We start from the raw sequence: 72,089 nt of genomic DNA on the forward strand, positions 1-72,089 counted from the left end.
CCCGCGTAGATCGCAAAGATATAGATCTCAACCGGAAAGGTACTTAGGTATCTTGACGAACGAGAGCTATGACGTTCTATTACTTGAAAGTGATGAACCTGCGACTTACAAACAAGCTATGACGAGCCCTAGCTCCAAGCAATGGAAAGAAGCCATGCAATCTGAATTAGACTCCATGTCTGAAAACCAAGTATGGGATTTGGTCGATTTGCCAGATGGCTATCAAGCCATTGGAAGCAAATGGGTTTTCAAACTGAAAAAAGACAAGGATGGGAAACTTGAAGTTTTCAAAGCTAGATTGGTTGCAAAAGGTTACAGGCAAGTCCACGGTGTGGATTACGATGAAACCTTTTCACCAGTTGCAATGCTAAAGTCTATTCGAATAATGTTAGCAATCGCTGCATATTACGATTACGAAATATGGCAGATGGATGTCAAAACTGCTTTCTTAAACGGCATTTTAACAGAAACTGTGTTTATGACACAGCCTGAAGGTTTTGAGGATCCAAAGAATGCTAAAAAGGTATGCAAGCTAAAGAAGTCAATCTACGGATTGAAGCAGGCATCCAGGAGCTGGAATATACGTTTTGATGAAGCAGTCAGTGACTTTGGTTTCATCAAGAACGCAGACGAATCTTGTGTATACAAGAAGGTCAGTGGGAGCAAAATTCCTTTCCTAGTATTATATGTCGACGACATATTACTTATCGGAAATGACATTCCTATGTTGAACTCTGTCAAGATTTGGCTTGGGAAATGTTTTTCGATGAAGGATCTAGGAGAAGCACAGTACATATTGGGCATCAAGATTTACAGAGATAGATCTAAAAAGATGATTGGACTTAGTCAAAGCACTTATATCAATAAGGTGCTTGATAGGTTCAAGATGGCGGACTCCAAGCGAGGCTACCTACCCATGTCTCATGGAATGACTCTAAGAAAAACTCAGTGCCCAAAAACACTTGATGAGCGTAGACGAATGAATGGGATTCCATATGCATCATTGATTGGTTCAATAATGTATGCTATGATATGTACACGCCCGGATGTTGCGTACGCACTCAGTGCTACGAGCAGATACCAGTCAGACCCAGGAGAGGCGCATTGGACTGCTGCCAAGAATATTCTGAAGTACCTGAAAAGGCACAAAGATGACTTCCTGGTCTATGGTGGAGATGATGAATTAATTGTTAAAGGCTATACGGACGCAAGTTTCCAAACCGACAAAGATGATTTTAGATCACAGTCTGGGTTTGTCTTCTGCCTCAACGGAGGAGCAGTAAGCTGGAAAAGTGCTAAGCAAAGCACCATTGCGGATTCTACAACTGAAGCGGAGTACATTGCTGCACATGAAGCAGCAAAGGAAGCTATATGGCTAAGGAAGTTCATAGGAGAACTTGGTGTAGTCCCCTCCATTAAAGGACCAATAGCCCTGTATTGTGATAATAACGGAGCTATTGCACAGGCAAAAGAGCCTAGACACCACCAGAGAGTCAAGCATGTACTTCGTAGATTTCACCTTCTACGAGAGTTCGTTGAAAGAAAAGAAGTCGAGATAAGCAAAATTGGAACTGATGACAACATATCAGATCCATTAACTAAACCTCTGCCGCAGGCGAAGCACAACTCGCACACTGCAGCTATGGGAATCAAGCATATTGGAGAATGGCTTTGATGTCTCTGTTTAATGTTTTAAAGTTTTAGAGTTTAAATCTTTGTAAAACATTATTGGTTAATCATTCACAATAAATGAAATGAATTCATTTTTCCATTTAATTTGTGGTTTATTAAATGATGAGTCCCTTCAATTTGACGATATATTCAAGATAGACTGTCAGGACCAGTCCTGTGACTAAGAAATGTCTATCAAGTGAACTTGAATGTCAAAGGTTGAAAATGGTCCCTAATCGGAGTTTTCTATAAAATTGGACGCATAGAAAACGTTAGACGATTAGAATGCAAGATGACTAGTAGTTCTGTTTCTTGAACTATGTGGACATGGCAATGTCATAATCATTTGCATAGATACTTACTTTGGGAAGACTAGTATCAGACAAGACCTATGAAACTTTACTGTAAGAGATGAAAATCTGTCATGAGTAAATTTCATTAAATTATTAGACACTAAATCCTCAATACCTGAGTGATTTGAGATTACTTGTTTGAGAACTGGTTGCTTTGACGTTGACCAACCGTCGCACCGTAAAAGGAGGCTATAAAGGCAACGCTCAGGTAATCACCTATCAAACGAAGTCTAATCTCAAGATCGCAAGATTGGGATTGTCCTCCCATAAATCGGGATGAGATGCTTAAAAGTTGTACAAGGCCACTCGGAGAGCTAGAAACTGTGAAATGCATGGCCGTGCTCGGATGAATCATAGGCTATGATTATCTGTTTATTTGATCAGTTGAACTCTGAAACCGAGGAACACCTCTGGACATAATAAGGATGACAACTCTTACCTTATGTTCAAGAGCAAGCATCGAGCGACAAAGGAATTAGGAAATGCACACTTGTCCCTAAGGACAAGTGGGAACCTGAAGGAAATAATGCCCTTAGTCCAAGTATGCATTCTATGTTAAGTCTAATAAATGCGGTTCAGTATTAATTAACAAGTTAATAATTCAGTGAGATCAAGTGAGCTGAATGCCTAGCTAGAGGCCGCTTCAGTTCAAGTGGAATTAATGATATTAATCCACAGCTTACTCTTGACTGAACCCGTAGGGTCACACAAATAGTACGTAAACGGATCAAGTATTTAATGGCATTAAATACTCCATCTATGAATATTCGGAATCGACGGATCTTGGTTTCAGTGGGAGCTGAGATCGTCACAGGCAAGAAATGAATACTCCGGAAACGATGATATTGCCGGAAACGGAAATATGGATCGTATCGGAAATATAAATATTATCCAAGTCGTAGATGTTGCCGGAAACGGAAACATGGTACGTATCGGAAAATATTATCGGAAATGGAAATATTGCCAGAATCGGAAATATTGCCGGAAACGGAAATATTGTCAGAATCGGAAATATTACCGGAATCGGAAAATAATTCCGGAAACGGAAATATTAAATATTTGTTCGAAACGGAAATTAATTCCGGAATCGGAAATATTAAATATTGTTCGTATCGGAAATGAATTCCGGAATCGGAAAATTTAATCGGAAGCGCATCGTACGAATAAGCATCGGACGAGACCTGCCGGACGAGGCCCAGCACGAAGCCAGGCCATCGCCCAGCAAGCCAAGCGCGCCGCACAAACAGCCACGCCAGGCCCAGCGCAAGGCCAGGCCCAGCAGGCTGCGCAGCGCGCACAGCGCGCACAGCACGCGCAGCGCGCAGCGCGCGCGGGCGCTGCGTGGGCTGCTGCTCGCGCGCACGCATGGGGGCCCATCGTGGCTGCCGTGCGTGTGTGTGCAAGTGTTTGTGTTCGTGCACGTTTCCTAAAACATGCAGAGTTCGGTTAATGATTAAATTCCTAATTCTATTTGATAAATTAATTAAATTAGAGTTCTTGTAGGATTCTAGGTTTAATTAATTTGTATCTGAATAGGATTCCGATTCCCTTTCCATACCCCTATAAATATGAGGCTTGGGCTCACAATTTATAACGAGTTTCAAAAGTATTCAAAGTGAGTTTTTGAGAGAAAAATTCAAACACACATCTTGCTCAAAAGTGCCGAAATTTCTAGTACCTTAAGGGCGATTCTAGTTGGTCAATCTTAAGGCGGATCCGGACGTGCTGTGGACTATCTACGGAGGGACGACACTTGGAGTCCTAAAGACTTGTTCTTGTTCGGTTCGGGCACAGCTAGGGAGGGCACGCAACAAAGAGTATGCATCTAAATTATGCTATATGATTATGTGTAAATAATATGTTGTCCTGGGTTAATGGTTGTTTCCGCATGATCTATGTAATGTCATATGTATCATAACCTAACATACCCCATGTTCGAAGGTGATTCTAGTCCAAGAGGTGATTGTAAACAACTTGGACATCCTTGAATCTTGAAAATTTGTATTTTGTATTTTGAAAAAGTTTGTATTTTTGGAAAACATGTATGATTGTTGCAAGTGGTGTTTTTCAATGATTAAAAGCACCAACTTGCTAATCATTTAGAAATCAAAGCAACATAGTTGATTAGAATGGGATTCGGATTTACCTTGTTAGGTTTAGGCAAGAGCTCCCAATTGCTTTTGAATTTAGGAATTTTGTATGTGTTTTTGAGGAGTTTTTGAGTTGTATTTTGAGGCGTAATGTCAAAATTACGACATTGTATTGTTGTTCTCCTCCCCATTATGCTGAAAATGAGGGGTATTTATAGGGGGAATGGGTGCAAGGCGCCAGCACACGCCAGCGCAGGGCGCTGGTGACGTGGCTTGAATGCCGCCAAAGCAAGGACGGGGAATCCGTCCTTGTTTAGTCTTGTAGTGTTGTACCTGTTGTACGAATAGTACTAGGTTTGGCGTTTTGTATTTTCTTGGAGGTTAAGGCATCATTTAGCGTCTAAAAACAAGCCTTTCTCGGGTTTTGAATTCCGGTTTTACGGGACGGGGCCCGGCATGCTCGGTTTTGTGGGTCGGCGCCCGAATTTGACTTGCCTTATATGATTTTGAGTGGAAAAGGCCTAGTAAAACCAATGGGATGTTCTACTATATGAGATTGTACTTGGATTTTGAAATTGGATTTGGAAAGTTGTATTTTGTACTGAGAACCGAAAGGGGAACGGTCTCGGGGGTTGGATTTTGGATCTTGAATTTTGTAAGCATTCTTAGCAATTGGGATTTCCGCCTGGAGTTATTCCAATCACCTAATAAGGATAATGGTATCGTCATCATCCCAAAGTGGAGACACAAATTAGGTGTCTACACTTAGCACTTTTCCAGCTTACTGCTCCGCCATTGAGGCAGAACACAAAACCGAACTGTGATCTGAAATCATCTCTGTCGGTTTGAAAGCATGCGTCCGTATAGCCTCTAACAATCAACTCATCTGTACCACCATAGACCAGAAACTAATCCTTAGTCCTTTTCAGGTACTTTAGGATATTCTTGGCAGCAGACCAATGCGCCTCACCTGGGTCTGACTGGTACCTGCTCGTTGCACTGAGTGCGAACGAAACATCCGTCTTTGTACAAATCATAGCATACATGATGGATCCAATAGCCAAAGCGTATGGAGTATCACTCATCTTTCTACTCTCATCAGATATCTTGGGACACTGAGTCTTGCTTACATATGTGCCATGTGACATGGGTAGATGGCCTCTCTTGGTTCCCATCATATTGAACCTAGCTAGCACTTTGTCAATGTAAGTGCTCTGGGTTAGTCCAATCATCCTCTTAGATCTATCCCTATAGATATTGATGCCCAATATGTACTGTGCCTCTCCTAAGTCTTTCATTGAGAAACACTTTCCAAGCCAAGTCTTTACAGACTCCAGCATAGGAATGTCGTTTTCAATAAGCAGTATGTCGTCTACACACAAGACTAGGAATACAATTTTACTCCCACTGACTTTCTTGTATACACAAGATTCTTCCTGATTCTTGATGAAGCCAAACTTATTGACTGCTTCATCAAATCGTTTATTCCAGCTCCTTGATGCATGCTTTAATCCATAGATGGATTTCTTAAGCTTGCATACCTTTCCTTGATTCTTTTGATCGACAAAACCCTCCGGCTGTGTGATAAACACAATCTCTTCAAGAACACCATTCAAGAAGTTAGTTTTGACATCTATTTGCCATATTTCATAGTCATGAAACGCGACAATCACAAGGATTATCCGAATAGACTTAAGCATAGCGACTGGAGAAAAGGTTTCATCGATATCGTAGTCAACGTCGTGAACTTCCCTGTAACCTTTTGCTACCAATCTAGCCTTGTATATTTATACAATTCCATCCTTGTCTTTCTTCAATTTGAAGACCCATATGCATCCGATAGGTGTAAACCCATCCGGCAAATCTACCAAATCCCAGACTTAATTTTCAGACATGGAGTCTATCTCAGTTTTCATGCCCTCTAACCATTTAGTGGAGCTTGGGCTCGTCATAGCTTGCTTGTAGGTCATAGGTTCATCACTATCTAATATGAGAACATCTAAGTTTTCATTCAAGAGGACGCCTGTCCATCTGTCCGGCTGAACCTTAGTTGTGACCTACAAGGGGAAACAACGTCTTGAAGAACTATTCCCACTGGCTCTTCTAAAGGCCTTGGAGGTTCTTCACCTTGAACTGCTTCTAAAGAGTTCTTGGTTCGTTGCTCGTCTCGAATCTCTTCGAGGTCTATTATTCTCCCACTTGTCATTTTGGAAATGTGATTTCTTTCCAAAAAGACACCGTCACGAGCAAAGAATACTTTGTTCTCTGACTTGTTGTAGAAGTAATACCCCTTTGTTTCTTTTGGATACCCAATGAAGAAACATTTGTCATATTTTGGTCCGAGCTTGTCCGAAATTAATCGCTTGACATATGGTTCGCAACCCCAAATCTTTAGAAAAGACAACTTTGGAAGTTTCCAAGTCCATAATTCCTATGGAGTCTTTTCAACAGCTTTTGACGGAGCACGATTTAGTGTGAGTATCGTTGTTTGCAACGCATGTCCCCAAAATTGTAAAGGAAGTTCGGCTTGACCCATCATTGACCTGACCATATCGAGTAAGGTCCTGTTTCTCCGTTACGACACTCCACTCCATTGAGGTGTCCCCGGGGCAGTCAATTCAGAAAGAATACCGCATTCTTTTAGATGGTCATCAAACTCGTGGCTAGGATATTCACCTCCTCGATCTGATCTTAGATCTTTGATTTTCTTGCCATGTTGATTCTCTACTTCATTTTGAAATTCTCGGAATTTCTCAAACGATTCAGACTTGTGTTTCATTAAGTAAATATAGCCATATCTACTGAAATCGTCCGTAAACGTTATGACATAGCTGAAATCACCTCTAGATTTTGTACTCATAGGCCCACATATGTCCGTATGTATTAGCCCTAGTAGTTTTCTTGCTCTTTCTACCACCTTTGAGAAAGGTCCCTTTGTCATTTTGCCAAGTAAACAAGATTCGCATTGATCTATCTTCTCTAAGTCGAATGATTCTAGAATACCCTTCCTTCGAAGTCTTTCCATGCATTTTGTGTTTATATGGCCTAATCGACGATGCCACAGATATGTGAGATCGGAATCACCAGTTTTAGCCTTTTTGGTATTTATGTTATAAATGTGTTAGCTTGTATCTAGCACATATAGACCATTTTCTTGTTGTGCTGAACCATAAAACATTCCATTCAAAGAAAAAGAACAATTATTGTCTTTAAATTGAAAACTAAAACCTTTAGAATCCAAACTTGAAACGGAAATAATGTTTCTGGTGATACTAGGAACATAGTAATAGTTTTCTAGTTCCAAAACAAAACCACTAGGCAAAAATATAAAACAAGATCCTACGGCTAATGCAGCAATCCGTGCTCCATTTCCCACGCGTAGATCCATCTCTCCTTTATCAAGCTTTCTACTTCTCCTTAGTCCCCGCGAATTGGAACATAAGTGTGAGCCACAACCAGTATCTAATACCCAAGAAGTAGAATTTGCAAGATTACAATGTATAACATACATACCTGAAGGAGAAGCAACGTTTCCGTCCTTATTTCCTTCCTTTAGTTTGGGGCAATCTCTATTGTCATGACCAATTTCATTACAATTGAAGCATTGTGATGTAGATGGAGATGCACCCTTGGTTTGGATCTTCCCCGTAACCCTTTTCTTGATTTTCTTACTCTTTACTTTTAGTGACGCTTGCTTATCATTTACAAAGTCCAATTCATATTGATTAAGAAAATAGATTAGCTCACCAACAGTGTTTTCCCTTTTCTTGGAGAAATAGAGTAGTTTGAATTTCTTAAAACCAGGGTGAAGAGAATTCAAAAGTATTCCCGAAGCTGCAGAATCTAGGAATGGCTTACCAAGAAGCTCAAGGCGGTTGAGAAGCCCAACCATTTTCTGTGTATGAGCCTTAATTGGTGTTCCATCTGTCATTTTAAGATCAATGACCCTTTCCCTTGCCTTTTGTCTTTCGAAGTCAAAACAACAATCCAGTAGAGCATTAAGCTTTAGATCCCCAAAGGAATGTACCAATTCAAAGACATTTTGGTCGACATGTTGACCACCATGTTTGAATCTACCACGAAATATATCCCTAAGATGCCTTAGGAGTGCCCATGGCTCATATGCAATGAATCTTGCACTCCAATCCTTGGGGATTGAGCCAAGAATAAGATCCATCACTATCGACATGTGGTTGGCCCACGCACAGTGCTTTTCTAGAGTCATATCCTTTGAGTAATATCTGGGGATGGGATTGTGAACAACATATTCAATGTTGCTCCACCTGAGGACTTGCCGAAGCTTCCTCTCCCAATCAAGAAAGTTTGACAGGTTCAATTTTACATCCAGAATTTCTGGTACTTTGAGTGTTGGTTTAGACATTCTACATTTGAAAAGAATTCACAACAAGTAACCATTCATAATCTTTAATAACTTTGAAATAAATGCGAACATGCAATCATTAAAGGTATTAAACATTTCATTTATGCAAAACCAAAACATGGTCCAAAAATGAATGAAACGATTCCAAGACCCTAAAAGTCCTAAATCCTTAAGCAGCTTTGGCATGTCTTAAGTCTTTTAAGATTCTAGGTAAGCAAAACCTATTGCTAGTAATCTCCAAATTACTCTTGGTACCATAATTTATCCCTTTGCCACAACATATGCCATTGTTGTTTGAGTTAAAACCACAATCAACGTGTTCCTTTGGGATACCTTACCATCTAAGTCAACTAAAATACCACCTCGCTTTGGCGGAAACCTACTACCTTAGATCCCTAGATTTTTGTAACTGCTTGATTTGGAAGGCAATTTTAAACTCAATATTACTTTGGACCTAGTTGTTTTTATGTTGGTTCGATTATTTAGTGAACTAAATCTAATTGAGCATACAAACAACATTCATGCATAATATACATTCATTCACAATATATAACAGTGCTTAAATTAATTTTGGTGAACTAGTATGGCCCAAAACTTTTGTCTTGAAGCATCCAATCTTCTTCACCTTGTTAGCTTGGCATCGTCTTTAACTTCTTTCAATAATCTTACTTAAAGTTCTAAACTTCCTAGAAATACTTGAAATAATTTAAAAATTACATCAAAATTTCAATGGTACGCAGACCATATTTAAAACATTACATTCAAAGATAAAACGGTACGCATACCGTATTTAACTATCCTAGATTGGCCATACTAGTCACTTTGGGTACCTACAATACATAAAATATACATTTTATGCATTCATCCATTCGTGTCCTAAAGCGAATGGCCCAAACAAATATGCAAGTATTTACATGATTTACTTAAAAATCACGTTCACATATAACGCGTCCTAAAAGATTAATCAATTCCGAGTTATTAATCATTAGAATTATTCTAATCAAAATTTAATTTAATTAAAATAATGGTGCCCTACGAAAATAATTAAAATAATTATTTCATTTTAATTTCATTAAATGGCTCCCACTCAAACCAATATTTTAATTTGGATAATTTAATTTTAATTATTTAATTAAACTCACGGCCCGACCCAAGTTAAATAAAATAAATAAATAAATATCCACCGTTAGCCATTTCATGCAAAAATAAAATTTAAAGCCTAAACGAACAAAATAGCCAATTTTGTGAAACATGGGCTATGCTTGCGCCCAGCCCAACATCGCCAAGTGCATTGTGGTCATACGAGGCCTCGAGGAGCAATGCCCCTGCCTCGCAAAGCCCACTGCACAACACCGCAAGCCAAGGCTTGCTGCTGCTGCTTCTTTGCTCGTCGCTGCTTGCAAGCCAAGGCCACCGCTGTGCCTTGCTTGCTCGCTGCTTCGTTGCTGAGCCAAGGCACAGCTACTGCCTTGCTCGGTGCTTCGGCTAGCGCGCGCTGGCACGCCCAGCTCGCTTGCTAGCTGCCTCGCGTTGCTGCGCCAAGCTACGGGGGGTAGCGCGCATGGGCTACGCCTAGCCACACGCACTGCACACCCATCGTTCCGCGCCTTTGGCGTGCCATACGATCCAATTAATTAAAAAAAATTAATTTTTAATTTCACGAAACTTTATTTGCATGACGTTATTTTTCTTGAATTTAACAAATTTAATCGTTTTATTTTCGAAAAATAACAAAGTGGGTGATTTAATTAATGTTCCAACAATCCAATTTTACAAAATTTATTAAATCTCGGCTAACAACATTCAAATTTAACGAACGAACTAATCAAATTTTTTTAACATATTTGATAATCCAATCCCAAATTTCAAATCGTTCTAAACATTTAAATTTCAGATTTTTATCAATTTGGTTTAAGTGTTGGTTAAAATTAACGAATCTAATCAAAATTTTAATCCAATAATTTTTCAAAACTGCCAATTTATGTGAATCCCTTTCCCAATTAAACAAATTTCCAGATCTAAATTATTTTTAAAATCAATTTACGATCTAAAATTCGCCAATTTAGGGAAAAATAAAATTAGGGTTTATACTTAACATTTATGGCCGAAATGTTTTACCATAATTTTAAAATATACCCAAGAACAGTAGGGAAAAATTTCAATTAATTCCGGGTAGTTTAGGTCGTGAAATTAATTGAAAAACTTTCCAAAATTATTAATTTAATTCATTAATTAACAAAAATGCCCAAAAACTCGAACTTCGAGGCCTGTTTTTGCGCTCCTGTTCTCATGAGTTGATCTTAGAAAGTCGTTTTCAATCAGATATGGTTGTGGTCTTTGAGTCACGAGGCGAGACTGAGTGAGCCTCGTTTGGTAGGCCTATAGTGGACCTTTAATTTTAGTAGGCCTAGGATGGACCTTTAATTTTAGCAGGCCTAGGGTGGACATTTAAATTGTCTTACTTTGCAAGCGTATTTAGTCGTTTCTTAAAATGTGCAAATAGCGTAGATTTAAAATGTTGTTTTTACCTTATTGAAATTTAATGAAAGAATTACATCGAAAATAATTTTTTGCTTCTTTTCAGATTCCAGTTTCCGGGATTAAATTGGAAGTTGTGATTTAGACTCGAACTTTCATTAATTTTTCTAATTATAACCCGTGTAGGAATACAAGTAGGTGGCCTAGACTCGAAATAATGACGTGGCGTAAGCCTATAATAATTGACCAAGCAACTCTCAGACTTAGGCTAATTGGACCATAACTTTCGTTGGTTGACACTTTAGATTTTAACCCTTGGGTGTTCATGTGTCATGCACCATTTTGCTTAATGTTGGCAAGGTAGTTAGTTGGGGAGATCGAATTTTTATTTTTGCAAGACTAGAATCATTAGTGCGGCTTCTCTCTTAGTGTGTATTGCTTTACCCCAATGGTAGCCTTATGGCATGCCGATTTGGGTATTTTCATGGTTTGTCATGTTGCATTCATGGAAAATCTTTTAGTCCGTACTTAGGAGCACTTCAAGGAGCGAGTGGCTCGAGAGGACTATGATAGTCGTGACCCAATGTGATCATAAGCCTTGAGGCCATTAATTTTTGCTAATGGTATTGACACCTTAGGTTCACTTTGGGGGTTGTGCGACTATGGGGGAATGATTTTCAGAATGTGACTGTTCCCATTTTGCAAATATATTATTTTTATTGGTGAGAGAGAGTATTGAGGCCGTGGATTCTTAGCAAGGGATGACAATTACATATGGGTGCTGATTGATTTAAATGTTAGGAAGGGAGACTCAATATGTTTTAACCTTTTTATTTGCAGAACGACACCAAGCATTAGGACCGATTCTATGGATAAGACAACTAAGACTTAGGATTTAGATTGTACTTTGGCATAGCCTAGTCTAGACTCGGATTTATTTTTTATTCGAACATTATTTTTCCTTGAAGACTCTATTTGGACATTATTTTTTTGAATATTTTACCCATGTGACATTCATAGTTATTAGCATGTTCGGTTTTGATGCTGAGCATTGTCGTCGTAGGAGACCTAACAACGACACAAAGAATTATTTTTTTCTTATAATAAGTCGCTTTTGGAATCGAGTGCTTTTTCATACGCCCTCGTAGCAAATTTTTTTCACGAAAAGTTTTTTTGCTACGCATTTTCTTCATGCGTGGGAACCGAGGCTGCTGTGCCTGACCAAAAGGCCAGGCAGCAACTTCAGCGTCCAGCGTAGGGCGTGAGAAATTTTGGCGCCCAGCCAGGGGCGTTGAAGATGCGTCCCTGGCTGGTTCTCGTTTTCTGTTTGCGTCTGCTTTTTGTTTTTGCGACTTTGATTTTGCGTGCTTGCCTTATAACGTCCTTTACGCGTTGTGCAGCGTTGTGGGATTCGTTATGGGCCCTCCCGAGCGTCGCTTATTTTTGTGGCGATCGTTCGGGTTTGCGGAACACGTATTTTGGTATAACTCTTTGGCCAATTGGTTTACGAATATTTGGGCAATTTTTTAAGGTCGTTGGTTTTTCTAGGATAGTTTGTCACACACAATCATATATTTCGCTACACATAACTAACATTCCACCATGAGGCAATAATAATATGTCATGTAGTTTATGATAGGCTTCTATGGGTAGTTATTTGCGCCTGGCTTGGTACCGCTTCTATCGCAGATCCACCACATGCCCCAGTCGGGGTAGTTCTTTCAACAGACGAATTTCGTCCCAGAAGGCCAACCCGCAAGTGTAAGCCAAGGGGGCATGCAGGCGAGAGGGACCTAGTGGACGAGCGATTGGGTTTGGGATGGGTGTACTACTAGCGAAAGTGGCGAGTGGACAACATTCGAAGCGTATGCACCCCCCGGTTGGCGATGGGTATCCTTAGTCCCAACTCCCGAGATGAAACACCAAGGGAGCCAAGATTCGTTATGCGGTTCTGTCCGTTCACATTAATATGCTGATTTTCAGGTCGTCCCAACTTGATGGGGAAATAAACGCGGGGTAGGATCGTTTCACCCTTCGGCTATTTTGATTACCTACAAGCACGAGTATTTCCTTCACAGTCCCCAGTGGAGTCGCCACTGTGAGGGGGTCGAAAAAGCACGAGGCTAATGCGTGACCTCGTCCCTCGTGGGTGTGACGCTTCTTTTTGTCAAATCAAGTGTAATTGGATTTCCTGTGAGTTTACACCCAATTGACTAGTAATATAGGAGTCGCCATTCAGTTTTTAACGACAATGAGAAAAACTGACAAAACCCGGTTATCGTGACATAAAGGGAGTGCAATTATGTTTGACCACGACGGCCGTAGGTTCCCTTGTGATCCCTGGTGGTGGGGATCGCTCAACGTACACCCGCAGGGTAGAGATTGAGGGTTCGGGGGACTGTAACTACCGAGATGAGTACTCGCTCTTCGATAACTCCAGAGGCAGGATATCCTTACTAGCTCAGCATAAACAATTGAAGGGACATGCGTTAACTATTAAACTAATCTGAGTCGATTTTAACAACATGCAACATATAATACTAGATCGAGCGCGATTATATGATTTAGATTGTTTTAAGGGACCTAGCATGATAATCCAATTTCCCAAAAATATCATATTTATTAGGCGTGATCGAACAATCAGATTTAGTTATTTTAACAGTTCATAAAAGGGCGAGGAAAGCAATTAAATCATAGAAAAGGGACACATTACGACGCACCCTTGAGAGGTACGTCACGGTTCTCAGAAAACTAACCACTTTGACTTTGCTATTTCTCCTTTTATTTAACGAATCTCAAGTTATGGGACATGATACGTTCTGTTCGATTTATGGATCGATTGCGACAGAACGCGTGATCAATTTCGCAGCGTGAGGCTTAGGGGTTGGAGTCAATACTCAGAATAATAATTGTGTGTTGTGTGTCCTTTTCACGTCGAACTTAAGGCTCTATTTATAGAAAAGAGTTCGTGGAAAGATAGAATTGTAGAACTCTAATCAACGAGGAATTAGGAAAAAACACGTACCAGGTATTTTCAGCGCCCAGGCCTGGGCGCCGAAGATTTCGGCGCCCAGAGCCAGGCGTTGAAAATAGGATCTGGGCTGTTTTTCTTAGTCAGATTCAGATTCCTAGAATCCGGAGTATTTGAGATTTAATTAAGTCTTTTAGTGCGTATTAACCTTGTGACGGGATGCGTCTGGGCCCGTTACGAACTCTAGGCTCGTTAGGATTTTAATTAATACGTGACTCTTATTTTCGAATCATATTAGGAATAGGATTCTCTCATAATCTCTATCTCATTTAGGATTTATGTTGGAGTGCAACACCTAATTCTGACAGGTTTCTATCTTTTATGACTTGCCACTTTTAACAACTACCCATTACGGCAGTTACTATTTTTAGCAGGTTTCCATAAATAGCAGGTTTCTATAAATAGCAGGTTTCGGGTGAAATGAAACGGGGTGATCGAGATTCGTTATTTTATAGGAGATGCGTTGTCAAGTGGAGATTTATGCTTTCATCATCGAACCTTCCCTTTCAGGAATGGGGACAAAAGTAGGTGTCTACACCATCGTTACTCATTTAATGCCTAATTATGTACATTTAAGTGTAAATGTTATACTCTTATTATGTAATGCCTATAAAATGGCTCAGCTAGGTTAGTTTGAACATACGAAATACTAAGTAATAATAATACTCTCATTCTATGCTATTACAACTTGCTCTCGTTACTCTAAATTATCTTGCTCAATCGATTGTTAGCACCATCATCAAGGCAAGTTCGTATATAAGTAGAATTTGCCCAAAACAAGGGCCTTGAGTTTTTGTATCTTTGCTCGCTAGCTTCCTCTTTTCGAAACAGGGGTTTGGCAACGGAGATGCCTCCCTAATAGAGATTTTAGAGCATTTTGCTAGTGGTCGTGACCCAATGCCGCTCGTGATTTGCGAGACATTGATTGGCCTTGATATGTTGAAGTTGGACCCCTCTTCTTTGCCATCGGGAAGTCCGGTATTACTCCAAGTAAGGATCTGGAGCTTTCTTGTACATTAAATTTGTACTTGTATTTCGACTGTTGAATTTTGAATGTTTTTCTTGTATACTCCCCAAGGTCTGGCTTATGGAGAGGCTCATGCTGGTGGCACCACCGGTAAACATGGAAAGCTATAATAGGAAAGGGTTCATTGTGCGGCCCATGATCTATGGCCGGCTTTCATTGGATGAGTGGCGATGCGCACTCTCTGGGATTGAATCTTGTATAAGGTGGGTAGTTCCTTGGTGGGGAATTACTGCTATGAGATATGCACCCGGCTCTACCGCTTTGAGGGTACCGAGCCTCACAATGTTGGTCTTATACTCGTCTGCCCGAGTGATGAGACTGTATGGTTTGAAACAAGAAGTCCCGAACTGTGCTGAAGAGAACCCGAAACCTGTTGCGTTGAATGCAAATCGACTTGAAGTTTGGAGGCGGTATTGGGTCGCCAAACCATTCTTGAGTATTCAGTTCCCACCTGAGCCAGTTACTCTATCTGCGGGGTATATTGTATGGATTAAGGGCCCATGCTAGAGGGATATTTCTCTCTCCGGACCAGCTAGAGTCCGAGGTTCTAGGGCTAGACGCCCTGCATCACTGATTACGAGGAAGGTGACGGGAGTGTGGCCCGTCCGGTGCTTGACCGATCTGAGTCCAAAGGAGGTTCGTCATCCTCCCGTCTTGGAAGACTAGCAAGTTCCTTCTCCCGCCGCTTGGGCTAGGGGAAGTTTGATGATTGATTGCAGGAAGAGCCAAGGGATAGTACTCAAGGTGCTAAGACTCGAGAGCATAGTCTCCCGACCCTAGATCTTTGTAGGCTAAATGTGTTTGAAGTTGTATCGGAAGGAATTGTGTTTTAAGAATGTGTTTGGAAAATGTGTTTAGAAAATGTCACTACTACAAAAGTAGAAATAAGTAACGCTAAATAGAGTACGGTTAAGTGAGTTAAGCATTTCACAGGATAATAGAGAACATATTTCACTGATAACAGTTCTGTGGGATAAAGAATAGGGAACGGTTAACTTACTTAACAGTTTCATATATTTTACTATAATATAAAAAATTATATTAATATGTACGTGTACGTATACAAATTAATAACATATAGAACTGTGTTTTAAATAAAGTAAGAAAGGCGTACTATATTCTCATTTAATAAAAATAAAAAACAAAATCATCTCCCAATTAAGCATTGGCGGCAGATTGTAAAACTCAAAAAGAACAAAATTCCCGCAAAACCTATTCCAAAGCCTTCCTGAAACAACCTCTCACAGAACCTAAATTCATCCCTCCCGCAAAATCCAAACCATAACCGCCCACCACCACAGTCTTCGCCGCTGCTGTATCGCCGTCGCCGCCGCTGTACCGCCTCCGCCGCCGATGTACCTCTGTTTCAATCTCTGGTGAAGTCGAGGTTCCATACTCTGATTTTTGAGGTTGGTATTCTTATTTTTGTTCTACATCTTTATCCTTCAATTAATAACGTTCTTAATTTTCAAATTGTAATGTTTTATATGGAATGCGTATTGTAAATCTTTATTGAAGAGATTTTTGTGGAAGTTATTAATTGTTGAAGTTTTGCTGCAAACTCTTTATTGAACCCTAGTTGTTGAAGTTTCTGCGTGGAAGAGATTTTTGTTGAAGTTTTTGGTTGAGAGGTTATAATGATTAATCGAATTATATTTTACCACCCGAAAACGGGAAATTAAAGAAACCGTTTTACCAATTAATCATGTGAGTTGTTTTGACTAGAAATCTGCTATTTCTACTGCTTGTTGATATGCTATTCTGCTACTGCTTTGCTCTGCTATGCTGAATCTTCTAACTGATGCTTCTGCTTTGATTTTTCTTTGCTATATGCTGCTTTGATATGCTATGCTATGCTTCACTATTCTGCTTAATTTGCTTTTGTTTTGCTTCAACAAGTTTTCTTAGTAGGGGACATACAAACTGAATTTTCTGTTAATAAGAGAAAAAAGTTGGTTTTATGTGGCAAAATTGAAAAGACAAACAAACAGGTTATCTTCTTTTTATCCCATAATAATTGTCATTTCATATACTTAAACTAGAAGTTCACTAGTTTTCCTAGTTTAACTTTTACTTGCTGATGTAAGAACGTAGCTTGCTTATCATCTATGCTACGCTTTACTATCTGCTACTTCTTATTTGCAAATGTTATCCTCTATCATTGACATACAAAAACGATACTAATAAGTTCATAATAAATTCAATTAGCATTTCCTGACCTTAATTTGAAAAAATAATTCACATTCAATAAATCTAGTAGAATTTCCGCATTTTCGGTTTTGTTTTTTTGGTTTTTTTGCACAACCCTAGGTAGAATGGGGTTGGTGATTTTTTTAATGGTTCGGTTATCTAGATAATATGATTGTAAAAATCTAGTAGTGAAATGTATTAATGTAAAACAATATAGAAATATATGATTGTAAGGAAATGTCTAGAATTATCGTAAGAAAAATTTAGTAAGAAAAATCTAGATAAATGACAAGTCTAGAAAAATCTAGAAACTAGGATACAACCATTATAAATATGTTGTATGTGCATAAATTGAGAGGTGAGAGACAAGGGTTCTATCAAAGAGATAAGTGAGAGACATGGTATCTCGCAAATATTGTTGTACAATTCTTATTAACGTAATTAATGATAAAAAGGTAATTTTGTTATATTATTAAGGTCCATCAAAACTTTCGCGTGCGTCCTCAAATTTCTATCAATTTTCTGTGCCACAACATTCCGCCTTTGTATTGCATTTTTTTAAAATATTGACTTTACAATTTTAATTATGTGTGTTTTATTTTTTAACTTAATAGTGTGTATAAATGGATCGAAGTTGGATAACAACAACAAAATTGGGTTACCTAAAATACAAAGCTGGAGTTATGGAATTCCTTACATTTGCTTTGGAAAATAACACTGAAGGTCATGATAAGTTGCCTTGTCCTTGTTATGTCTGTCATAATCTTATGCATCACAAACCTAATGTAATACTGAGCCACTTGAGTAAATGGGAATTTGATACAACATATACTTGTTGGTATCGTCATGGTGAAAAAAGGGAAGAAACTTCTGGTCATCAAAGCCATAATACTAATGAGGGTGATAGAATGGAGGACGCGAGGTATCAATTTCAGGGAGGAGTTGATGAGGATCCCGAAGTGATAGAACAACTACTGACCGATTCTGAGAAGCCTTTATACAAAGATGGTGAGCACACACAATTATCAGCTATAGTTAAGCTTTATAATGTGAAGGTGGGTTATGGTGTGACAGATCAATGTTTTACGGCGTTTCTCAAGGCGTTCAAAGCCATAATTCCCGCAGGGAATATTTTGCCGGGTGCTTCATATAAGGCAAAAAAAATGTTGCACACAACGGACTTACGTTATGAAAAAATTAATGATTGCCCTAATGATTGCATATTGTATCGAGGTGACTATGAATCTTTAAAGAATTGTCCTGAGTGCAATGTCTCGAGGTACAAGAAACAGAAGGAAGGAATTCCGGCTAAGGTGTTGTGGTACTTTCCAATAATATCAAGGTTCAAAAGAATCTCTATTATATAAGCCAGCTCATGAGGTCGTTTTTGTAAATTAACTTTTCGTGTCCCCCATCAAAAATACCAATATACCCTCCTTTAGTCGTTTATCGTGCTGACTGCTACCCTAACCCTTTCCCTCCCCCTCCCCCTCCCGTTTCTCTCTCCTCCCTCCAGTTTTCTCCTTCCTTTCTCTTCATCTTCTTCGATCTTCTTCCTCTAATCCTCTTCCACTAAATTTGAGCCGCTGAATTCCTAACAAATTCTAATTGTCTCAAACGAGATTCTATCAATTCTTCTACAAAGCTACAACCCGATTGTTCCACTTTGGAATCAAAATTAATCTCAACAATTGGTTCAACAGGCTTTGGGGCTTTTATTTGATCATCCAGAGGAAATTTTAAGGATTTGGTGAGTGAGTGATTGTCAATTCGTTTTTTAATGTTTAATTTCGCAGATTTTGTTATTTGAATTTCTTTCAAATTCAAGATTTTGTTATTTGGGGAAATCCCCAATTCGATTCGTTAATTTTTGGGAACCCTTTAATTTTGTAATCTCCAATCTCTGTTTTTTAATCTCAAATCTCTTTTTTTTTAATCTCTATCTTGCGTTATTGAATGTGTTTGATTGAAACCCTTTAATTTTGTTTGATTGAATTTTTTGATTGAAACCCTTAAATCTGTTTGATTGAAATTGTGTAGTTTGTTGGTTTGGATTATTATTCTGAAAGCATAGATTTTTGAAAGAATTTCGATGAGAAGCAACTTTTGGAGAAGGATTTGAGACTAATTTCGGTCTTCTGACGTCGAAGAATTCATCAAAGGTAATTTCTCTCTCCAGATACCCCAATTTCGAAACCCTAATTTTATGTTCCGGTAAATTGATTATGGTGTTTATTTTCAATTCGATGTTTCTCGTGATGAAGTAAGAACATGAAATTTGAATAATTAAAACAATTAGTTTCTTAGTTTTCTTAATTTTGTTAAATTGATTATATATATGAGTGCTTGAAACCCGCATTAGGATAAGGCGAATCATCATATTCACATAATCATCATGAGAAAACCAGATTCAAAAAGACAAATACATGTGATTAATCCTATCACTAAAGCCAAATACAAGATTAATGAAGTATATTTAAATGGGTAGATGGACCCTGTGGTTGAGTATTTAGATAGCGTAGCAAGTGGCATGCATTCTATTATTAGCGGTTTAATTAGCACCTTCTAATAATAGTACTTTATCGTCGTTCTTTAGCGCACTAAACATTCAAAACTAACCCACTTCCGGAAAATTAAGATCAACTTGGTGTTAGTGGTCGAAACTAATTTTGTATTATTCCATTATTTGTCAGAAGCTTAGCTGCCTACATTTCTGATCTACTACTATTTTATTCGTGTTAAGTGTTAAACTATGGACTGCCCTTTTCATATTTGGATATATCGGTATGTATAAATAAAAAAAAATATAGTTAAACATGATAATGGGTAAATATTTATTTTGATATTACTAAATTTGACTAAAATTAACTTATATAAACTTAATTGAACTTATCTATGCTGAAAAAACTTATTTGTCTGTGTAAGATGTCTGAAATAACCTATTTTTGTTGATAGTCCTGACACAAGTCAAAATATGTTTAGATAAATTGAAATTGGATTTGGAGTCGAGTAATTTACTAATTTGATTGATCAGGTACTTTGGAAGAGGAATTCTGGTGTTTGTTAACATGATGAGATGATTAAATTACGTTGTAATTAACCTAAGATCACTAATTTTGGTTTGCAGGTAAATTTTAGTTGAAAGGTGCATTGTGAAAATTTAGATAGTTTTTGGTGTGAGAAATGGCGAAAAGTAAACACATGTAATCTTGGTGGTGGGATAGCCACATTAGCCCGAAAAATTCGAAATGGCTCCAGGAAAATCTAACAGGTATAATATGATTTTTTGACTTTGTTATGATGTTGGTTGTTTAGCTTTTCGGTTTGCAAGATAACACCATAAATTTTTTATTTTTTTTTGATAAGTCAGAGTAGATTACAAACAAAGTCCTAAGCCAGAGAGACTAAGGAACAAACAACATGACAACAGTCATAGGGAAGAAAAGAGAAGAAACAAAGCCTAAACAGTGCATTTGCTCTTCCACCAAATCAGGTCATTTGTGCTAGATTGCTTAGCACATGTATGAGCTAATCTGTCAATCACACTCCTCTGAATGCATCTGATAGTAGCTGAAGGAGTAGGAACCTTCTGATTCCAGAGAGCATCATTTCTTGCTCTCCATAGATTATACACAGTAGCATTGACAGCAGTGTGTATTGCTGTCTTTTGGAATTTGCTGCACTGGCTCTTCCATTTAACCCACCTCAGCAGGCCCATATAATGTACTTTGCTAGTAGGAATATCTAGCCATTCCTCAACCCCCTGTAGACATCTTCTACTGTATTCACAGTCAAAGAAAAGGTGTGGGTGAGTTTCATCTTTTGCCTCACAAAGCAAGCATGTAGTAGTGTTACAGACCCCAATCTTATGTAGCCTTTCTCTTGTTTGCAGTCTCCCTTGGACCATCAGCCAGCAAATCACTCTAGTCTTGGGAATAGAGGCTCTATTCCACACTGCAGATCCCCAAGGGACCTTCTCATGCTGTTGAACCAACTTCTGGTATACCTTCTGGATAGAGTATTTAGGCATTTGAGCCAACTCAGCCTCACTAAACAAACCCTTTAGTTTCTCCTTCACACTACAAATCTTTCTCCAGTACCAACCACTATCAGCTTTTGGCTGATAATCCCACCAACCTGCAGTCTTAATGTAGATTGCATTGACCCATCTAACCCACATTGTGTCCTGTTTTCTAGCTATAACCCAAACATATTTCCCTAAAGCTGCAATATTCCATGCCTGAACTTGCCTTATTCCTAATCCCCCTTCCTTTTTAGGTCTGCAAACTCTATCCTAGGCAACATAACCTGGTTTAGAACAGAAGTAAGTGCCTTGCCATAAAAAGGCTCTACAGATAGCTTCAACATTTTTAAGCACATGTTTAGGAAGGATAAACACTTGAGCCCAGTAAGAGTGGATGCTTAAGAGGACTGAATTGATAAGAGTTATCCTTCCTGCAAAAGACAAGTTCCTAGAACTCCAAGTCTTGATTCTTGCCATCATTTTATCAACTAATCCTTCACAATCAGCATTAGTGATTCTTTTAAAGTAAATAGGAACCCCTAAATACCTAAAGGGAAAAGAACCCAAGGCAAACCCAGAAAAGTCCATTACCTGCTGAACTACCTCTGGTTTCATACCAGCACGTACAATACACAGCTGACTTTTGAATGTTAGCCTTCAGACCAGAAGTGTCAGAAAAAAGTTTGAAACCTTGGAGAAGCAGCTGAATAGAGTGAAACTCACCTTTGCAGCATAAGATGAGATCATCTGCAAAGCAGAGGTGAGTCAACTTTGTAGACCTACACCTTGGATGAAATTTAAAGTAGCTATCCTCACCTACCTTGTATAGAGTTCTAAACAGATATTCCATACATACTACAAACAATAAAGGAGACAAGGGATCCCCTTGTCTTAACCCCCTGCTGGAAGCAAAATATCCTTGAGCTGAACCATTTAGCATGATTGAGAATTTGGGAGTTGTAACACAAACCATGATCCAATTAACAAACTGAGCTTGAAACCCCAAGGAAAGCAGCATCTCTTCCAAGAAATCCCACTCAATTGTGTCATAAGCTTTCTGCTTATCTAATTTGATCAAGCAACCAGGTGATGCATTCTTCCTTCCATATTGTCTGACAATTTCTTGACACATCATTATGTTATGCATGATAAATCTACCATGCACAAAGGCCCCTTGATTCTCAACTATCAACATAGGTAGTACACATTTCATTCTCTCACAGAGGATTTTTGTGATGCATTTATAAATTACATTGCAACAGGATATGGGCCTGAATCCAGTAACATTTTTTGGACATTTTGTCTTGGGAATCAGAGTGATTGTAGTGGAATTAATCTCTTTTAGGAGTTTTCCAGTGTGGAAAAAGTCCAGAACAGCCTTTGTTACATCCTCCCCAACTATGTTCCAGTTTTCTCTGAAAAAATAGCTCCCAAACCCATCTGGGCCAGGGGCTTTGTCACCATTAATAGAGAACATAGCATACTTGACTTCCTCACTAGTGACAGGGGCTAATAATTGGTCTTTCTGCAGCTGTTCAAGTGTTGGACCAGCATGCACAATATCAATCATAACATGACTTCTACTAGAAGCTTTAGTGCCCAAGAGATTCTGGTAATACTCCAGAAAAGCAGCAGACACAGATGTTGGATCACACACCCACTTACCATGCATATCATGGATAGCATGCACTGTGTTATGAATAATCCGAGCTCTAATTCTTTTATGAAAGAGAGAGCTATTCTCATCTCCATCCTTTGCCCAGGCTTCTTTTTGCTTTTTGTTTCAGGAAAGAAATATAAGCAGCATGCATCAATTTATACCTCTTAGCAGCTTCAACTTTTCTATCAGCAAGCTCACTATCACCAGGTGCTAGGTGAAGATTCTTCTGACACAAATCCAAATCTTGCTTAGCTTTTTTGTCAGCAGCATGGATATCATTGAAACCTGTTCTATTCAGCTCTTTAAAAACCCCTTTCATTCTTTTTAGCTTCTGAACCACCTGATACATCAGAGTACCAACCACACCCTTTGACCAATTCACCTTGACCAAATCAGTATAGCCTTCAGCATACTTCCACATGGCAAAGTACCTAAAAGGCTTCTTTGCAATGTTATCACAGGGGTACACAGCAAGCACAATAGGACAATGATCATATTCTCCTTCAAACAAAAATCCAGCTTCAGCATTAGGATAATTCTGAAACCACAAGTCATTAGCCAGAACCCTATCAATTTTAGAAAACACCTTAGCCTCCCCTGCTTGTTTATTACTCCAAGTGTAGAAGTGTCCAGCAGCTTTAACATCTTCTAGACCACATATATCTACACAATTCCTAAAGGCAACCATTGATTGATGCCTCACAGGAGCTCCCACCCTTTCATCTATATTTAGAACACAATTAAAATCACCCAGAATTATCCAAGGCTTGTGCACACCAATACCCAAGCCACACAAATCCCTCCATAGATCTTCTTTTTCCTTGCTCTGATTAAAAGCATAGACAAAAGTACAGCAAAAATCCACACTCCCACTTTTTGGACAAACCAAACAATGAATCAATTGACTGGTAACTTTCAGAACACTAAGAGTGAAAGCATTTGGATTCCATGCTAACACAATTCTCCCTCCCTTACAGCTGCTACTGTTGGTAGTGAAACACCAACCATTGAACATATTAACATATAAGGCCCCCATTTTTGTATGAGGCACCTTCGTCTCAAGGAGACCAACTAACCCAGCTCCATGAGAGTGAATAAAAGCCTTCACCTCATTTTGCTTCCTCTGGGTGTTGACCCCCCTCACATTCCAACTAACAATCCTATCCATTGTGACCAGGAGAGTCCCCCCTCCCAGAAACAATGTTCTGCAACATCTCCTCACCTCCTACATCATCACCCCCAAGTTGATCCTCACCCCCATCATCCTCCACTGTGGAATCATCCACTGTGGCATCATCAGTGTCTAGCACCTGGAAATGGTTCACAATTGGAATAATTGGAGGTCTTTGCTCTCTCCTCCTACTAGATTGCAACACAGTTTGGAACCCACCATTCTCAGGCACCAAAACAGTTCTAGTAATTGGTGCAACAACAGGTGCAGCCTGTTGTCTAGGAACCCACATCTTTCTACTACCACCCTTCCTGCATTTTCTGGCATCATGCCCCATAGTCTTACAGACAGTTCCACTCATACTCCACATCAATCTCCACCATCACCCCCTTCTCATTTACAAACTTGAGCACCTCAGGAAATTCTTGATCTACAAGCACCTCCACCTGCACCCTAGCAAACTGCAATTTATCTCTCTTTGCAATTGCATTATCTACCCTTTTCAGTACCCCAAGCTTCCCTAATATCTTGCTCAAACTTCTCTCCCCCCAATACACGAATCCTAACCTGTGCAGTTTCACCCAAGTTGGGATAGATCTCAAATCCTCCTTTGTGAAATCCATGTCCTGAGTCCAAGGCTTCAGTACAACTGGTTTACTATCAAAAAAGGGTCGAGTCAGTTTTAGCACAGCATCTCTCTTCTCCATTGTAGAAAATCTCACCAACTATACCCCCTTTGCCCCCAATACCACCTTGTCCACCCCCATATTCCTCCAAATTCTTCGAATGAACCCTTCCATGACATGAATAGGGGGATTAGCACCCACCACATAGCACATTACAGCAGAGTTCCAATAATCAATTTCCTCCTGAATGTCCTCTAAATCAATAGTCACACAATCCCCTGTTTCCAGATTATGCACAGGTATGGATTGATTCAAAATGTTCTCAGTATTATGTGGAGTTGCTTCAGTATTAACAGTATTATGTGCAGCTATGTCAAAATCAGTGTTCAAGTTACTCCTTATATCCCCAAATTTAATCGGAGAAACAGGGTTACCTTCAATGTCATCCACCCACGCAATCGGCCTCGAGTTCGAGTGAATGTGTGATAGCCACTCAGAGAAATCCCTTCGTGCTGATGAATGGTGTTGCAGAGCCAAAAGCGACGCCGCCGGAGATAAAATATCCCCCAAACCGCCATCTCCAACATTCTGGGTATTAACAATTAGTGTCGCCAACACCTCCCTTTCCTGTTCAAGGTCCTCCAAGATTCTCGCAGATGATCCAGTAGCTTGTGTGTCACTTCCATACTTATCGAGGTTCGAATTTGTCGCCTTCATCCGAGATCTATCTTTCCTTTCCATGGCGTCACTGCTAAGCAGGAGAGAAAAACTAGAGAGAGAAACGCGCGCCCTCTTTCAGGTATAATAGTGATGGACTGATTGTTTTTACATAAATGGATGGGGTTGTGTTGGATTTTCCTGCACCCGTTTTTTGCCACAGAAGTACTAATTGTTTTTTGCCATAATATATTCATTAACATAATATTACTTTTGAATTGGAGTTGGAAGTGTTAGACTAAGAAAAAAATTTCAGTTTATTTTGATGACTAAGGATTGATAGTTGGGATAATTATTGTAGCCTTTTTTAGGTTGTTCTTCATGGTGTTGTGGAGGTGGGATATGGTTGATGAGTGTGTGTATGAAGGACGGCATCGTGTGATATACCTCCTGGATCCTAGGTATTACTTGCCTGAATTCTGCCTCTAATTTTGTTGCTACTTTTTGTTTTGGTTGATATCTTTTGATCAGTTTAGTTAAAATATATTTGTTTAGCTAAGAACGATCAGCCGAGGGCTTTTTATATTTAGAGGTTGCATATATAATTTGTTCCCTAATCTAGGAAATGCGCTTCTCAAGTTAGGTTATTGAACACATATTTAATGTTTATTGGAGTTTGATACCTTAGCTTAGTTGTCATATAGAAATTAGCCTTGACTATTCTACAAAGCTTCTGATACCGAGAAATCACTGTCTATTGGGGCTATACTACAAAGCTTGAAATTTGATACCTTAGCTTAGTTGTAATATAGAAATTCTTGGAAGTTTTATACCTTAAAGAACAAGTTTGTGTCAAAAGGATGAAGCATCTTTCTGCTATATCCTGTCATCAGCCCTTGCCCCTCAGTGGCTAATAATTGGTCCTCAATTGATTAGAAGTGCTTTCTACTTCCCTTGAGAAAAAACCCCAAAAATAAACCTGTTGGAATGTAAAGAACGTGAAACTTGCTTAAACACGCCAATGGACATGGTAAGGTAATTTAAGGTTCTATTTGACTTGTTGATAACAGTTATTCTTTGGTTGTGAATTGGTTTCCTACCTACGGGAAAGGATTTTGTTCAAAAATGATACATGAATGACCCATCTCTTACACTTTCGCTGTTTGGTAATTGCTCTAGCTTATTTTGTAATATGAACTAGACTTTTGTGCATAAACGGTCATGCTACCTTGCCCAAACTTAATTACTGTTAGGATAATTGAATAATTTATTTTAGGGCTTAAAAGGAGCTGCCTGAGGAGCATTAACATCTATCCAAGCTGATATTTTTGTCCACATTAAAGGGTTTCTTTTTTATATTGTCATAAATGGTTGATTCTCTTATTGTAGGTGATTGTTCACATACTAAAGATGTTACCTCCTGATCAAGAAAACAATATTTTGTCGCATCAAGTTCATTGTCTGGCCATGATCTTTGACCTCTACTTAAACGAGGCTTCTCAACCCTCACAAGGGAGAAAGTGTAAACTTTCTGATATGGCTCGGTCAGTGGTGGTCTCAAGGCCAGATCTTTTAGGGGAAGGGATCGGTGAAACATGATACCTTGGAAGGATATGGAATTAACTTCGGGCTATCGTTTTTTATAGATACGTGAACGCTGGCGTTATGTTTTTTTTTTCCAAAGGCTATCTTTCAGTAGCAATACTAATGTTTTTACTTAACTGTAGTAGCGTGTAATTATTATAGTATAGGTGAATCATGTTCCTGTACGTTGATCTCATCTGCGTGATTGTTACCTATCAATGTTTGATTTGTGATACTTTCTTCCTCCTATACGTGGAGTTTAGATGCATATATAACTTATGTTTATACTAGCTTTTGGTTGTTGTTGTAGCTGCTGCTATCTCTACAGGCTGCTGCTATGGCTCATGTTACTTATGCAAGTTGCTTCTATTGCTCTTGCAGTGTGGTTTGCAGGCACCTTCTTCATATTTCTGGTGTGTAGGCTCGTTCTATGTGCTTGCTGTTTGCTTTGAGTTTCTGCTGCTGTTACTTCGGTTTAGGCTGGTTTGGTTGTGCAGCTGGATGCTAATCGATCTGCTTCTTTATTTTTTGTTTTGATTATTTTCTAACTTTTGGTAATAAAGTTAGCTATTTTACCAAAAAAAATAGGGATGTATATTATTTCTTTAGATGAACTTTGTGAACAAATTTTGTGTTTTTGGCGATTAGTTGCAATGAAATAATTTAGAGTTATGATATTATCTCGAATCAAGATGGGGTGAACATAATCACCAAGTTCACGCATCGCGTGCATAGAAGACTAGTGTATTCAGATGCAGGAGATGCAGAGAAGTTAACATGGCATAAATTTGGTCGGAAAAAAGATGATGGGTTACTAAGACACCCAGCTGACTCTCCGCAATGGAAATTTATTGATGGAAAATTCAGTGATATTGGTAAAGAAGAATGAAACCTACGCCTTGGATTGTCTACTGATGGTATGAATCCATATGGTTCTCTTAGTAGAAGCCATAGTACTTGGCCGGTCATGTTGGTGACGTACAATTTATCTTCTTCCATGTGTATGAAAAGAAAGTATATTATCTTGTCAATGCTTATTTCTGGGCCAAAACAACCGGGAAATGACATCGATGTGTACTTGGCACCTCTTATTGACGATTTAAAGTTGTTGTGGGAGAAAGGTGTCGAAGTATTCGATGCTAGTCGGAATGAAATGTTCAATTTAAGAGCCATGTTGTTCTGCACTATCCAAGATTATCCAGTGTATGGTAATCTTTCTTGTTATACCGTGAAAATGGAATGTGCCTGTCCTATATATGAAGATGGTTTGAAGGGAAAGTGGTTATCAGCATCGAGAAAGCATGTCTACTTTGATCATCGTCCATTTCTTCCTCGTGATCATCAATACCGCAAATTGGAAAAGGCGTTTAATGGGGAACAAAATTTTGAAAGTTGCCCAAAAGTCTTTACTAGCCAAGAAGTGTTTGAAAAGGTAAAAGACATTAAAATTACATTTGTCAAGTTGAACAAAAATAAAGATGCCCTTCCTAAACAGGGATACGAAAAGTGTTCCGATTTTTGGCGTCTTCCTTATTGGAGATTTTTATTTGTGCGACATTCTCTAGATATGATGCATATCGAAAAAAATGTGTTTGATAGTCTGATTGGCACATTATTGAATATTGATAAGAAGACAAAAGATGGTCCTAAGGATCGAGATGACTTGAAGGAATGGAATATTAGAAATGAGTTACATGTTGTTGAGGAGACCGAAAAACGAAAGTACTTACCCCCTGCTGCCTATACATTGTCCAAAAAGGAGAAAGTCGAGCTTTGTTCTTCCTTAGCTGGAGTTAAAGTGCCTGAGGGTTATTCTTCAAACATTTCTTCGCTTGTTTCAATGGAGAATTTGAAACTCGTGGGGCTGAAGTCTCATGATTGCCATGTTCTGATGGAAGATTTCTTACCTATTGCGATTCGTTCAATTTTCCCTAAAAATGTACGGTATACCATTATTAGGTTATGTTGTTTCTTCAAGGCAATATACAGTAAAGTCATTAATCCTAAAGAATTGGATTCTTTAGAGATTGAAATTGCCGTCATTTTGTGCCAGTTGGAGATGTATTTTCCCCCGTCTTTTTTTGATATCATGATGCATTTGCCTATTCACTTAATAAGAGAGATAAGATTTTGTGGTCCTGTGCACATGAGAGCTCAATGGGCCTTTGAAAGGCAAATGAAAACCTATAAGGGATGTGTTAAGAATGCTTATCGACCTGAGGCTTGTATCGCTAAGAAAATGTTTTATGAGTTATCTATGGAATATTGTCTTGAACATATAGATCATGTGAAGACAGTAGGGCTTCCTACTTCTCGACACAGTGGTCGATTTGATGGTATGGGAACTATAGGCCGTAGAGATCATGACATGTCTCTTGACAAGTGGCACATGGCCCACACATATATCCTTTTTAATGAAAATGAAGTTGCACCGTATGTCAACCGACACATGTATTTCTTGAAGGCGCGAAACCGAAAGGCTAATCCGAAAGCATTAGCTACAGAACATAGTAAATCATTTCGTTTTTGGTTCAAAGATCAAGTAATGAAAGAACAACCTGTTTCTGAGAGACTTAGGAGTTTGTGCTATGGTCCTGATTTCCGTGCCTCATTTTTCTCTGCATATGTTGTTAATGGTTGTACATTCTATACGCGGGACCAAGATGATAAAAGTACTATGCAAAACAGTGGGGTATCTCTCGAAGCTGAAGCAATGTATTTTTCAAGTTCTAAAGACAATCGTCCTGTCTATAGTAAAATGCAATACTATGGGGTAATAGATGAGATTTGTGAGTTGCATTATATGGGCTTTTCAATAGCTGTGTTTGGTTGTAAATGGGCTGACAATAACAATAACATTATATGTGATGGCTTAGGGCAAATTTCAATGAATCTTAATAAACTTGGCAGTGAGGGCGATCCTTATATTTTAGCTAGTCAAGCAAAACAGGTGTTTTATATGACTGACCCACTTGATAAAACAAGGTCGGTCGTTATAGCAACGAAACCTCGATATGCCATTGATGACCATGATGATAATATTGTGTCCGAGGAAAGGTCTTCCACTAGTGAGGTAGCTAATGTGAATGATAGTACTGATGATTCATCGATATATGTCCGTAGTGACCATGAAGAAGGAATTTGGTTTGAAGATGAAACTTGTAATGCAAATCGAAAAAAAAGCGTCGTCGTACAGGTTGTTGTGAATCAATTAATAAACTTACTAACTTACTAATTTGATGCCTAATTTTAATATCAAATGCTTATATTTATCTTAATATAGTGCTTTAGTTATGTTATCTAATGAACTGTGTATGTTTGTAGGTTGATGGCAAGAAAGAAAAAGCGAGCAAGTTTCCCTCGAGATGAAGAGGCTTCGATTGAATGTGAGAATCGCAGGGGTCGTACGGTGCTTAAAATAGTTGGAAATGCAATTCGTAAGGGCATTAAACTCCCCTTAGAATGGAATCGCAACAAAGTGCCGGTTGGGGATAACAAAGATTACTTCGCCTCTTACATTGGTGTTGTTGTTCGTGAACGAGTGAATATCAATTATACTCCGTGGGATGAAGTTCATAAAGAAGTCATCAATGAAGTTTATGACTATATTACAGTAAGAAAGATATCACTTCTAGTTTTTTTTTCTCCCATTTGAATTTCGCTTTTTTTTTCTTCCTGCTTTTTCAATTGCGATGCAGTTTTTTTTTTAGTTTAATTGCTTAATTGTTTAATCAGTAAACTGCATATGTAAATGTGCAAATCGTCTTGAGATTCTGACGTTACTACAAAGGTTTTGATCTAGATAGGAGGTTCAAAAGCTGTAAATTCAGATTCGTTTGCCTTTTTTGTGGGTTATTTGGTGAATCTGTGAACACCTGTTCTTTGAATTTCCTGTTGTTGGCTCAGTAGCTGAACCATTCTGACTAACACCCATTGTTGGCTCAGTAGCTGAACCATTCAAGGGTTTAATAACCACAAATCAATAGAACAAACTAAAATTGTGTGACCCAGACAAACTGACTCTATCAGATCCAAAACTGAACAAAATGATTCATCACCCAACATATGACCTATTCTGCTGGATTTCAAGAGTAGAAATGTCTGTAACTTTCTGACTAGAAATCTTCTTTGGGAGAGACTTATTCAATGTGAGGCTAACATTTTGGTATCCAATTTGAACACAAAAATCCTATTAATCAAATGTATGCATTAGTAAATGTCTGTAAAGTCAGAGTGTGTGCTCTGGAATTTCCAGAATAATCTTCCATGAGTGTTTGTCTTCTGGTTTACATTTTTAAACTACAGTTCTTTAAATGAAGCCAAAACAAAAAATAAACTACTATTTTTAAAGTGTCCAGAAATGGCAGGATAGTTTTCCCTAAACGATAAAAATTTGCAAGTCCTGCAATGATGCTTTTATTGTTATATCATATCATATGCTGGAACTTGGTGAAGAGGCCTTAATAAAGTGTTCCTAACATCAGGTCTAAAACAAACCTTAATGGGGGTGTTTCAGGCTTAATTCTTCAACTTATCTGTTACAATGGTGCAGAATATTGGAATGATTATACCCTAATTACTAGTTGCACAGCGAGATAGTAAATTTACCAGTTTCATTGCCAAAAAGAAATTTACTAGTTTTTGTTAATAGAAAGTGTTCCTACAGTCCTGCTGAAAGGCCCAGCAGCCAGCGATAAAGAACTTTTTTTTTTTTGACAGATGTGAAAGAGGAGGTTAACTCCCATTGCTCCTATTACAGATATCTAGGCAATGCAAATCTTTCGTACTAAGATAGATTTTGTTCAGGATATTTCTTCCATCAGCACTTGGTTCAACCTTCCCAATGAGAATGTTAGTTATTTTCGTGCTCAAAGGTCTAATTATCAGGTGCCTCGAATTCCTTGTTTTGGCTTCAGAAATCCCCTGAGAACAACCTTTAACCCTGCTTGTTCCTTGCTGCTACAGAACACTTTGAGGCTTCCTATATCCTGTTCTCTTGAGTTGACTTGCCATCTAATCTTTCCTTCTTCTTTTCCTTTGAGCTCACCATGTGTGTCAATCACTTTCCTTTCAAATTCATTACGATCTCTGATAAGATGGCGGACGTTTTGATTCTGGGCTTGGAGTTTTCTCTCAAATCCTGGTGGTTCCTCCAGATTCTTGTGACTTTCAAAACCCGGTTGTTCCATAGGTTCTTCACTCCGTTTCCTGTTCTTTCCGTACATCATCTTTTCTGTACTTATCACTTCTAGTGTGTAATCATTTTCTAGCCTCTCCATTATGCTCCTTGCGTTACACTTCTTGTTGTTGAATGTTATATCATTTATCATGCACCAAATTGCCCACATAGTTGCAGTGAAGTATCTTTTTGATAAAGAACTTTCAGATGAACCCTTTAGTAACACAAAAACTTAGTACTCAACCTATGGTAGTAAATCTAGTGACACTCTTCCTTTGTAACTTCTAATATTTTAAGCCTCTTCCTTTGTCACTTCTATTTTATTTAAGCCTCTTCCTTTGTAACTTCTATATTTTTCCCCTTTTTAAAGAAGGAGGGTGGAATGGTGGGTCGAGATGGGTTTAGAAATTAACATAATGAACCAAGTAACTAACCACTGTTTGGAAATTCTGAATTGACAAATTGCTCCCTGTAATCTTTAAAGACAGTAGACTGAGAATAATATTTTGAGTATCATATCCGAGTCTTAGCATCTTTCATTTCTATTTCCAACGTAATTCTACAAATCTCCATTTTAAGCAGACAACAAATAAAAAGGATATGATCTCCAGAAAAGCTACAGTCATTTCATGTACTACTCAATTATCACTCTACGGAAACAATATTACTCATGTGGATAACTGTTATAGTGTTAGCAGTAGGAAAATGTTCTCTCAGATAATAATCCCACACAAGCATGCATATGGAGTACAGCCTACTGAGAAGATCTCAAAATTTTATTGTTCTCAGATATGAGGATGAAGTAGGAGACTTGAGACTAATCCAATTCCACGCAGATAATAACTCTCTCGAAAGGCCATCTAATCCACGCAGATATAGGTCAAACTGGAAAGAATGATCAGATATACCAGTAGGGAAGTACAATTATCAACATATTCACATCCTACCATAAATGGATGCATCTCTTCAGTGTACATAAAATTCGATTTTATGAACAAACTTCCTTATCTGCTTATGACTCACTAGGTGATACTTACGAAATAGTTTACCATTTTCTTAATGCCCATCCACTCCCACTAATAAATAATAATCAATTAGTGAAAGCATCCATTTTGCAGAAATGCTTTCCGCTACCTTAATTAGTTACTATCTTGCTGTGCAGCTAGTAAACTGGTAAAGCATCAGACATTATGATTTAGTCTATGAGCATTGTGATTGGTGTTGGAGTTAAAGTGAAAGAAGAAGTTTACCTTTTCTCTGTATTCGCAAGCATGATTCTCAACAATAAGTATATTCAGGATAACTTTCTCTTGAATTTGAAGAAGGGATTCATAGTGCCCGAAGAACGTAGAAGTTACGTATTAGGGCGAGCTTCAATTTGGTGGAGATGTTTCAAGGCTAGATTAAGGAAAGTCTTCATGTACGACTCCAAGGGAGAGAATGAAAATGTGATAATAAGGACTCCACCTTCGTTGTATGGATGGATAACGCAAACTGATTGGGACAACTTCATTGCAACATATACTGATCCTAAGTTCAAGGTACTTTCAATAATCCATGTCAATGCATAGTTACTGAACATTCAAATGAATTTTGTGCACTAACTGTTATGTACATCATATGTATAGGAACTAAGTGACTTGAATTCAGAAAGGGCAAAAATGAATACTTCAAGATATCGTGGAGGTCGAAAAGGGTACTTGTATTATGAAGCAGAGATTGTAAGTTCAGAACGATCACATATAGTCTAACACTGAAAACTTAATTATACATATGATTCTTATGATTATGATTATTATTTTGTATTCTTAGGCTGACGAGCTTCAGAAACAAGGAATCCAAGTCGCTGATGTGCCTCGACATCTGGTTTGGGTAAGAGCCTACTCTAGAGAAGAAAATGGTGTGATAACCTTTGAAAATCCCGTCGATTTGGAAATAGCTAAAGCAATTGTGAGAATATATTTATATATAAATCAAATTAAACATTTTGCTGTCACTATTATGCTAACTTGATCTGGTTGCTCATTTTTAATGTCAGGAAGTATTAGAGGCTCAACAAATCCAAGGAGAAATTAATGCCATTGGCCGAAATGATATCCTAGCAAGAGCACTTAAGACTCCTGAACATGGAGGTTGTGTTAGAGGTGTCGGATCAGGTGTTACCAATAAGCAATACTTTGGTTACAACAAACCCACACCATCTAGTAAATTGCGTTCCGAACTCAATGGTGTCAAATCAAAATTAATTTTTATGAAAAACACTCAGGATTTGTTGTTAAATTACTTAATGTCTATTGGTCAGCTCAACCAAGACCAATTGAAACAATTTGGTGATGGTGGTGGTATCCAAGGGTTAGGGTTCGGGGGTGCCAAGTCTGCCCACTTTCATGGTACGAATGGCCAAGCACTTCAAGGTGCCTGTTTCCAACTATCCTTAAAACAGAATACAGTGCAACAACAAGAAGATGGTGCTTGGCCTGAGCATGAGAATGTGCCTGACAGCAATCAAGTTAGTCGTCGTTTAGAGGGTGTCTAAGAGGGTGGTTTTGGTGGCAGTCAAGGCCGGATTGGGTGGTATGTTAGGGGAGTACAAGTGACCAAAGACTGCAAGGTGCCAACTTTCAGCTTGCCTCAAAACAGAATAAAGTTCAAGTTCCAGAAGTCTAAACTGTGGTGTACCATGTTGCTTGGCCCGATCTAGAGAAAGAATACGTGCCTGAAACTGAGTTTGTACTTTCTACCGAGCAAGTCAATGATCAACCATTTCCCCAGGTAACATTATTTTGTTAGTTAAATTGATCTAGTTATCATGCCAGGTTAATCTACAAGCTTTAAAACCCGTTAATCTATAAAGTTGCTGTTGCTCACAATTATCCATACCCGCAAAATAAACAGGTAGAAACTGAAATCCTAAAGAAATAAATGATTTGAACAGATCAACTGGTCAGAACTGAACTGATAAGAGAACTGACCTGATCAAAATTGATCAGAACATAACTGATCAGAACTGATCAGAACTGATTAGAACTGATCAGAACTGATGCAAATCAACTAACATATCAAGTGATTAACAGAAATCCTAAAGACATAACTGATCTGAACAGAACAGGTCAGAACTGATCTGATCAGAGAGTAGATGTGACTCCGTAGCAGAGTAAACCTCTAAATGCAAATACAAATAACATGTTTTACTTATATGTTCTTTATGATTAGGGTGTTAGCAGTTTATATTCCTTGGCGGTTGAGAATGACAAAGGTGTCCATATAGTTGCCGTCGGAGAAGTGTATGTTGGTAGGGAAGGAGAAGTGGTCAAGAATCATTTCAAACCCATGCCTAGCGGTCATTATCGAGTTTGTATTAAAGAAGATATCAACTCAAGTGCGAAATTGCCACGTCCTGACGGGGAAATAAAATTTGTTTTCAAAGCTCTGGTAGATTTTTAATATGGCCTGCTCATTTGGTTTTTCCGTTAAAGAAGGTACGTTATTGAAATTTTATTCGTTACATATCACAGTACTTATTTATTTCATTCAGCCTGTAGTTTTTACATACCTTTTATTTATCTTTTTTTTTCGTGTTAATGTATAACAAGGCTGCTGATAAACAAATAACAAAGGAATTCTCCGCGCCATCTCCAAGCTCGCCATCATCACAGTCATCATGCACTCGAAAGTATACGATCACTCCAACTGATAGGTTAAAGTTGACTTCTAATTTGGTTAAAGTTTTCAAGGATGTAGCTATTGGAATGAAAAAGAGCGGAAAACGAAAACCTTCACGATCCTAGCTAAAGTGTTCCTAAATGAGCAATGTGTTAGCCTTGATTATGAAGACATCCTTGATTGGTGATTTCAAGGAGAGATAAGATCATCTCACATGTTGATTTTAATGATGTAAGTGTGTTGTACGCTTTCTGATTCGAAGTAAATGTATATATTGGTTTCTAAAAAATGATTTAATTGTTTTTTGACATGCAAGGCATCTGAGTGAGATGGTTCTCAAAGATGGCATCTCTAGGCTATATGGATTTTGTGACTGCACCTATCTATCCCCGCTAAGACGTGTGGAAAAAGAAGATGATCGATGTGACTATTTATATAGGGTATTTGCGTGCAATGATGGAAAAAATAAATATCAACTATTCTTCTTGCCCTATATAGAAGAGTAAGTGATTTCTTCAGCTAATATTTTAATCAGTACTCTACAACAGAAACAATAGTATCTATAATCACAGTACCTGACCATACATCCCCGGACAAAGTGATATTTGTTTTTGTTTTTGTGTGTGTAGTCGGGATTGGATGTTGGTTGTTATTTGTCCATGGATTGCATTGGTTCAGTGGTTAGATCCACTTGGAGCACAAAATGAACCTCCCGAATTTGCTCAAACAATAATCAACAGGTATGTACTAAATTACTTATTTTGTCATATATTTTTCCTATTGTAGTATATTGAAATTACATAACTAAACTATTAACAATTACTTAGGGAAATCATCAAATTTAGCGCGGAATACCGAAAGGATATCCCAAAAATAAAGAAGAACCCTTTCATTACGTGGCAAAAAATTGAGGTATAATTACAATTTCGTAACAATACTAGTTTGTTAATACGTTGTATTCTTAGGTGCTTAATTATGATGTAAACTTTCTTGTGTAATAGTGCCCTCGGCAACCTCCATGCTCCAAGGAAAGTGGATATTATGTTGGTCGCTACATGATTAAAACAATAGCTTTGAGGCAAATGTTCATTCCTGAAAAGGTATTGCTTGCTTCTGATGCATTGAAACTCATGCTTAATTTTTATTCTAGAATCAATTGCATCGAAACTCTCTTCCTATTTCTACTACATTTGCAGTATTTGAAGTATTTATGGGGTCTTTGGATTGTTTGCTGGATTTTGTTTTATTCTAGAATAAAGCACTGTTGTTTGGATGTGGACAATGTGCTTGGCTTTTAATGTCTGACATCTTTTCTGAAATAGCAAATTTAGGGGCCATTCTTTTCAGCTTATGTGAAATCAAATTAGTTCCATTAAAATTAGTTGATCATGTGATAAAAGCATTAGTGAATTAGCAATAGTCAATATTAAGGTGGGAATTTTCCGAAATTGAGGAACTGAAGATCTCTAGATGGTTCATTTGGTAATTAGTAATTCGGATTTCATAAGTTAATCGTCTGGTGTAGTTGCATTTGTCCACAAGGTAGTTTGGCTACTGTCACTAGTGGTCTTTGCTGCTGTCATTTGATTAGTTGTTTTCATTACTTTCCTACAAGTTTGTTCCTAAAATACAATTGAAGCGTTTTAAAAAAACCAAATATGGCAAAGTTGTAACTATATTTTTCCATGGAGAACATAAACTTAATCATAGAAACATGATGAGGTTTGTATGACTAGCAATATGTCTTCCAGTTCTGAAATGTAATTTGCAACCAAATTTCCTAGTCTATATTACGATCAGTAAGAGTGAAGTAAGAAAGCTATGATTTCTTGTTGACATCATAAATATCATGATAGACTTGTAGCACACCATTCCTTCAGCAAAAGCCGTGGGCAAAGTGGAACTTGAATCGTAAGCACAGCATGACTATGACAGGTAAGCTCACTGTGATACAGAATAGTAGAACACTGGTATATTGTGATATTAGAAACTCTATTCCATGATTTAGTATTCAGGGTTCTTGTACTAGTGATTCTCCTGTAAATCTCCTTCAGTCCATCCTCTTCTCCCAAGTTCCATCAAAGTGAAAAAAGCCAACAGCTACTTAAGTAGCAATAGACTCAAGAGCTTGCACATAGTTCATATGCCATTGATGGATAAGATACGATCAAAGAGGGCTATTATAGCTCTCTTATATCACATTTGGACTTGACACTATCAAACTTGATGCTGACCAAGATTGTTCATACGGGGGAATGTTTCACGCACTCAAAGCTCAGCTCATGTTTTGCTTACCTCCTGCCTTGGTTAGCAGTGAACTAAAAGTACCCAGTTTTGTAACAAAAAAAAAAAAAACATAGGGCCAGATTTTCATTTTGGATTATGAAATCAAAAGGTGTTATTTTCCAATGTTTATAATTTTGTTCGACCACATTAAGACAGATTTGTGGGACTGGGAGGTGTAATCACAATTTCTGGTGTTGCTTGCATTAAGAGTTTAAGGAAATATATATATTTTTCATATGGGGTCTCTAGCAGCGAACTTCTCCCCTGCGGTGATGTCTACTTTATATTGTAGATACACATAAAAACCCCAGGGTAAGCTTCTGTTGCATACAGTAAATATCTAGTTTAAATTTTGTGGTTTCTTGAATAATTTAGATGTCAATGGCCGGCATGGGTTAAACTAAGTGGGAAGGTGTAGATGGAAATTACTAGCATATTCTTTAAAGATAAGAAGTCATAAAGGGATACCTAAATATCCTTTTACAACCATTTTTTTGGCTCAAGGACCACACTTTTTTGCTCCAGGTTGGTTTTTGTGCATTCGATAGACCACAGTTTTTGCTCCATGTCAGTTTGTGAACTGGTAGAAGAAGAGTACTTCTATTAGAGTTTTTTGTGATCACAAACTCAGGAAACTCCAATTACCCCGCTTCAATTGAAAACAACCTCTCTGCAGTTGCAGGGGTAAGGTTGTGTACGTCCGACCACCCCTTACCCCGCTTTTTGCGGGAGCCTCTTTGAGGCAATGGGGTAATGATAATGATAATGATAATGATGAGACTTTCTTAATCAGTTTCATTGGACTGATGGAGTGGATTAAGTTTTATCTAATGTATTTGCAAGAGTTATACTGTAATAAATACTGACCATATAAATAGTTGTCTTGTAGTATTTTGCCAAAACTCTCACGTATTCTCAAACTACGATTGACAAGCTAAGGGAGAGGTGGAACTCATATGTTACTGAATATCCCCAACCAAATAACGATGAATATGAAGATGATGATGATGATGATCTAGTGTGACTTAAGCTAGCTCATCAAGGAGATGGTTGTTGTTGTTCCTGCTGCAGACGCTGTTGTTGCTGCAGTCTGTTCCTGCTGCAGACGTTGCTGTTGCTGTTGAGTTCTTGCGGTTGTTGTCTGTTGCTGTTCAGTTCGTGATGTTGTTGTTGAGTTCCTGCGGTTGTTGTTGGGTTTTTTTTTTCTTTTTTTTTTCTTTTTTTTACAGTGATATTGGATATTTTTTTTAAAGTGATTTTTAATTCTATTTTATCAATGAATAATAGGATTTTGTTATTGAATGAACAATATTATTTTGTTATTGAATGGAATGGTTTTTGGAAAGATCGTGTCGATATCATTTTTATTTTATCGTTTCAGATTTGGTTTACATACTAGAATCGTAATATCCTCTTTTTAAATAATATTAATAAAAATTGCGTGGGCTGTTTCTAAATAATATAAAAAAAAGGGGTAGAAAATAGAACGGTTGTGTAAGGAAACAACTTTATATCTTAATATTAAACATGAAGTAAGTACTCCTATGTACGAAAGATGCTCTGTATCTCAATATTTAATAGGAAGAATAGAGGACGGTTATGTACGGAAGGCGCGCTTCATTATAGAGTATAGGAGACGGTTATGTACGTTAACCGTTCTATATTCCTTCTTCATTTCCTGATTTTAAGAAGGGAATAGAGGACGCTTATCTCTTATTACTATACTTTATAACTAGGTATATAAAACGCTTCTTTTACCCGTTTTATAAACTTTATAGCGCGTTGAGTTGGAGAACGCCTCTAAGGCGTCCTATAAAGTGTATTTCAACAGTACTCTATGCCCTTTTTTGTAGTAGTGTGTGTTTAGGAACTGAAAAGGCTTTTGAACTTTGCTTCACTTGATCCCGACCTTGTATTTAAATTAGCTTTGAAGGCCTTAGAGCCAAATAAAGAGTTATTGTGTTAAATTCCACTTGAACATGCTTTGCTTTGAATTGGCACATTTGGAATAAAGACCACAACAACGGAATTTTGAATTTTGAGTTTGATTTTTTAGGATCCCCTTAATTGAGGAAATTTTGAATTTTTTTGTATTAAAGTGGCCGGGCCTCGTAATGAGGTTTCCTACGTGTCCCGTTAAGGAATCAGGCCTGCCGTAGTTCTAACCTTACAAGACTTTTGAATTGGATTTTGAATTTGAACATAGAACTTAGACAAAGAACTTCTTGAGTTGATCGAGGCTTGTAAGGGATCGGAATTCTGTTCCATCGACATCTGTTAATTCGACTGCTCCCCCGGAGAGGATTTTCTTGACAATGTATGGTCCTGCCCAGTTGGGTTTGAATTTTCCCCTTGGGTCCATGACGCTCTTGCGAAGGGCTTTCAGGACAAGCTCGCCTTCCTTTTGTTGAAATGTCTGGCCACTCGGCGCTGATAGACTTGTACATGGTGAACAACTTGAAGTTGACGCTCATCGAGCATGATTAACTCATCATATTTTGCTTGTACCCATGCAACTTCTGGGATTTTGCTTTCGAGGACTATCCTTAGAGAAGGTATCTCTAGCTCGATAGGTTGTACTGCCTCCATTCCATAGACCAATGAGAATGGGGTTGCACCAGTTGAAGTGCGGATTGAAGTTCGATATCCCCACAATGCGAAATGCAGCTTCTGGGGCCAGTCTTTGTAATTGGTTGTCATTTTCATGATGATGGTCTTGACATTCTTGTTGGCTGCTTCGACTGCCTCATTAGTTTGCGGGCGATATGGCGAAGAACGATGATGTTGGATTTTGTACTCGGTGAATAGATCTTCACACTCTCCTTGAAAGTGGGTTCCCTGGTCACTAATGAACTCGTGAGGAACTCCGTATCTACATATGATGTTTTCTTGTATGAACTGGGCCACTTGCTTGGAACCCAACATTTTGAATGATCTAGCCTCGACCCACTTAGTGAAATAGTCGATGGCGACCAGTATGAACTCATGACCCCCGCTGCGTGTTGGAGTGATTTTGCCAATGACGTCGATACCCCAAGCTGAGAATGGCCATGGTGATGACTGAGAATATAGCAAGAATGGGGGAATGTGCTTTAGATTTGCACACTTTTGGCAGGTAGGACATTTCTTGACAAAGAAGTAACAATCCCGTTCGAGGGTAGTCCAGTAATATCGAGCCCCGATGACTTTGACAGCCAACATTTTCCCATTCATGTGGTTACCACAGACTCCGGCATGTACGGTGTCCATGACTCTTTGAGCTTCCTGCTTGTCAACACATCGGAGATTGGGGCCGCTAGGGGACCTCTTGTATAGAACGCCGCCTTCTATGACGAAATGGGCTGATTGTAATCGTAAAGCCCTTTGACTCTTGCTTGAAAAGTGCGGGGGATATTCGGAGTTTTGCAAATACCTTTGAATGTCTGTAAACCAAGGCTCCTCTCTGTCAGGCTCGTGGTCTTCAATAGCATGGACATATGCTGCTTCTTGACGCGTTTTAATTGTAAGTGGCATTTCAGCCTTGCCATTTGGAATGTTGATAATTGAGGCCAGCTTTGCTAGTGCGTCAGCGAATTGATTTTCCTCTCTCGGGAGGTATGTATAGCGAAGCTCTTCTACTTGCTCAGACAGCTTCTCAAGATAGGACTGGTATAGGGCCAAGCTTTCGCTCCTCACTTTCCATTTGCCGGAAATTTGATTGATAATTAGGGAGGAATCCCCGTATACTCGAAGCTTCTGGACACCTAATGCTAAGGCGGCTTCGAGGCCCATAATGCATGCTTCATATTCTGCCGCATTGTTTGCGGTTGAATTGCAGTTTTGCTGATATAGGAATGTGGGTGCCGTCCGGGGATACTAGAATTACTCCAACTCCACATCCGTTCTGATTTGAAGCACCGTCAAAATGCATCGACCAACTCTCATCGCTTGTCATTAAGATTTGCTTGTCGGGTAAGTCATAATTCTCCTCTTCTGCCTCGACGGGACAGTCGGCTAGGAAGTCCGAGACTGTTGAACCGTTGATAGAATTTTGCGGGGTGTATTTGAGATCGAATTCTGCTAGCATGAACAACCATCTGTACAATCGTCCGTAGAGAGCCGGTTTTTTCGAACAATTACTTGAGAGAATCTGCTTTGCTGATTACATACACTGTATGGGAGAGCATGTATGCCGTAATTTCTTTGTGACCCAAACCAAGGCGATGCTGAGTTCCTCGAGCTGAGTCTATCTGGTCTCGTACTCGATGAACTTTTGCTGATGTAGTATACAACGTTTTCTTTGTCTCCAATTTCTTGGGCGAGCATGTCCCAGACTGCTGATTCTCTTATTGTAAGGTAAAGCCTGAGGGGAATCCCTGGCATGGCTGGCTTTAGCACTGGCGGGTTGGAAAGGTAGTCTTTGATAATATTGAATGCATGCTGGCAATCCTCGTCCCAGACTTTGGGCTCGCTTTTGCGGAGCTTTTGAAATACCGGTTCGCAGATCATAGTGAGCTTTGAAATGAACCTAGTGATGTATTGCAGCTTGCCGAGAAACCCCCGAATCTCTTTTTCATTTGTTGGCGGCTTCATCTCTTGAATGGCCTTGATTTTCGAAGGATCAGCCTCGATTCCCCGAGAGCTGATGACATATCCGAGTAACTTGCCTGACGTTACCCCGAATGCACATTGTTTAGGATTGAGCCTCATATTGTATTGCCTGAGCCTGTCGAAGAACTTCTAGTGTACTGAGGTATGCTCATGTCGCTCTATGGACTTGACGATCATGTCGTCGACATATACTTCAATTTCCCTATGAATCATATCGCTCATGATAGCTGTGGCTGTTCTTTGATAGGTTTCCCCTGCGTTCTTTAATCCTAACGGCATAATTGTATAGCAATATGTACCCCACTGAGTGATGAAGGTTGTCTTCTCCATGTCCTCCTTTGCCATGGGAATCTGATTGTAGCCTGCATACCCGTCCATAAAAGAGAATAAGGTAGGATTTGCGGTGTTGTCGACCAAGATGCCGATGTGAGGCAATGGAAAACCGTCTTTAGGGCTGGCCCTGTTAAGATCTCTGTAGTCCACACACATTCGTGCTTTTCCGTCTTTCTTTGGAACTGGGACGACATTTGCAATCTATTCCGGATACTTGGCTTCTCGAATAAACCTGACCTCTAGCTGCTTAGAGACCTCTTCTTGAATTTTGAGGGAAACGTCTGGTTTCGTGCGACGGAGTTTCTGCTTGATGGGTTTTGAACCTGGGATAAGGGGAATTGTATGCTGACCGATGCTTGGATCAACCCCTGGCATATCATGATAGGACCATGCGAAGACGTCTATGTAATCTGAAAGTACCTTGATAAGATCATCCCGCTCTGCTTGAGATAGAGTTAAGCCAATCTAAACTAGTTTTGAATCACTGTTGTTAGAAAGGTTAACTTTTTCTGTTTCCTCAATTATGGGTGTCCTGTTTTCATGATTTTCAAAAGCTTTTAGTATTTCAAGGTCAGTTTCTTGTGAAGCAAAGTTGTTTGGATTAGAAGAGTGTTTTGAATTTGGACTTGAAGAGTAGGAGGAAATTGAAGTATTATTGAAATTGGCAATCATTACATCGACAGCTTTAACTTGAAGGCCGACCTTTAGAGGCTCTTGATTTATGCAAGACTCTAGCCCTAGACTCTTAGACTCATCACTAGACTCGAAAATTGAAAGACAACCTCTGGACTTGAACAAAAGACACTAATCATATAGATAGTTCTCGGGGTACTCCCAAACGTCCACGCCATCATCATTATCATCATAGGCGGAGCTACATCCACAGATCTGCAGGACTTGATTCCAGACCTGGTTCCACGTGTTGTAGGGAAATGCAGCGAAGCAGCCTTTGCATGAGGTATTGAACCCTAAGAGGAACATTCTCACCATTTTTCCCTCAGGCAGCTCAATCTTGATTGTACGAGCAGAGATTCTCAACCTGTGATAGTACCCTTGGATGCATTCATCTTTTTCTTGGTGCAAGGCCGGTTTCTGCTTGATGGAAGTGTCATGAAAGTTGGAACCCTTGAGTGTGAGACAAGCAGGGTCGTCCAGTAACTCTTCGAACCATGGTTCTCCAAATAGTAGATCAAAGTTGCCAGATACGTCGACCAGAAATTCAGCACTGTTGTAATAAGTCTCAAAAGAGAAGACTAGCTCGAGGACCCCCAGGATCTTGTATGTAATGCCCTGGAACTTGATGGTCTGCTGGGTAGTTAGCATGAGGTCATAATCGGAGAAGCCCAAAGCCTTCAGGGTGGCAAGGGGACAAATGTTGTCTTGAATGTCGGTGGTTACCCTATGTTCGGGGATCACCCAGTTTTGAGCATTTGGAATGAGATGGCAGAAACTTGGAACCATTGCCTCATAACCTGGCTTGTATATTATGGAGATTAGGTTGCATGGAAAATCCTCTCCTTCGTCTTCACAAACATCGGAGATGGCTTGCACCGAGGGGGTTTGTTTGGCTCCTGGAGGTAGGGGTAAAGTCTTGTTGTCGACCATGTTCTTGATCAAATGCTTAAGCTTGTAGCAGTCTTCAATGTCATGGACCTTCCCCTTATGGTATTTGCAATGTGCTGCAGGATCCCAGCTCTTGGATCTCTTGTCGATTGGAGGATCGGGTGTAGGACCGATTGGGGTAATGACTTGCTTTTCGACCAGTCGATCAAATGCTTCACTGTAAGACAATCCGAGGATAGTAAAGACCCTTTGTGGTCTCCCTTGAAAGTTGCGCTGATTGGTGCTATTCTTAAAATTGTTCGGCTTCGGACCTTGAGGAGCTTCTAGGGCGTTGACCTCGTGGACCTTGTGAATTGCTTCAGCTTTCGTACCTTTCCACTTTCCAGCTTGTGGAACCGGGGCTATTGGTGTTTTCATCAGGCCATCTTATATATCAACCCCAATGTCATATGTTCTCTTGAAGCTTTCCAAACCTAGGTACTTCATGTGAGTGTTGTATTTTGGAAGAAGTCCAGCAATAAAGATCTTGACCAATTCTCTCTCGGAGGGTCGAGTCACCATTTGGGACGCCATTTCTCTCCACCGGTTGAGGTAGTTAGTGAAACCTTCTTGGGGTCCTTGCCTGAGAACCTCCAATTCTCGCAGAGTAGTTGGAAGTTGAATATTGGGCTGATACTGCTCCATGAATGCTCGAACAACTGCTTCCCATGTACTGGTTTGATGCTCTTTGAGTGAGTAATACCACTTCTGGCAGACTGGTTCTAGAGACATAGGGAATACCACGGGGTATAGCTCGACTTCGACCCCCTTAATGGCCATTGTAGCTCTGAAGTTCTTGAGATGATACTTAGGATTGTCAGTCGACTTGAATTTTGGAATGTCATTGGTAGAGAATTTGTCTGGCAGGTTTGCCTTCCCCTTAAGGTTTTCCTCCATTGAGGTATCGAAATAGTTCTCTTGATTGGTAACCTTGTTAACCAGGCTTTCGATCTTCTTGGTTAGGTCATCCGTGGGTGCGGCTTGTTCCACAACACCCAAGCGGTTGCTTACGCTCTTCAGGTTGGCATTGAGGTTGGCTACATCAGCCATGAGTTGAGTGATTTGAACGACAGTGGCCATTTGAACAGATTCTTGAAAGGGACTAGAAGTTTAATTTGTAGAAGGTGAACTGGCTGCTCGTTCGATGCCGACTATGAGTGAGGCTAGGGCTTATGGAGTTCCCTTCAACCTTTCTCCTCTTCGGCGAACCCACTGCATCTTTGGACTCCTAGTTAGGACACATGACATGATTTAGAACTTGAACTTCCCGACACATGATATGATATGCATGCAATGAATGAGACCTAGACTTGACTCTAAGTGCCACTCCGAAGATTCGGGATTTTTGATTTTGTATTGGTGTTCGGGGTTTGCGACCCGTTGGAAATATTTGAGAGGAGACTTCATTCTTTTGTGGAAGTTAACTCCTTGTACTAGGACTTGAAATATCGAAAAGGGGATTTTGACCTATTGGAACTTGGACTATTTTAGGGGAATTTCAACCCATTGGAATTTGAAAAATGGACTTGTATTGCTTCAAGGGATTTTCAACCCATTGGAAATATTTTAGGAGATTGGATATTGTATTATTTCAAGGGAGTTTCAACCCGATTGAAAGGGAATTGATTTTGTATTGTTTCAAGGGAATTTCAACCCGTCAATATTTTAGGGGAATTTCAACCCATTGTATTTTGGAATATTTTAGGGGAATTTCAACCCATTGAATAGCATTTTGAACTTGTATTATTTCTGGGGAGTTTTAACCCGTTGAATTTCGAAGTATTTTAGGGGGATTTCAACCCGTTGGATCTTGGAATATTTTAGGGGAATTTCAACCCATTGGATTTTGTATTATTTATGGGGTTTTCAACCCGTTGGACAATTGAACTTGTACTATTTCAAGGGATTTTCAACCCATTGGAAATGTTTTGAATTTTTTATTTGAGAGCAATGGAAGACAAGGATTTTTTGTAGCTTGAAGATGAGCTTTAAGTTTGAATTTGATTCGATGTTTGAAATGGGAAAGAAGCACTTTTGTACAGAGCATGAGGCATTGAATTTGAATATTCCGGCCTTACGCCATCATGAATTTGAAACTAGATTTGAAATTTGGAAAGTTCAGCATCACGCCGCCGTGGACTTGGAATTTTGAATTTGAAATTGAACGAGGAAAATTCGGCATTACGCCATCATGGATTTAGAATTGGAAAGTTTCGAATATGGGACTTGAGACTTGAAAGATTGAATTTAGAACTTGGAACTTGAGGTTTGAAATATGGAATAGAAAAGTTGGCATTATGACGGCACAAATTTGGAATTTTGAAATTTTAAGTACCGGACTTGAAGTTTGAAAGATTGAATATAGAAATTTCGAACTTGAGGTTCGAAATATGGAATGGAAAAGTCGGCATTACGACGACATGAGTTTGAACATTTGGACTTGAGGTTTTGAAATTGAAATTGGTGACTTGAACTTGAGGTTTCAGAAATGGAATTGAAAAGTAGGTATTACGACGACATGAGTTTGAACATTTGAACTTGAGGTTTTGAGATTGAAATTGGTGATTTGAACTTGAGGTTTTGAAGGATGGAATCGGATCTTTGAATGCTTGAACTAGAATTGAATTTTTGAACTTGGGAATTGAATGTTTGAACTAGAAAATCCGACGTGGCGCCGTTGGATTGAATTTTGAATTTGAAATTTGGACTGGAAAATCCGGCATTATGACGCCGTTGGATTGAATTTGAATTTGAAACTTGAAATTTGGACTAGAAAATCCGGCATTATGACGCCGTTGGATTGAATTTGAATTTGAAGTTTTTGACTAGAAAATCTGGCATTATGACGCCGTTGGATTGGACTTCAATTTGAAACTTGAAATATGGAGTAGAAAATCCGGCATTATGACGCCGTTGGATTGAATTTGAATTTGAAACTTGAAATTTGGATTAGAAAATCCGGCATTATGACGCCGTTGGATTGAATTTTGAATTTGACATTTAAAATTTGGACTAGAAAATAAGGCATTATGACACCGTTGGATTGAATTTGAATTTGAAGTTTTGACTAGAAAATCCGGCATTACGACGCCGTTGGATTGAATTTTGAATTTGACATTTGTGCGTGAGGCGTGTTTAAGGGTTTTGAATCAAATGGAGTGGCACTCCTAAAAGACCTTAAATCGGCGATTTCAGATGCATGAGGTTTGAATGATGCTCCTAGGGGTTTGGTTACCTAGTTGGAGGCTAATGGTTTTGGCAAAGCTAGAACTCGAGGTTAGCCATTCACGCGTGCAAAGACGCCCACACAATGCACAAATAGCACGTTGTCACACTAACATGGATATGAATGCGACATGCAAAGTTCTCAACCTAAGGTCGGTCTAAGTTTTGTATGATGCAAGTGGTCGGCTTTGGGTGTCAAAGGTACTTGACTAAGAGGCGGATCCGGCGACAACTTGCACATCCACCTAAGGGACGTGTGTTTCGGCAGACGACCTCCATGCTTGACATCTGGAATGTCAAGCAAATGCCAAGTTTCGGTAGGCGCGGAAACAGTCACACACTTTGGTCGGGAACCGTATGGAGAGTCACCATTTCGTTGCCCCCGGGGATAGCCCGAATGTAGAACACATCCGTATTGGGCAAGGTAGAAATTCATTTTGCACAAATATGGTTTTCGACATATGCATGAAATGCCTAGAAATTGAAAATTGAAAATTGAAAATCGTATTTAAATATTGTATTTGAAAAACTCGTTCTTCGACATTCGTTCTCAAGGTTTGGGAGTGTCCTTCGAAATTCAAAAACAGACTGACTCCCACTTGAAAATTTGAGCCACATGGGCAACGAGCCACTGTAAGCCATTGTGCTGGATGCAGGCAGTGGCGTCTGCCGCAGGGCCTGCGCCTGGCGCCAAAGCTTGCATCCAGAACATAAGCAGATCAGTGGCTTGCTGCTCAAAGTATGCTTGTATTTTCGAAATTGAAATCAGAAACTCCCCAGCGGAGTCGACAGAATTGTAGGGGGGTTTTTTTGTGGTTCCTCTCGTACTTTTGTATTTCCCCTACGAAAGTGGCTTTAGAACCATTGTATTTTTGGATTTCGAAGGAGTCGCCACCAAACATTTTTTAGGGTCCCGTTTGGAAAGACCAAAGTTGAATCTATATCTGATAAGGCATTGAATCTTATAAACAGATGGGTGAGATCCGGGCAAGGGAACAAGATGCTTATTCCGCAAGCTTTAGAAACTATATTCAAATGCATGGCACAAAACATTTTCGAATAAGCCTAGTCATGACACTATGTGGGTTTTGATTTTGTACTTGAACAAATAGAATTTCTACTTTGTATTGTGACCACTTCGCTTTAAAGTTAATTTAAGAGAACCTAAGATCGGTTTGTCCAAGAAATTATCTTCGTTAAGCGTGGTGTAACCTTGTATTTTATTGTATTTAGCATGTGAGGTGATGAAAGCAATAGACAAGTAAAGCAATATTACAATAGAAAATAAGTGCATAATGAGTAACATACATCACCACCTAGAAAAGGCTAGGTGGGAAACCACATTGCCTAGAAGGACTAGGCAAGTAAAGTTGCATAATTGAAAGGTGCAATATTTAAAGGCGTTATTGAAATTGCGATATTGAAGTGTGTAATTGAAAAGCGTTATTGAAATTGCGACATTGAAGTGCATAATTGAAAGGTGCGATATTGAAATTGAACTATTTTATATGAGATCCGAACGCCAAACGACTCCTTAAGAATAAGTGCGTCCGACACGGATTCAAAACTAAAAATCTCGACTTTAGGACAAGTTGCTCATCCAAAAGTGTCCTAGATTTTGAACATAGAAATTGAACTTGAAATATTGAACTTGAAATATTGAACTTGAATATTGAACTTGAATATTGAACTTAGGAGTCTTGAATCTCAAAGATTGAACCTTTTAATGTAGAAAAGGCTTTATCTTTGATATGCTCCTATTTTGAAATGATCCTAGTTTAGGGAAGTGATTACAAACAACCCTAAACATCATTGAATCATGAAACTTGTACTTGAATATTGAAATGAGGAGTCTTGAATCTCAAAGATTAGACCTTTAATGTTGAAAAGGTTTCATCTTTGATGTGCTCCTATTTTGAAGTTGTTCTAGTTTAAGGAAGTGATTACGAACAACCTTAAACATCATTGAACCTTGAAACTTGAACTTGAATTTTGAAAAATGGAGTCTTGAATCTCAAAGATTAGACCTTTAAACATTAGAAAGGCCTCACCTTTGATTACTCCATGTTTTGAAAATGATTCTAGTTTAAGGAAGTGATTACAAACAACCTTAAACATCATTGAATCTTGAAACTTTGTATTTGTATCACATAAAGGGTTGATTTTGTAAAAATGTATGATTGTTGTAAGTGACACTTTTAAGAATAAAAGTGCCAACTTTACTAATCATTTTAAAAGAGAAATCAAGGAAACATAGGAGATTAGGATTGGGATTCAGAATTACCTAGTTAGGTTTAGGTTAGATTTCCTTTAGGAGCTCCCAATTGTTTGAATATTTGAAGTTTGTATGGGATTTTGAAGAGTTTTTGTATTTTGATGTTGAGAGGCAATTTTTGTATTACAACGTTCTGTTTTCAATTGCTTTCCCTAAAATGCTGAAAATTAGGGGTTTAAATAGGAAAATATAGGGCTAAACGCCAGCTGAAGCTATCGTCCAGCGCAGCAGCTGCGCCAGGCGCTGCTGACATGGCGTAGAAGCTGCCAAACAAGGACGAAGATGTCGTCCTTGTGTTTGGCTTGTAGTGGACGTACCTTTGTACGAATTGTACGTTTTTTGGAACACAGTCTTGCTTGGGGATTAAGGAAGTTTGCGACTAAAAACTAGCCGTTTCGGTTTTTGAATTCGGTTTTACGGGACGAGGCACGGCTTGCTCGGTTTTGTGGTTCGGCGCCCGAATTTGGATTGTTTAGTGTCATTTTGACTAGAAAAGGCTTTGTAAGACCAATGGAGTGGTCCATTGGGTGAGATTGTACTTGGATTTTGAAATTGGTTTTCGGAAATTGAATTTTTTACCGAGTTCCGGAATGGGAACGGTCTCGGGGATTGGACTTTCGCTCTTGGATTTTGGAATATATTCAAGAAATTGGGACTTCCGCACGGAGTTGTTCCAACCACCTAGCAAAGATAATGGTATGGTCATCATCCAAATGGGGAGACACGATTTAGGTGTCTATAAGGGGATACTCAGAGTTTTGTAGATACCTTTGAATGTCTGTAAACCAACGCTCATCCTTGTCAGGCTCGATGTCGTCAATAGCATCTGACAAATGCTGTTTCTTGACGCATTTCAATCGTAAGTGGCATTTCATCCATGCCATTTGGAATGTTGATCATTGATGCCAGTTTTGTAAGTGCGTCGGCGAATTGATTCTCCTCTCTTGGGAGGTATGTATAGCGAAGCTCTTCTACTTGCTCAGACAACTTTTCAAGGTAGGACTGGTATGGGGCCAAGCTTTCGCTCCTAACTTTCCACTTGCCAGAAATTTGATTAATGATTAGGGAAGAATCCCTGTACACTCAAAGTTTCTGGACATGCACCCAATGCTAAGGTGGCTTCCAGACCCATAATGCATGCTTCATATTTTGCCGCATTGTTCGTGACATTGAATTACAATTTTGCTGAGCTAGGAATGTGAGTTCCATCCGGGGCTACTAGAATCACTCCAACACCACATCCTTTCTGATTTGAGGCACCGTCGAAGTTCAGCGACCAACTGTCATCGCTTGTCATTAGACTTTGCTCATCGGGTAAGTCAAAATCTTCCTATTCTGCCTCAATGGGACAATCGGTTAGGAAGTCGACCGCCGAACCCTTGATAGATTTTTTAGGAATGTCCTTAAGATCAAATTCTGCTAACATGACCAACCATCTGGACAACCGTCTGTTGAGAGATGGCTTTTGAAATAGGTACTTGAGAGGATCCGCTTTGCTAATTACATACACTGTACGGGAGAGCATGTAGTGCCGTAGTTTCTTTGTGGCCCAAACCAAGGCAATATTGAGCCTTTCGAGTTGAGTATATATGGTTTCGTACTCGAGCAGGTTCTTGCGTATGTAGTATACGACACTCTCTTTGCCTTTGATCTCTTGGGCAAGCATGGCCCCCACTGCTGAATCACTTGTTGTAAGGTAAAGCCTGAGGGGAGCCCTCGGTATGGCTGGCTTTAACACTGGCTGATTGGAAAGGTAGTCTTTGATGGTGTCGAATGCATGTTGACAGTCTTCGTCCCATACCTTGTGATAACTCTTGCGGAGTTTTCGAAATACTGGTTCACCGATCATAGTGAGCTTTGAGATGAACCTACTGATGTATTGTATCCTGCCAGGGAACCCCCGAATTTCTTTCTCATTCGCTGGTGGTTTCATATCTAGAATGGCCTTGATTTTTAAAGGATCATCCTCGATTCCCGAGAGCTGATGACATGCCCGAGCAACTTGCCTGACGTTACCCCGAATGCACATTTTTGAGGATTGAGCCTCATATTGTATTGCCTGACCCTATTGAAGAATTTTCGAAGTACTGTTGTATTCTCATGTCGCTCTTTGGATTAGACGATCATGTCGTCGACATATACCTCGATTTCTTTGTGAATCATGTCGCTCATAATGGATGTGGCTATTCTTTGATATGTAGCCCCCGCGTTTTTCAGTCCGAACGGCATAACTGTATAGAAATATGTCCCCCACTGAGTGATGAAGGTTGTCTTCTCCATATCTTCCTCTGCCATGGGAATCTGATTGTAGCCCGCATACCCGTCCATAAAAGAGAGTAAGGCATGATTTGCGGTGTTGTCGACTAAGATGTCGATATAAGGCAATGGAAAACCGTCTTTAGATCTCTGTAATCAACGCACATCCGTACTTTTCCGTCTTCCTATGGAACCAGGAAGACATTTGCAATCCATTCCGGATACTTAGCTTCTCGAATAAACCTGGCCTCTAGCTGCTTAGAGACTGCTATTAGAAAGGTTAACTTTTTCTGTTTCCTTAATTATGGGCGTCCAGTTTTCATGGTTTTCAATAGCTTTTCAGATTTCAAGGGCAGTTTCTTGTGAAGCAAAGTTGTTTGGATTAGGAGAGTGTTTTGAATTTGGAATTGAAGAGTAGGAGGAAATTGAAGTATTATTGAAATTAGCAATCATTACATCGAGAGCTTTAACTTGACGTTCGGCCTTTAGAGGCTCTTGATTGTTGCAAGACGCTAGCCCTAGACTCTTAGACTCATCACTAGACTCGGATCCAGACTCATCCTCCGTCTCGGACTCGCTCATTATAGATCCTTCGCCTACAGTAATCTTGAACATCTTGCCATTTGGAGCAGTGATCTTGAGGGACTTCCTCCAACCATTAACCATCTTCTCACTGGGAGTAATAAGCTTAGACGGGTCAAAATCTTCGATTTGAGTGATCATTTGAACCATAGTATCTGAAGAAATGATTGGTGTTACTTCTTGGCCGAACAAAAGACCAAATGTTGATGAATCAAGGCATTCAGGGGTAACCTTGTTTTGTATCGGAGGGGCATCCTCGAGGAAGTGACAGTCTTGAAAGATCTCGAATCCAAGGTAGAGGACCCCTTTTGTAGTATCATAGAAAGACTCTGGAAAATCAAAGTACAGGTCATCCTTTGCGTCTTTTATGAATTGCCCGTTGAGTGTGCGCTAATGAGGAGGTATTTTGAATTGGTCATTACCAGCTCGACGGGCTCTTAGCTTAGCTTCTTGTTGCTTGTTGTCATGCTTAGTTGGTTTGAACCCCAGGCCACTACAGTTAGTCTGACCATGGGTCTTGAAAGGATATTCGGTAGGCGGCGGCAGAGTAGTGCCCAAGAGGCGCCTGTGCTTGATCATTATATGCCTTGCCATGGGATTCATTTTGGATTCGATAGCTCCTACTTCACCACTAAACCCCCAAAGGTCTTCATCATTGTCATCATGTTCTATCAATATCAGAGCCTTGTCGGCTATCCTGGTTTTTGGATGGGATGCATTTAGAGTAATGATATTTCCTTGAACCTCCATCCGGAATTTCTAGTGGAGTGAGGATGGCACAGGTTTGAGGTCATGGATCCAAGGTCCCCCCAAAAGGAGATTGAAACTTGCTTTGATGTTGAGCACTTGAAAGCTCACCTTGCGCTCAATTGGGCCTGTTCGGAGTAGAAGGGCGAGAGTCCCCATTGCTTCCCGACGATTGTTGTCATAGGCACGAACACCTTGGGAAGAGCTAGAAAAGTCACTAGGAGTGAAGCCCAAGTTTTCAGCAGTGCGGAGAGGACATACATTGATGGCTGGCCCATTATCCACTAGAGTCATGGGGATGATTTTGTCTTTGTATTCAACAGTCTGATAGAGCGCCTTGTGATGGCTTGCCCCCTCGGGTGGGAGGTCTTCATTTGCAAAGGTAATTCCTTCCTCTAGATTTGTTAGTAACTCGACCAACTCGTCAGGAGTGACTTCCGGGGTGACATTCAACCTGACAAGAGCATTGATTAGAGCAGTGCGATGCTCCACAGAGGAAGCAATGAGTTGCCAAATATTAACCTCTGCCTTTGTACGCTTCAATTGTTTGATCAACGGATTTTCCTCGGTAGGTAGAGGGGCATTAGTTGTCGGTGTTGTTCTGTTGACTGGCTCTTGAATTCGACCGAATCGAGTCATGACCTGAACACTGTTCTCTGCCTTAGTGTCCAAGTACGAATCGGCATTCACAATTTCCTGATATTCATCGTCAGAGATGTTCTAAATAGGAGGGTCCTGGTATATGTATTCATCTTCGCTGGCTAATATCCCACAAATGTCTTCTTGACGTAATCCGGTAACCAACCCTGACTCCGAATTTTCATCTGGTTGCACAAGGTAGGGCACAGTCCTCTAGTTATGAAGGATTTCCTCTACCTCGAAAGGACCCACAGCATGGGAAAGAGTTTCCTGATTGTCTTCGAGAACCCTTATGCGAGCCTCAGCTTCTTCAACACGGTTATAGATCTCAACAATAGCCGATGCAAGTGAGGTCATCTTGAATTGTATTTTGAGGGAATGAGTACTAGCACCTATTTGACACATGACTTGGATTTAGAAATTGAACTACCCGACACGTGGTATGACATTCATGCAATGAATGAGACCTGGACTTGACTCTAAGTGCCACTCCGAAGACTCGGGATTTTTGATATTTGAACTTGTATTGGGATTTGCGACCCATTGGAAATATTTCAAAGGAATTTCAACCTATTTGAATTTGTATAAGAATTTGTAATTGTATCTGGACTTACAACCCGTTGGAAATATTTTTCAAAGGAGCTTCATTCTTTTGTCGAGTCTTCCTTCTTGTATTATCTCAAGGGAATTTCAACCCAGTTATAGAACTTGGAATATTTTACGGGAATTTGAACCCTGTTATAGAACTTGGAATGTTTGTTCTGGGATTTGCAACCCATTGGAACTATTTCTAGGGAGTTTCAACCCATTGGATTTGGAATTGGGTTTTGTATTATTTCAAGGGGATTTCAACCCAAAATAGGACTTGGAATATTTCAGGGGAATTTCAACCCAATAGAAATGTAGGAATTGAACTTGCATTATTTCAAGGGACTTTCAACCCGGGAAGAGAGTTCGGATTCGGGTTTGTATTATTTTAGGGGATTTTCAACCCAATAGGATTTGCATGAGGTTTGGATTATTTCAAGGGATTTTTAACCCGTCAATGGAACTTGGAATATTTTAGGGGACTTTCAACCCATTGGAATTTGGAATGGGGAAAATAGAATTTGTATTATTTCTAGGGAATTTCAACCGATAATCGGATTCAGACTATTTTAGGGGAATTTCAACACTAGTAGAACAAAACCCTGTTGCAGCCCCCTTGTTGCAGCGTAAATGTATTAATACGCTTCAACAACCAGGAGGTCAACGCGGGTCAAACCCTGTAAAGGGTTGTTGCAGCGTACAAATTAATTGCCCCCTACAAAAAAGTTTTTTGCAGCGTATAGAGTAAAAGCCCCCTGCGATAGCCCTTTTATTTTACAGCGTACAGGTAAAAGCCCCCTGCAATAACATGTAATTTTTTTTCGCTGCAAAGTTAAATAAGACAAACATTTCGTCTCAAACCTCAGGACCAAATTCGAGCACTCAGTACTCCCTCTTCTTCCCTCAGCTTTCCCTGCGTGAAGCCATTTTCATCGCCCGTCGCTGGTGGTACTTACTGAGTGTAGCCATTTTCATCTTCACTCTGAACGAAATGAAAATCCTCCAAACCTCTCACTTCCTCCCACTTTCTCTCCTCCCTAAAACCCCTCTTAAACCCCCAATTCCCATTTTCCATAACCCTAATTTCCACCCCGATTTCTCTCTTCTATCTTCTTCCTATCCCCTTCTCTCAATTCCCCCCAAATCCTACGCTTCTGATGAATACGCGGTCAACGAGACATTCCTCGAGCAATTCCGCCCAAAAGACAACGAAACCTAGGAAGAAGCCCAAAAGTGGAACTGGGTCGAACGAGGTTGAGCGCCATGGGAGGAGATTTTCTCTTCTGAGGCAGATTTCGCCAGAAAATCGCTCAATGAGGGGGAGGAAGTAGCATTGAAGAAGCCGGACACGATTGAGGCATTCAAGATGCTGAAACCTAGTTATAGGAAGAAGAAGATGGAGGAGATGGGGTTGACTGAGGATGAGTATTATGCTAAACAGTTTGATATTAAGGGTGAGATTCTGGAAAAAAACACCTAATTTCACTCTATGTTGATGCTCTTCTTCAATGGAATCAGGTCCTTTCTATCTCTCTCTTATTCAACCGTTTAATTTAATGCTGATTTTTTATTTTTGTCTGTTGAATTTCATTTATTGAATTTTTTTTGTTGAATTTAATTGATTAAATTGTGTTTTTTGGGGGGTTACAGAAGATGAATTTGACTGAAGATGAATTTGACTGCTGTTACGGATTGATTGAATTGCTGTTGAATTTAATTGATGAATTTTAGTAGGAATTAGTCAGTCTAATTCACATGATTTTGGCTCTCTATTGTGTTACTTTTGGTAATTAGAGCCCTAACATACATCCCTTCTTAATGCATTTGTAAGTGTCTTTAGTCAAAAGTTGATTGTTTTTTTAGAATTTTAGATTGTTGCGTTCTGATCATGGTAGAGTGTAGACCAATTAAGCAGGAATCTAGTATTCTAGTCCCCTGCAATAGGGTTATTTTTTCAGTTTTCCAGACCAAGTGACGTTCTTGGGGGACATGAATAGAAATTATGTGATGAAATATTTTAGTTTTAAAACTGAAGAATCTTGCCATTTTTGGAATTATCAGTATAAGCTATAACCAATTTGAGAATGCTGGATTGCTGATATTAACAGTGAAATCTCATGGTCATATCTATGTGGTCTTTAGCTGAAAAAATTCCATCTTGAACTTAACTATCATGTTTATGGCTTACAATATATCCTCTACCGGTTGCTTTACCGAATTCTAGAGTTTTTATATAAAATCTGTTCTGAGAAATGGTCTTCTACTGAATACAAGTTGTAGTGTTGATGTGCATTGCTATTTACTCCTATTTTTTAACTTTATTATCATGTGCTACAAAGCCTACAACTTTCCTAGGGGATTGAGGAGGGGTCCTTCTAGTTTGTGTTGAGGGAGGGGGGGGTGGGGAGTTGATGTTGGAAAGAGGCCAAAAACTAGATTATGCTCAACTTCCCCCATGCTTTGGTAGTTGGATTCATCCTTTGCTGCATCTATATGCCTCTTAACTTCGGGTTTAATATGATGAAGATCCATAGCTATTCCTCGAAAAGGAAGTTGGCTTGCCGTTGAGTATTTTGGAATATAGACTAATTGATCAGGAGTATAGTATTCTAGTTCCATTGCAATAGGGTTTTTTTCCTCAACTTTTCCAGAGCAAGATGATGGGGTCTGTTGAATACATTAGCATTGTATTCCTTTTCACTTTGTTACTTGATATTTTAAGTATGTAAATTGGTACAAGTATATTTATCACCATTTGTTGGGACATGAAGTCGAGATGCAGGTGGTTCGAAATACTTTGCCTCGTCAATTTTCGTCAATCCAGGTCTTCCAGAGTTGAATGCATCTCAGGTATTTATTCTTGTGTTTAACATTGTTCTTGTAGGCTCATGTTTTTTTCTCTGTGGGGTTTGTGGTAGTATGTTCCCTCCATTCATTTCCCGTTGAACCTCCTTCCTCATTCATCGAAGTTCATCTGAACTACAAGCTGGTTAAATGTATTCTGTTTCAGATGTTATATTCTACTTCAAATGTTAATTCTGTTTCTGTAAGCGGAATATAACATCTGAAACAGAATACAATGAAAATACGGAGTACTAACTTATGTGGTATACTACTCTTAATAATAACCTTCTCTATTACATCTAGTGTGTATATTATGTGGTTTGTTAATTGTTTCTAATTTACTTTGGATTTTGATTTCTAGCTACAATAATCAGGCAATTATGGAGGTTGATATGTGTTGGTGATCGAGCACATTGTTGAGATGATACCAACTTGGTAGACTTTTCTTGATGGAAAAAAGCTAGAAGTACTCCATTATTTTATTTTCATTTCCCTACAATTCTTTACTGACTTTTTTGAGCATAAGGGTGTTTGGAAAAAGTTTCTACATATTTCTTTATATTTTTTTTTTCCTATTCTGTTGGGTTAGAGAAGTTATACATGCAAAGCTAAAATTACGGTTTGAACTCAAGTGAATTGGAAGGATTTCCATGCTTCATATACAGTCCCCGTTGCTTAAAAGTGAAACCTTGAATGGTATTCGGAGACACAATACTTGAATTGATGACCTGAATTCTGTTAACGTACACAACAGCCAATTGCTAATGTGCCGTAATTGCAAGATATTACTCAGGGTTCTGATATTCTGAATTTTTTATCAGCACGGATTACTAGCTAGCTTTCAAGGATTGTTCAATCCTCCCTCACTGCCTGTGAACAAGTTTGGAGAAGCTTGTTTGTGATACTGCTCAAGTACTGCTCTATTTCGGATGTTGAACAAATCATCTATGTTTCTGAAATGACGCACTGCTAAATTAAGGTTTTTCTTCTTAACTATACCACTTCAAAGCACTATTTCTAATGCTTTCGTGTCCTGTTTCTGCTTATTGTGTTGTTCAAATAAAGGCGAGATTTCTTTTCAGAGTTTCTGATTCAAGAACATTCTAGCACTTATTCTCAAACACCTAATACAGCTTAAGATTTAGAAATGTTTCACGGTAATACATCTGAGCTTAATAGAAGTATCAACATAATTAAGAGACTATATTCTGAAAAAGATAGTTTCTCTTATGTTATGATCCTGTGTACGTACTGCTCATAAGCGCTATTTATAGAAGAACAAAAAAGTGAAAAACAATATGAAGCTATTAAAGTGAAGTACATAACTGAAACATATGAGCTAATTAATCTTATACTTCAGGCCACCTAAGAACCTAAGGACTTTCGTTCCCAATTTTAAACTAAATAACCTAAGGAATCATTTCAAACTTATTACATGATTAATATGTTTAGTTTTAAGTTTTCAATACTTGTTCCAATATATTTATGCACATTTATGGATCATTGGATCGTTATAGGTCATATTTAGGCTAAAATGACATTTTTGCTTCCAACTTTGAACTAACAAACTTAAGAACTCATTTCAAACTTACTACATGATTAATATGATTAGTTTTAACTCTACAAGACTCAATCCAATCTATTTATGCACATTTGAGACTTCTTTGGCCATTATAGGTCATATTTAGGCTAAAATGACATTTTCGCTCCCAATTTTGAACTAATGAACCTAAGGACTAACTTCCAACTTATCACATAATTAATATGATTATTTTAAGTTTTCAAGACTCAATCCAATCGATTTATGCACATTTGAGACCTATTTTGGTCGTTTTAGGTCATATTTAGGCTAAAATGAGGCATTTACGCTCCCAACTTTGAACTAACGAACCTAAGAACTCATTTAAAACTTACTACATGATTCATATGATTAGTTTTAACTTTCCAAGACTCAATCCAATCTATTTATGCACATTTGAGACTTGTTTGGCCATTATAGGTCATATTTAGGCTAAAATGACATTTTCGCTACCAACTTTGAACTAATGAACCTAAAAACTAGCTTCAAACATTAATACAAGATTCATATGTTTATTTTAACGTTCCAAGACTTAATCCAATCTATTTATGCACATTCGAGACTTATTTGGCCGTTATAGGTCATATTTAGGCTAAAATGACATTTTCGCTCCCAACTTTGAACTAACGAACCTAAAAACTCATTTCAAACTTACTACATGATTCATATGATTATTTTTTAACTTTTCAAGACTCAATCCCATCTATTTATGCACATTTGATACATGTTTGGCCGTTATAGGTTATATTTAGTCTTAAATGACATTTTCGCTCACAACTTTGAACTAACGAACCTAAGAACTCATTTCAAACTTTAATACATGATTCATATGATTAGTTTTAACTTTCCAAGACTTAATCCAATCTATTTATGCACATTCGAGACTTCTTTGGCCGTTATAGGTCATATTTAGGCTAAAATGACATTTTCGTTACCAACTTTGAACTTACGAACCTAAAAACTCATTTCAACTTTGCAACCCATTGTAGAATTTGGAAATTGGACTTGTATTATTTCAATGGATTTTCAACCCATTGGAATTTGGACTATTTTAGGGGAATTTCAACCCATTATAGAATTTGGAAATTGGACTTGTATTATTTCAAGGGATTTTCGACCCATTGGAAATGTTTTTTGAATTTTGTATTCGGGAGCAATGGAAGGTAAGAGTTTTTGTAGTTTGAAAGTGAATTGGAAGTTCGAATTTGATTCGTAATTTGAATTTGGAAATGGAAAAGAGGCATTTTGTATAGAATATGAGGCCTTGGATTTAAAAATTCCGGCATTACGCCGACATGGATTTGAGGCAATGGATTTGGAACTCTTGATTTTTTGAAGAGGGGATTTGAATAAGGACTTAAAAGTTGAAAGTCCGGCATTATGCCGCCGTGGACCTAGAATTTTGAGGTGTTGGTCATAGAATGGGGAAATTCAACATTACGCCATCATGTATTTGGAAATTGAAAATTTTGAATATAGCACCTGAAATTTGAAAGATTGAATTTAGAAATTCGAACTTGAAGTTTGAAAGGTTGAATTGAAAAGTCGGCATTATGCCACCATGAGTTTGGACATTTAAACTTGAGGTTTTGAGGTTGGAATAGGAGGTTTGAGTATTTGAATTGAGAAATCTGGCATTATGACGTCGTTGGATTGAATTTTAAATTTGGAACATGAAATTTGGACTAGAAAATCCGGCATTACGACGCCGTTGAGTTTAATTTTTAATTTTGGAATTGGAATTTTGGACTAGAAAATCCGGCATTACGACGCCGTTGAATCGACTTTTAAATTTTGGAATTGGAATTTGGACTAGAAAATCCAGCATTACGACGCCGTTGGATTTGAGATTTGAATTTTGGAATTGGAATTTCGAACTAGAAAATCCGGCATTACGACGCCGTTGGATTGACTTTTGAATTTGGCATTTGTGCGTGAGGCGTGTTTAAGGGTTTTGAATCGAATGGAGTGGCACTCCTAAAAGACTTTAAATCGGCGATTTTAGATGCATGAAGTTTGAATGATACTCCTAGGGGTTTGGTTTCCTGGTTGGAGGCTAATGGTTTTGGCAAACCTAGAACTCGAGGTTACTCATTCCGACGTGCAAAGACGCCCACACAATGCACAAATAGCATGTTCTCACACTAACATGGTTATAAATGAGACATGCAAAGTTCTCAACCTAAGGTCGGTCTAAGTTTTGTATGATGCAAGTGGTAGGCTTTGGGTGTCAAAAGGGTACTTGACTAAGAGGCGGATCCGGCAAATACTTGCACATCCACCTAAGGGACGTGTGTGTCGGAAGACGACCTCCATGCTTAACATCGGGAATGTCAAGCAAATGTCAAGTTTCGGTAGGCGCGGAAATGATCACACACTTTGGTCTGGAACCGTATGGAGTGTCACCATTTCGTTGCCCCCGGGGTTAGCCCGAATGTAGAACACATCCGTATTGGGCAAGGTAGAAATTCATTTTGCACAAATATGGTTTTCGAAATATGCATGACATGCCTAAAAATTGAAAATTGAAAATTGCACTCAAATTTTGTATTTGAGAGGCTCAATTTTCGACATTCGTTCTCAAGGTTTGGGAGTGTCCTTCGAAATTCAAAAACAGAACTGACTCCCACTCAAAAACTTAGGCAGCATGGGCAACCAGCCACTGGAAGCCACTGTGCTGGATGGAGGTAGCGGCGTCTGGCGCAGGGGTCTGCGCCCAGCTGGCATCTAGAACTTGAGCATGGTAGTGGCTTGTTGCTCAAAGCATGCTCGTATTATCGAATTTGAAATCAGAACTCCCAAGTGGAGTCGCCAGAATTGTAGGGGTTTTTTTTTACCTTTGATTCCCCTACGAAGAATGGGCTTTGTATGTTTTTGGATTTCGAAGGAGTCACCACCAAACAATTTTAAGGGTCCCTTTTGGAAAGACCAAAGTTGACTCTTTAATGGATAAGGCATTGAATCTTAGAAACGGATGATTGAGATCCGGGTAAGGGAACGAGATGCTTATTCTGCGAGCCTTAAAAATTGTATTCGAGTGTATGGCAAAGAACTTTTTCGAATAACCCTAGTCATGACACTATGTGGGTTTAAACTTAGAATTTTAGCACATAGAATTTCTACTTGTGTTAATTTAAGGGAACCTAAGGCCGGTTTGTCCACGAAATTATCTTTGTTAAGCGTGGTGTAACTTTGCATTTTGTTGTATTTAGCATGTGAGGTGATGAAAGCAATAAACAAGTAAAGAAACATCACAATAAATAAAGGAATTATCGAAAGTGCGTACAAAACCACATCATCTCAAAGTGAGATGACTATAGAATGCGGAATTGAAATAGCAAATAATAAAGGTGCAAAATTGAAGTGCAATATTGAAATTTGCGATATTGAAGTTGCGATATTGAAATGACGATATTGAAATTGGGATATTGAAATTGTACTATTGTATTTGAGATCCGAACTCCAAACGAATACTTAATAATAAGTGTGTCCGACATGGATTCAAGTATAAAAATCTCAACTTTAGGAAAAGTTGCTCATCCAAAAGTGTCTTAGATTTTGGGCATAGAAATGGAACTTGAAATATTGAATCTTGGATATTGAACTTGAATATGGAACTTAGGAGTCTTGAATATCAAAGATTAGACCTTTTAATGTTAAAAAGGTTTCATCTTTGTTATGCTCCATAACTTGGAATGATTTTAGTTTAAGGAAGTGATTACAAACAACCTTAAACATCATAAAATCTTGAAAATGAAACATGAACTTGAATATTGAAATGAGGAGTCTTGAATCTCAAAGATTAGACCTTTTAATGTTAAAAAGGTTTCACCTTTGATGTTCTCCATAACTTGAAATGATTCTAGTTTAAGAAAGTGATTACAAAAAACCTTAAACATCATGGAATCTTGAAAATGAAACTTGTACTTGAATATTGAAAAGAGGAGTCTTGAATCTCAAAGATTAGACCTTTTAATGTTAAAAAGGCGTCACCTTTGATTTTCTCCATATCTTGAAAATGATTCTAGTTTAAGGAAGTGATTACAAACAACCTTAAACATCATGGAATCCATAACTTTGTATTTGAATCATAGAAAGTGTTGATTTTGTAAAAATATGTGATTGTTGTAAGTGATACTTTTGAGAGCAAAAGTGTCAACTTTACTAGTCATTTTGAAATAAGAATTGTAGAACACATAGTAGATTAGGATTGAAATTCGGAATTACCTAGTTAGGATTAGGTTAGAATTCCTCTTGGAGCTCCCAATTGCTTGAGCACTTGAGATTTGTATGAGAATTTGAAGTTTTTGTATTTGATTTTTGAAAGGGAACTTCGGAATTACGACGTTCTGATTGTAATGTGCTTCCCTAAAATGTTTGGAAATCAGGGTTTAAATAGAAAATTGGATGGTTAAACACCAAGTGCCAGCTGCACCTAGCGTAGGCTCTAGCGTCTGGCGCCGCTGACGTGGCACATGAAACGCCAACGCAAGGACGATGACGCCGTCCTTGTATTTGTCTTTTGTTAATGTACCTTTGTACGAAATGTACGAATTTTGGCACGTAGCGTTTGCTTCATGGGTATGGCTTTGATTTTTCCACTAAAAACTAGCCGTTTTCGGGTTTTTGAATTCGATTTTACGGGACGAGGCTCGGCTTGCTCGGTTTTGTGGGTCGGCGCCCAAATTTGGATTTCTTAGTGTCATTTAAACTGGAAAAGGTCTTGTAAAATGAATGGAGAGGTCCATTGGGTGAGATTGTGTTTGTATTTTAAAATTGATTTTTGGAAATTGAATTTTAAAATACAAACACAATCGAAGGATCAGCCTCGATGCCCACTGGGATGATGACGATACCATTATCCTTATTAGGCGGTTGGAGCAACTCCGTGCGGAAATCCCAATTGCCAAAATCCAATCCCCGAGGCCGTTCCCATCCCGGAACTCGGTACAAAATACAATTTTCAAAAATAAATTTCAAAATACAAGTACAATCTCACCAGATGGACCACTCCAATGGTTTTACAAGGCCTTTTCCAGTCGAAATGACATTAAGCAATCCAAATTCGGGCGCCGATCCACAAAACCGAGCAAGCCGGGCCTCGTCCCGTAAAACCGAAATTCAAAAACCCGAAACGACATGTTTTTAGACGCAAAATCAAGTCTTAATCCCCAAGAAAACACTACGTGCCAAAATTCGTACAAATCGTACGAAGGTACACCAATACAAGACAAAGCAATGACGGAGCCCGCGTCCTTATTTTGGCGGCTTCCGCGCCACGTCACCAGCACTGGGAGCTTCCAGCTGCCTGCTGCGCTGGCAATGGCTGGCGTTTAGCAGCAAATCCTCCTATAAATACCCTTAATTCTAAGCATTAAGGGACGCAAAATCGAACCATAACGTCGTAATACAAAAATTACACCTCAAATCAAAATCCAAAAATCCTCCAAAATCTCATACACCATTTCAAGTTCTAAGCAACTGGGAGCTCTAACAGGAATTCTTGCCTAAGCCTAAATAGGTAATTCCGAATCCCACCATATTCAATCATGTTTCTTTCATTTTCCTATTTCAAAACTAATTAGTAAGTTGGCATTTTTAACATTAAAGATGTCAGTTACAACAATCATACATTTCTTTCAAAATACAAACTTTGAAGATTCAATGATGTTCATGGTTGTTTGTTATCACTTCCTTGAACTAGAATCACCTTCAAAATATGGAGTAATCAAAGATGATACGTTTCTAATGTTTAAAGGTTTAGTCTTTGAGATTCAAGACTCCACTTTTCAAATTTCAAGTTCAAGTTTCAAGTTCCAATGATGTTTAGGGTTATTCATAATCACTTCCCTAAACTAGGATCATTTCAAAATAAGAGCTCATCAAAGATCTAACCTTTTCAACATTAAAAGGCCCGATCTTTGAGATTCAAGTCTCTTAAGTTCAATAGTTCAAGTTTCAAAATCAATATTTCAAGTTCAAGTTTAATATTTCAAGTTGAAGTTCAATATTTCAAGTTCAACATTTCCAGTTCCATACCTTTCAAGTTCAAGTTCTATAGGCAAAATCTAGGATACATTGGGTGAACAATCCATTCTAAGTTTAGATTTTTTAGCTTTGACTCCGTGTCGGACGCACTTATTTTTAAGTATTCGTTTGGTGTTCGGACCTCATGTGCTTAAATTCTATTTAAATATTGCAATTTGAATTCTGAAATTTCAATTATGCACCTTTCAATTACGCACCTTTCAATTCCGCACCTTTCAATTCCGCAATTTCAATTCCGCACCTTTCAATTACGCAATTTCAATTCCGCATTTCAATTCCGCACTTTCAATTCCGCAACTTTACTTGCCTAGTCCTTCTAGGTAATGTGGACCTACTCCCTAGTCAATTTCTATGGCGTCTTGTACTTTACTAATTCCGCATTTATTTTCAATTGTGATGTTGCGCGCTTTACTTGTTTATCGCTTTCATCACCTCACATGCTAAATTCAAAAAAATACAAGGTTACACCACGCTTAACAAAGATAATTTCTTGGACAAATAGATCTTAGGTTCCCTTAAATTAGCTTTAAAGCAAAGTGACCACCATACAAAGTAGAAATTCTATTTGTTCTAAATTCAAACCCACATAGTCTAAACTAGGGTATTTTCGAAAATGTTGTGTCACGCACTTGAATTATTTCTAAAGCTCGCGGAATAAGCATCTCGTTCCCTTGCCCGGATCTCACCCATCCGTTTCGAAGATTCAAAGCCTTATCCTAATAGAGTCATTTTCGGTCTTTCCAAACGAGACCTTAAACAATGTTTGGTGGCGACTCCTTAAAAATACAAAAATACAAAGGTTTCTTAAAACCGCCCCGTAGGAAGAATAAACCGTCCTACACGAGGGTTGCTCCACCTAAACGCTTTGTGCTGCTGGTGAGCCTTTGGATTTGAATCTTATATTCTTGTATTCTTGTATAACCCGATCATTGTATGAGTGCTTGTAGGAGGAGGAGATCGACTCGGACAGAGAGCGGGTGGAGGTTACTGCTCCGTAGGCTTCTCCTCCACATCGGAGGGCGTAAGATGCTGTACCAAAGAATTATACAGCTGTAAGTACCGTTGTATTTTCTTGAAGTTGATTGTAATCTTGTATCAGGAAATTGATTTTGAATCTTGTATGCAGGCGCCTCGGGTGAGAGGGGGTCGCTTGATGCTTGTGATTGACTCCCTAAAGAGGCACTGCATCAATCTGACCAAGAAGCTTACTGGCCGGGATAGAGAGGTGCATTTTGTGACTGTGAGATTTTGTATTCTTGAAACTTATACATGGATGTCTAATTCTTGAAATTTGAATTTTGTATAGGAGCTCCGTCGAGGTTGTAGAGATTCTGTGGATATAGGTTCCCCGGTAGATACTTCGAGAGAGCAGGCCGGGTAGAGCTTAGGTCTGGGCCCGGGTCCTAGTACTAGTACCCGTCAGAGGCATTCTGATGTTGATAAGGGAGCTATTCCCTTTACATATGCTGAGCCTACCATGTATTCTGTTGGAGGCATTGGCTGCCAGATGCCTTTTATGCCTCCCCCTGGTACTTATTTCGGAGCGAGTAGCTCCCAGCCTTGGAGTGTAGGATCTTAGGCTTACTGGTATGAGGTGGACCGGCTGCGCCAGGTTCATGATTTTGAGATGCAGCGCTAGTTCATGACGATTCCGCAGCCTTATCAGTACCCTTCCTATCAGCAGGGAACTCATCGGCCTCCCGGTACCCTTCGTATTTCGGAGCAGGATCCTGTTACCCCTGGGATGGAACTACACCAGGATCTGGAGCGCTACATGAGCCGAAACAGGAACAAGGAGCCTGTGATTGACATTGCGGCTGACGATGATTCTGATTTATCTTGCATGGTAGCGAGTTCCAGCTTGCCTCGATTGGACTTTTGTATGAGGTATTTTGTATGGATTTTTGTAGCTTGTATTTGGATTAGTATTCGTATGGTTTGTACTTGAATTTTGTAAAGTTTGGAATTTATGGATTTTGTATGGTCAGAAACTTGGATTTTTTATCGTTTGAGTTTTGTATGTGTCTTTGCAGGGTTTGAATTTCGTACGCGTTGTGTGTGTTTTTGAAATTTGTAGCTACATGTATGCATGCAAAATTGAAAAAATTGCCCATTTTATCGGGTGTACATACCCACTTTTAGCCCCCACTTTGACTGAGGCTGTTTGGTTAGAAAAAGCGCAAGTCAAAGTATATTCCACTCTTGCTTATACACATGCAGACTATAGAAAAAATTTACCCATTTTTTTGGATGTCCATACCCACTATAAGCCCCCACCTTGACTGAGGTTTTTTGGTTAGAAAAAGCGCAAGTCAAAGTATATTCAACTTTTGCTTATGCATATGCTGACTCGACTTAGGACACCGATCTAGGACTAGAATGCTTTGAATTTTGAACAAATTGACCCAAAATCGACCCGAAGTGCTGATTCAGACTGCTTGAATTTGCGCGACTTACAGCTTTTGGAATCTTCAGCCTGAATTATTGGGGCTGCACTAGCTGTCCAATGCTATAAAGAGTGCGTACTCGGAATCATAAAGGGGACGTTAGGCTCATCCTTTTTCTTTGCTTTTGAGAGGTGTTTGGGCTTGAAGCCTCCACTTTTCCGTGTTGTTGTATATATGGCCGAGGGGTGGATTTGTCCCTCCTTGTCACTTACTTTGCTGGGCTTGATGTCCCCAAGGTTTTTCGCTTGACGGCCTTTAGTTTTTGTATCTTTGCTTGCTTCCTCTTTTCGAAGCAGTGGTTTGGCAGTGGTGATGCCTCCCTAATAGAGATTGTGGAGCAGTTTGCTAGTGGTAGGGACCCAATGCAGCTTGTGATTGGTGAAACATTGATGGGCCTCGATATGCTGAAATTGGACCCCTCTTCCTTGCCGTCGGGAAGTCCGGTATTACTCCAAGTATGGATTTGGAGCTTTCTGTTATTTTGAATTTGTACTTTGTATTTTGAATGTTGAATTTTGAATTGCTTTTCTTGTATTTTATCCAAGGCCTGGCTTATGGAGAGACTCATGCTAGTGGCACCACCAGAGAACATGAAAAGCTATAATAGGAAAGGATCCACTATGCGGCCCATGATTTATGGTCGGCTTTCATTGGATGAGTGGAGCTGCGCACTCTCGGGTGTTGAATCTTGTATCAGGTGGGTAGTCCCTTGGTGGGGAATCGCTGCTATGAGATATGGACCTGGCTCTACTGCTTTGAGGATGCCTAGCCTCACAATGTTAGTCTTCTACTCGCCTACTCGAGTGATCAGACAATATGGCTTGAAGCAAGAAATCCCGGATTGTGCCGAGGAGCATCCGAAACCAGTTGCACTGATTGCTAATCGACTTGAAGTTTGGAGGTAGTATTGGGTTGCCAAACCATTCTTGAATATTCGATTCCCGCCTGAGCCTGCTACTCTGCCTACGGGGTATATTGTATGGATGAAAGGCCCAAGCCAAAGGGATATTTCTCTCTCCGGGCCAACGGGAGTTCGAGGTTCTAGGGCTAGACGCCCTGCATCAATTGATTACGAAGAAGGTGACGGGAGTGTGGCCTGTCCGGTGCTTGACCGTTCTGGGTCCAAAGGAGGTTCGTCATCCTCCCGTCTTGGAAGACTAGCAAGTTCCTTCTCCCGCCGCTTGGGCAAGAGGAAGATTGATGAATGATTGCGGGGAGAGCCAGAGGATAGTACTCAAGGTGCCCAGACTCAAGAGCATAGTCGCCCGACTCCAGATCTTTGTAGGCTAAATGTGTTTGAAGTTGTTTTAGTAGGAAGTGTGTTTAAGAGTGTGTTTAGAAGATGTGTTTAGGACGTGTGTTTAGTGGAAGTAAAAAGGCTTTGAACTTTCCTTCACTTGATTCCAACCTGGTACTTTGAATTAGCTTTGAAGGCTTTAGAACAAAATAAAAATTATTGTGTTAAATTCCACTTGAACATGCTTTGCATTTTCAATTCGCACATTTGGAATAAAAACCACAACAACAATTGGATTTTGAATTTTGATTTGATTTTTAGGATGCCCTTGATTGAGGAAACTTTGATTTTGTTGTATTAAAGTAGCCGGTCCTCGGAATGAGGTTGCCTACGTGCCCCGTTAAGGAATCAGGCTGAACGTAGTTCTAACTTATAGAACTATTTAAGTTTGATTTTGAATCTTGAATCTAGAACGTAGAAATAGAACTTCTTGAGCTGATCGAGGTTGGTCAAAGAACGGAACTGTGTCCCATCGACATCTGTTAATTCGACTTCTCCCCGAGAGGATTTTCTTGACTATGTATGGTCCTGCCCAGTTGGGTTTGAATTTTTCCCTTGGGTCCATGACACTCTTGCGAAGAGCTTTCAGGACAAGCTCGCCTTCCTTGATATTTCGGGTTCTGACCCTCTTTTTGAAATGTCTGGCCACTCGGCACTGATAGACTTGTACATGGTGAGCGACTTGATGCCGACGCTAATCGAGCATGACTAGCTCGCATATCTTGCTTATACCCATGCAACTTCTATGACTTTTCTTTCGAGGACTATCCTTAGAGAAGGTATCTCTAGCTCAATAGGTTGTATTGCTTCCATTCCATAGACCAATGAAAATGGGGTTGCGCCCGTTGAGGTGCGGATTGAAGTTCGATACCCCCACAGTGCAAAGTGCAGCTTCTGGGTCCAGTCTTTGTAATTGGTTGTTATTTTCATGATGATGGTTTTGACATTCTTGTTGGCTGCTTCGATTGCCCGATTAGTTTGCGGGCGATAAGGTGAAGAACGGTGATGTTGAATTTTGTACTCGGTGAATAGATCTTCACACTTTCCTTGAAAATAGGATCCCTGGTCGCTAATGAACTCTTGAGGAACACCGTATCTGCATGTGATGTTTTCTTGTATAACCTGGGCCACTTGCTTAGAACCCAACACTTTGAATGACCTGGCCACGACGCACTTGGTGAAATAGTCAATTGCCACCAGTATGAATTCATGACCCCCGGTGCTTGTTGGAGTGATTTTACCATTGACGCCGATACCCCAAGTTGAGAATGGCCATTGTGATGACTGAGAATATAGCAAGGATGGGGGAGTGTTCTCCAGATTCGCAAATTTTTGGCATGTAGGACATTTCTTGACAAAGAAGTAACAATCCCGTTCGAGGGTAGTCTAGTAATATCAAGCCTTGATGACTTTTAGGGCCAACATCTTCCCATTCATGTGGGTACCACAAACTCCAGCATGTACGGTGTCCATGATTCTTAGAGCTTCGTGCTTGTCAATACATCGGAGATTGGGGCCGCTAGGGGACCTCTTGTATAGAACGCCGCCTTCTATGACGAAATTGGATGATTGTAGTTGTAAAGCCCTTTGACTCTTGCTTGAAAAGTGTGGGGGATACTCAGAGTTTTGCAGATACCTTTGAATGTCTGCAAACAATGGCTCGTCTCTGTCTGGCTCGATGTCGTCAATAGCATGGACATATGCTGCTTCTTGACGTGGTTCAATTGTAAGTGGCATTTCAGCCTTGCCATTTGGAATCTTGATCATTGATGCCAGCTTTGCTAGTGCTTCGGCGACTTGATTCTCCTCTCTCGGGAGGTATGTGTAGCGAAGCTCTTCTACTTGCTCAGACAGTTTCTCAAGATAGGATTGGTATGGGGCCAAGCTTTCGCTCCTTATTTTCCACATGCCGGAAATTTGATTGATGATTAGGGAGGAATCCCCGTAGACTCGAAGTTTCTGGACAGCCAATGCTAAGGCGGCTTCCGGGCCCATAATGCATGCTTCATATTCTGCCGCATTGTTTGTGACGTTGAATTGCAATTTTGCTGACATAGGAATGCGAGTGCCGTCCGGGGCTACTAGAATTACTCCAACACCACATCTGTTCTGATTTGAGGCAACGTCAAAATGGAGCGACCAACTGTCATCGCTTGTCATTAGAATTCTCTCGTCGGGTAAGTCATAATCATCCTCTTCTGCCTCGATGGGGCAGTCGGCTAGGAAGTCTGAGACTGCTGAACCATTGATGGAATTTTGAGGAATGTACTTGAGATCAAATTCCGCTAGCATGACCAACCATCTGGACAACCGTCCGTTGAGAGTTGTTTTATCAAATAGGTACTTAAGAGGATCCTCTTTGCTAATTACATACACTATATGGGAGAGCATGTAGTGCCGTAGTTTCTTTGTCGCCCAAACTAAGGCGATGCTGAGTTTCCCGAGCTGAGTGTATCTGGTTTCGTACTCAATCAAGTTTTTGCTTATGTAGTATACGGCATTCTCTTTGCCTTCAATCTCCTTGGCGAGCATGGTCCCTACTGTTGAATCTGTCGTTGTAAGGTAAAGCCTTAGGGGAATCCCTGGCATGGCTGGCTTTAGCACTGGAGGGTTGGATAGGTAATCTTTTATAGTGTCAAACGCATGTTGACAGTTTTCGTCCCATACCTTGGGCTCACTCTTGCGGAGCTTTCGAAATACCGGTTCACAGATCATAGTGAGCTTTGAAATGAACCTACTAATGTATTGCAATCTGCCAAGGAATCCCCAAATTCCTTTCTCATTCGCTGGCGGTTTCATATCTAGGATGGCCTTGATTTTCGAAGGATCAGCCTCGATGCCCCGAGAACTGATGACATATCCGAGCAACTTGCTTGACGTTACCCCGAACGCACATTTTTGAGGATTGAGCCTCATATTGTATTGCCTGAGTCTATTGAATAACTTTCGAAGTACTGAGGTATGCT

General features: G+C 39.3%; 4 protein-coding genes across 4 annotated transcripts; 2 read left to right on the plus strand and 2 right to left on the minus strand.

The window, feature by feature from the left end:
* Positions 1–20,681: 20,681 nt before the first annotated feature.
* Positions 20,682–21,401, minus strand: LOC130471852 (uncharacterized). Its single transcript, XM_056842178.1, has one exon. It carries the CDS (start codon positions 21,399–21,401, stop codon positions 20,682–20,684), a length of 720 nt encoding a protein of 239 aa, XP_056698156.1.
* Positions 21,402–21,515: 114 nt separating this feature from the next.
* Positions 21,516–23,941, minus strand: LOC110794916 (uncharacterized). The gene is made up of 4 exons (XM_056842180.1): positions 23,067–23,941; positions 22,911–23,019; positions 21,837–22,854; positions 21,516–21,739 (listed from the first exon to the last, which is right to left on the minus strand). The coding sequence occupies exons 1-4, from the start codon at positions 23,939–23,941 to the stop codon at positions 21,516–21,518; spliced, it is 2,226 nt and encodes a 741-aa protein (XP_056698158.1).
* A 3,921-nt stretch (positions 23,942–27,862) lies between these two features.
* Positions 27,863–30,312, plus strand: LOC110794915 (uncharacterized). The gene is made up of 2 exons (XM_056842181.1): positions 27,863–30,139; positions 30,268–30,312. Exons 1-2 carry the CDS (start codon positions 27,863–27,865, stop codon positions 30,310–30,312), a joined length of 2,322 nt encoding a protein of 773 aa, XP_056698159.1.
* Positions 30,313–34,167: 3,855 nt separating this feature from the next.
* LOC130471853 (uncharacterized) lies at positions 34,168–39,322 on the plus strand. The gene is made up of 10 exons (XM_056842182.1): positions 34,168–34,894; positions 35,336–35,601; positions 35,716–36,016; positions 36,102–36,287; positions 36,415–36,525; positions 36,613–36,697; positions 36,787–37,011; positions 38,961–39,089; positions 39,143–39,225; positions 39,301–39,322. The coding sequence occupies exons 3-10, from the start codon at positions 36,000–36,002 to the stop codon at positions 39,320–39,322; spliced, it is 858 nt and encodes a 285-aa protein (XP_056698160.1). The 5' UTR covers positions 34,168–34,894; positions 35,336–35,601; positions 35,716–35,999.
* Positions 39,323–72,089: the final 32,767 nt, after the last annotated feature.

The sequence above is a fragment of the Spinacia oleracea genome, chromosome 4 (genome assembly GCF_020520425.1).
Source record: "Spinacia oleracea cultivar Varoflay chromosome 4, BTI_SOV_V1, whole genome shotgun sequence".
Taxonomy (NCBI): Eukaryota; Viridiplantae; Streptophyta; class Magnoliopsida; order Caryophyllales; family Amaranthaceae; genus Spinacia; species Spinacia oleracea.

What these genes read in the sequence shown, in the direction of transcription:
- LOC130471852 (XM_056842178.1), bottom strand. Translation starts at nt 21,401, where the DNA reads ATGTGGGTTAGATGGGTCAATGCAATCTACATTAAGACTGCAGGTTGG.
- LOC110794916 (XM_056842180.1), bottom strand. Translation starts at nt 23,941, where the DNA reads ATGGGGGCCTTATATGTTAATATGTTCAATGGTTGGTGTTTCACTACC. An exon ending in AAAGTTGAAGCTGCTAAGAG is followed by an intron (nt 23,020 to 23,066) that starts GTATAAATTGAT and finishes TGAAACAAAAAG; the next exon opens with CAAAAAGAAGCCTGGGCAAA. An exon ending in AACCAGAGGTAGTTCAGCAG is followed by an intron (nt 21,740 to 21,836) that starts GTAATGGACTTT and finishes CTGATTGTGAAG; the next exon opens with GATTAGTTGATAAAATGATG.
- LOC110794915 (XM_056842181.1), top strand. Translation starts at nt 27,863, where the DNA reads ATGAATCCATATGGTTCTCTTAGTAGAAGCCATAGTACTTGGCCGGTC. An exon ending in AAAAAAGCGTCGTCGTACAG is followed by an intron (nt 30,140 to 30,267) that starts GTTGTTGTGAAT and finishes GTATGTTTGTAG; the next exon opens with GTTGATGGCAAGAAAGAAAA.
- LOC130471853 (XM_056842182.1), top strand. An exon ending in ATGATGATGATGATGATCTA is followed by an intron (nt 39,090 to 39,142) that starts GTGTGACTTAAG and finishes TTCCTGCTGCAG; the next exon opens with ACGCTGTTGTTGCTGCAGTC. An exon ending in TTGTTGTCTGTTGCTGTTCA is followed by an intron (nt 39,226 to 39,300) that starts GTTCGTGATGTT and finishes TTTTTTTTACAG; the next exon opens with TGATATTGGATATTTTTTTT.